Here is a 60,851-nt window from a genome sequence, read left to right on the forward strand (position 1 = left end):
CTCCTTCCTCAACTCCCCAAAGTTTCAAAGATTTATAAATACTTTCGGGCATAAGGCAAAATTCATACATAATATCACAAGTAGGCATGGAGGGTTCGATCACCGATAACAATTTTAACAGACGGGATCCCACAATGAGAGTTTAGAGTTCACTAAGACTTGTTCAAGACGATTACGAACGTGGCAATAGTTATCATTCAAGCGAGATGTACTTATCTCCGCAGTATTTAATCTACTATATATGCTAGCGAGGACTGAATCAAAGTTATTAGCTGAATCATATGATGCAACTAACTTCTTTATGGCATTAAAAGCTTGATCCCCATTGCAATGAAGGAAATCTCCTCCCACTAAAGTATCCAAAGCATATCTATAGCGAACCATAAGACCAAAATAAAAATTGCTAAGGAGCAAACTTAGAGTCATTTGAGGTTCGGTTTTACGATAAGAAGTAAAAATTCTAGACCAGGCATCCTTAAAACTCTCCTCATCCCCTTGTTTAAAAGTGAAGACTAATTCTTCAGGCGAAGAAGTAACAGGTTCAGAGCTAGACATGGTAACAAAAGTAACTAAATTTTTTTGTATTTTTAATATAGAGTGCAAGACAATAAAGTAAACTAGATAAAGTAAATGCAAGTAAACTAAATTTTTTTTGTGTTTTTGATATAGCAAACAAGATAGCAAATAAAGTAAAACTAGCAACTAATTTTTTTGTGTTTTGATATAAGTGCAGCAAACAAAGTAGTAAATAAAATAAAGCAAGACAAAAACAAAGTAAAGAGATTGAGAAGTGGAGACTCCCCTTGCGGCGTGTCTTGATCTCCCCGCAACGAGCGCCGTGAAAATATGCTTGATGGCGTGTATTTCACACGTTCGTTGGGCAACCCCAAGAGGAAGGTATGATGAGCACAGCAGCAAGTTTTCCCTCGGAAAGAAACCAAGGTTTATCGAACCAGGAGGAGCCAAGAAGCACGTTGAAGGTTGATGGCGGCGGGATGTAGTGCGGCGCAACACCGGAGATTCCGGCGCCAACGTGGAACTCGCACAACACAACCAAAGTACTTTGCCCCAACGAAACGGTGAGGTTGTCAATCTCACCGGCTTGCTATAACAAAGGATTAACCGTATTGTGTGGAAGATGATTGTTTGCAGAGAAAACGAGTAAAAACAAGTATTGCAGTAGATTGTATTTCAAGTAAAGAGAATTGGACCGGGGTCCACAGTTCACTAGAGGTGTCTCTCCCATAAGACGAACAGCATGTTGGGTGAACAAATTACGGTTGGGCAATTGACAAATAAAGAGAGCATGACAATGCACATACATATCATGATGAGTATAGTGAGATTTAATTGGGCATTACGACAAAGTACATAGACCGCCATCCAAGCTGCATCTATGCCTAAAAAGTCCACCTTCAGAGTTATCATCCGAACCCCTCCGAGTATTAAGTTGCAAGCAACGAGACAATTGCATTAAGTATGGTGCGTAATGTAATCAACAACTACATCCTTAGACATAGCATCAATGTTTTATCCCTAGTGGCAACAAGCACAACACAACCTTAGAACTTTCTCGTCACTCGTCCCGGTGTCAATGCAGGCATGAACCCACTATCGAGCATAAGTACTCCCTCTTGGAGTTAAAAGCATCTACTTGGCCAGAGCATCTACTAGTAACGGAGAGCATGCAAGATCATAAACAACACATAAGCATAACTTTGATAATCAACATAACAAGTATTCTCTATTCATCGGATCCCAACAAACGCAACATATAGAATTACATATAGATGATCTTGATCATGATAGGCAGCTCACAAGATCCGACAATGATAGCACAATGGGGAGAAGACAACCATCTAGCTACTGCTATGGACCCATAGTCCAGGGGTAGACTACTCACTCATCACTCCGGAGGCGACCATGGCGGTGTAGAGTCCTCCGGGAGATGATTCCCCTCTCCGGCGGGGTGCCGGAGGCGATCTCCGGGATCCCCGAGATGGGATCGGCGGCGACGGCGTCTCAGTAAGGTTTTCCGTATCGTGGCTCTCGGTGCTGGAAGTTTCGTCACGGAGGCTTTAAGTAGGCGGAAGGGCAAGTCGAGAGGGGGCACAGGGGCCCCAGATGACGAGGCGGCGCGGCCAAGGGGGCCGCGCCGCCCTAGGGTTTGGCTCCCCGTGGCCCCACTTCGTTTCGTCTTCGGACTTCGGAAGCTTCGTGAGAAAATAGGCCCCTGGGCTTTTATTTCGTCCAATTCCGAGAATATTTCTTTACTAGGATTTCTGAAACCAAAAACAGCAGAAAACAGCAACTGGCACTTCGGCATCTTGTTAATAGGTTAGTTCCCGAAAATGCACGAATATGACATAAAGTGTGCATAAAACATGTAGATAACATCAATAATGTGGCATGGAACACAAGAAATTATCGATACGTTGGAGACGTATCAGGAACACCAACTCGAAACTGACAAGACATTGGATCACATCGTTCTGTAACCGTGGTAGAACTTCTGGATTGATTACCTTCTGAGAGATTGCATTGAGGAATGCACATAGCTTCACAATGGCTACTCGAACATTTTCCCAGCGAGAGCCCCTCAAAGCAATCGGAAGCAATTGCGTCATAATCACGTGCGGTCGTGAGACTTCAGGTTTTGGAACTTTTTCTCCGCCATGTTGATTATTCCCTTTATATTGGACGAGAATCCCGACGGGACCTTCATACCGCTCGGGCATTCAAAAAAGATGACCTTCTCTTCTTTGGTCGGAGCGTAGCCGGCACGACCTTGAAACCGTTCCGGATGCCGGTCATCAGGGTCTTTCAAACTTTGCCGGTCCTGCCGTGCTTCCTTTGTATCATTTGACTTCCCATACACGCCCAAGAAGCTTAGGATGTTCACGCAAATATTCTTCGTAACGTGCATCACGTCGATTGCGGAGCGGACTTCTAGGACTTTCCAATATTCTAGCTCCCGGAATATAGATTTCTTCTTCCACATGGCTACGTGCCCGTCGGCTCCCTTCGGAACCGATTGTCCGCCAGGACCCTTTCCAAAGATGACTTTCAAATCCTTGACCATATCAAATACCTCGAGCACCGGTGTGTTCCGCGAGCTTCGGCCGGTGATCCGCCTTGCCGTTGTAATGCTTGCCTTTCTTTCTTCTTGGATGACCTTTCGGAAGAAATCGACGATGCCCAAGGTACACGTTCTTCTTACAATTTGGCAAATGTACACTTTCGAGTCTCATGTAGCAGTGCGTGCATGCATTGTATCCCTTATTTGACGAGTCCCGAAAGGTTACTAAGAGCAGGCCAATCGTTGATGGTTACGAAAAGCAACGCTCGTAGGTCAAATTCCTCTTCTTTGTGCTCATCCCACACACGGACACCGGGTCTGCCCCACGAGCTGTAAAAGTTCATCAACTAATGGCCTTAGGTACACATCGATGTCGTTGCCGGGTTGCTTCGGACCTTGGATGAGCACTCGGCATCATAATGAACTTCCGCTTCATGCACAACCAAGGAGGAAGGTTGTAGATGCATAGAGTCACGGGCCGTGTACTATGGCTGGAGCTCTGCTCGCCAAAAGGATTCATGCCATCCGTACTTAGACCAAATCTCATGTTCCTTGCGTCAGCTGCAAAATCTTTGAACTCTCTGTCGATCTTTCTCCATTGCGTTCCATCTGCGGGGTGTCTCAACTCCCCGTCCGACTTACGGTCCTCTTTGTGCCATCGCAACAACTTGGCATGCTCTTTGTTCCTCGAACGGACGTTTCAACCGTGGTATTATAGGAGCATACCACATCACCTTGGCGGGAACCCTCTTCCCGGGTTTCCGGCCCTCAACATCGTCACCGGGGTCATCGCCTCCGATCTTATAACGCAATGCGGTGCATACCGGGCATTCATTCAAATTCTCGTATTCACCGCGGTAGAGGATGCGGTCGTTGATGCATGCATGTATCTTCGGAACCTCTAAACCTAGAGGGCGGACAACCTTCTTTGCTTCGTACGTAGTGGCGGGCAACTCGTTATTCTTTAGAAACATATTCTTCAACATTTTCAGCAAGTTTTCAAATGCCGAGTCAGCCTACACCTGCTCGTGCCTTCCATCTCGAGCAAATCCGGTGTGCAGCCCAGCTTTTTCGAACATCATCGCATCCGGGGTACAGGCGCCTTCCTGTGATCCTCTAACATGCGATCCAAATTCTCCCTCTCTTTTTCAGTTTCGCAGCGTCTCCGTGCATCGGCAATGGTCCGACCAAGATCATCAACGGGATCATCACGTGCCTCTTCTTCACCTTCCCCTTCACCTTCCCCTTCACCTTCAGACATCCTCCATGAAAGTATCACCGAAATGAGCAAGATAGCTTTCATCGATGAAATCATCCCCTTCTTCATCTTCTTCCATTATAACCCCTCTTTCTCCATGCTTGGTCCAACAATTATAGCTTGGCATGAAACCGTGCCGAAGCAGGTGCATGTGAACATCTCTTGAGGAAGAGTAACCATTCCGATTCTTACATTTAACACATGGACGAGATAACAAAAACCCCCGCTTGTTCGCATTAGCCACTACGAGGAAATCTTTCAAACCCGCACCGAACTCGCCGGAGAGTCGGTTACCGTACATCCATTGTCGATTCATCTGCATTATTATAATATAAAATATATAGTTAACCATCATGCATTTGTTAAACTAACTAGCTACAAACAATATAAATTAAACAATGAACTACACACACATGCACATTTTATCAACGACACATCAAAGGTTCAAGTTGCTAACCGCGATCGAGGAGGAAAAAATAAATGAGAAAGCTCAAGTGTGGCTCCAACACTTCATATCATGTTTGTTTCATGCTCTTGGGGCATTTCATCAAACACCTTATGTGCATAAGAGGAACCAAAAGCAAACCTAACACCCACTTGTGAAGCTTGTGAAGAGAATGGCACCAAATGGCTAAGTGTTGGCTGTCTGGATGGGTATATATAGGGGAGGGGCTTTAGTCGCGGTTGGCCTGGCCAACCGCGACTAAGGCCTTCGAGCACCTTTAGTCGCGGTTGGCCCGGCCAGCCGCGACTAAAGCCCCCACGTGCACCGGCTGGCCACCGAGCGCCACGGGCCCGGGCCTTTGGTCGCGGTTCGCCTCCCGAACCGCGACTAAAGGTACCATTAGTCGCGGTTCCTGCAGCATCGCGACTTATGGGGCTCACCCGAAGCCTGTTTTTCCACCAGTGTCATGAGTTTACTAGAGATCACCCAAATCTCATAGATTGCGACGTTTAACAATCAGACTCATATAGGTGTGTTATTTCAAGAATGCTCTGTAGGACAACATCTTTGCTAATATAGCCAACATAAACACATTAAGGCTTGTTGCCAACCTGCCTTACAGACAATTGAGAGTTGTGCATCTTCACATAGAGAGGGTTACATAATACTCTCCTCAATTAAACCACTAGTTTGTTCTTCCCGTGTCCTAATTCACGGGATCTCCGATCACAAAGGTTGGGTTACCACTATGGTGTAACATCAACGGGTCTCAAACCCATCTCCTCGATGCACTTTCTATCACATTACGTGATAGTCCCTTTGTAAAGGGATCCGCCGGGTTTTTGTCCGTTTGAATATATGTAACAGCTTATTACTCCGGAGTTTCGCAATTTCCTGACGGACTTCAAACGTCTCTTGACGTGTCTTGATGACTTCGCGTTATCCTTAGAATTGTTCACTTTGACAATTACAGTTTGATTGTCACAATTCAAAAGGATTGCCGGAACAGGTTTTTCAACCACGAGCAAGTCCATCAAGAGCTCTCGCAACCATTCCGATTCAACGATGGTTGTGTCTAAAGCGATAAGTTACGCCTCCATAGTTGACCTCGTCAATATGGTTTGCTTGCAAGATCTCCATGATACTGCGCCACCTCCAAAGGTAAATACATACCCACTTGTGGCGTACAGATCAGCCACATCTGAGATCCAATTCGAATCACTATATCCTTCAAGCACAGCTGGGTGCCCTCGAATAGTGAATCCCATAACTCATTGTACCACATAGGTAGCGCATGACCCTATCAAGTGCATGCCAATGATCGATACCCGGGTTTGACATGAACCTACTCAACTTGCTAACGAGCAAAAGAGATGTCGGGTCTAGTCGCGCTCTCTAAGTACATGAGTGAGCCAACGATCCGAGAATATCTCAATTGATCTATGGCAATCCTCCGGTTCTTGCGTAGTGTCACACTCGGGATCATAAGGTGTTGAAGAAGGCTTGCTATCAATATAGCCGAACCGGCTCAAGATCTTCTCAACATAATGGGATTGCGTTAGAGTAATCCCACTCTCGTTCTTAATCAGCTTGATGTTCGTAATCACATCGCCTTCTCCCAGCATCTTTCATATCAAAGCTCTTTGACAAGAAAGACTTGACCTCGTGTATTACTTTCATGTTTGTACCAAAGATCAGAATATCATCCACATACAAACATAGTATAACACCTTCGCCCCCACCATGGCGATAGTAAACGCACTTGTCGGCCTCATTGACAACAAAGCCTACGGAAGTCAAAGTTCCGTCAAACTTCTCATGCCATTGCTTAGGTGCTTGTTTCGGGCCATATAAAGATTTCAGCAACTTGCACACCTTTCTCTCTCGCACCTTTTACTACAAACCCATCAGGCTGATCCATATAGATTTCCTCTTCCAACTCTCCATTAAGGAAAGTCTGTCTTTACGTCCATTTGATGAACGATAAGACCATAGGAGGCAGCCATGGATAGTAGTACTCGAATGGTGGTAAGTCTAGCGACAGTGTGAATAGGTGTCGAAGTAATCTTCGCCTTCTCTCTGTGTGTAGCCTTTCGCTACAAGCCGCGCCTTGTACTTTTCAATAGTACCATCAGGTCTTAGCTTCTTCTTGAACACCCATTTGCAGCCTACGAGGCTTGCATCCGTGGGGTCGTTCCGACAACTCCCAAGTTCCATTAGAAAGAATCGAGTCCATCTCATTATGGACAGCTTCTTTCCGATCATCTCGCATCCGGAGATGCATATGCCTCTCGCAATGGACGTGGGAGTATCATCCACAAGGTACACAATGAAATCATCACCAAAGGATTTTTCAATCCTCCGTCTCTTGCTCCGTTTAGGAGCTTCATTGTCATCCTTCTCAATAACAATCTCATGTGATTGTTCAAAATACTCATTAGATGTACTAGATTCAGGAACTATCTCAGTAGAAATTCTAGCAATGCTATGCATATCTTTCATAGGAAACATATTCTCAAAGAATGTTGCATCACGAGATTCCATAATAGTATCAACATGCATATCGGTACTTCGATTGAACTACTAAAAATCTATAGCCTACACTCCGCGGAGCATAACCTAGAAAGATACAATCCACTGTCTTTGGTCCGAGTTTGCGCTTCTTAGTGATTGGAATATTGACTTTCGCCAAACATCCCCATGTGCGCAAATACGAAAGTGATGGTTTTCTTCCAGACCACTCCTCGTAAGGGGTTTTATCTTTATTCTTGTTAGGAACTCTATTCAGGACATGACATGAAGTCAATAAAGCCTCCCCCACCATGCCTTTGATAAACCAGCAAGTGGCTAACATGGAATTCACCAAGTCAGTCAGCATGCGGTTCTTCCTCTCGGCAACCCCGTTTGATTGGGGCGAATAGGGAGGCGTCCTCTCATGAATAATGCCATGTTCCTCACATAATTCATCAAAGATTTTAGGAAAATATTCACCACCACGATCCGACCTAAGACGCTTGATCTTTCTCTCTAGTTGATTTTCAACTTCGGCCTTATAAATTTTAAAGTAGTCTAAAGCTTCATCTTTAGTTCGCAACAAATAAACATAGCAAAATCTAGTCGCATCATCAATCAATGTCATGAAATATCTCTTTCCACCTTTTGTCAACACACCATTCATCTCGCATAGATCGAATGTATGAGTTCTAGAGGTGCCAAGTTTCTCTCCTCGGCCGCCTTGTGAGGCTTCCGAGGTTGCTTTGATTGCACACAACTATGGCACTTAGAACCTTTGGCAATGGTGAAATTCGGAATTAAACTTAAACTGGATAGCCGAGACATTAAACCAAAATTAATGTGACATAAACGAGAATGCCAAACACCGGTATCATCACTAACATTGCCACAAATATGGTTCACGGACTTATTACCGAAATCGAAAGCGAAAAGCGGAACAAGCCTCCGCACTCATAGCCTTTACCAATAAATTGTCCAAACTTGGAAACAACTACTTTATTCGACTCTAAAACAACCTTAAACCCATCTCTCGCATAGAAGGGAGCCGCTAACGAGATTCTTGTTCATAGTAGGGACATGCCGCACGTTCCTCGACCGCACGATCTTCCCGAAGTGAACTTCGGATCTACCGTGCCAACACCACGAACGTAAGCATGTGACCCATTCCCCATCAAGACGGAAGAATCCCGGGCGACCTGGTAAGAAGTGAACATGGAGATGTCAGCACACACATGAACATTAGCACCTGTATCAATCCACCAACATGGAGATTGAAATACCGAAAGAACAGTAAAGAGATTACCGTACCCATCAGCATTGCTAGCGGTCACAGTGTTGACTTGCCTCGCCTTCTTCTTGCGATCTGCCCTCTCCGGACAGTCCTTAGAGAAGTGGCCGGTCTCTCCACACGTAAAGCAGCTCGGATCCGCTTTGTTTATCATCTTCTTCTTCTTGAAGGTTGTAGTCTTCATAGGCTTATTGAAGGAGGGCTTGTTATTCCCTTTGTTCTTGCTTCGTAGGGTTTCTTCCGCACCATATTGGCGCTAGACTCGACCCTCTCCTTTCTCAGTATTATCCTTAGCCCGAGCTTTCTCCTCAACATCAAGAGATGCTATCAGATTTTCAACCGATATCTCCCTGTCTCTTGTGTTTGAGAGTTGTGGCAAAGTTCCTCCATGAAGGGGGCAACTTAGCGATGATGCATCCAGCCACAAACTTGTCGGGTAAGGCACACTTAAGGAGTTCAAGCTCTTTCGCAATGCACTCGTATCTCATGAGCTTGTTCGACTACAGTAACGGTTGTTAACCATCCCGATGTCATGGAAGCTCTCCATGATGTACAGTTCATCGCTCGCATCGGTTGCACCGAACTTAGCATTCGGTGCATCCCGGAGCTCTTTACCATCCGTTAAGTGCATGTACACATCGCACGGACGATCGGCAAGAATACTTAGAACGCATCCGACGAAGAGAGTATTGTTTTCCTTGAACTTGTTCTGATCTTGGTCAGATATAGTTCCTTCGGGTAAACCATCGGTAACTTCGAACACTTTCGGATGAGTAAGCCGAGCATGGCCTTATACTGCCACCTCTTAAAGTGCACACCGGTAAACTTATCCGGCCTCGGTGCATCGGAAAAACCAGCCATTGTTAACTCAGAAATTGCCTACAATTAGGTTTTTGGATTGTTGGATAATTAGGCACAATTTCCATGATTAATTCCAGAATATAAAACATAACGACAGCGAGCTACTAACATGTGAAACTCGAACATACTAGATGCATTAATCAACATGAGTAGCAACGAGCGCAAACGGTAAAGCATCCACCGCTAAACGGATCGAGATATGTCGCACGTACCGATCCGGGTGGAGGTGGCGGTGGAGGTGTAGCGAGATGATGTCGCAGCAGTAACGTTGTTGATGACAACGTTGTTGACGACAGGGAAGACGGGTCGAAGTAGACGGCGTTGAAGACGACGGTAGGCAGCACCGCCCGACTTGGACGGAAGGCGACCCGTGATGAAGAGCTTGAGCAGTCGCGCATAGCGCTTCCCAAAAACCTAATTCGCCCTCTCCCGTACAGGATCGCAAGGACGAGCGGTTCCGGAGACCTGCTCTCCCGTTCGTCGATGCACGTCGGCGCGCGGGATGGAGTAGGCTACGATGGCGGCGCAAGCAGAGAGAGGTGGAAACCCTAACTCGTGTATTAGATGTATTTCTGCGGTAGCCGGGCAAGAGATTATATAGGCTCGGGAAACCCGAGGCAACGTGGGCCACGCCCACGTCGCACGAACGTTTCGAGTCGGTTACAGATAGCCCACGATCCGGGAGCGACCCGAACCGACTAACTGCGACGCGTCCGTCTAGGACTCTGTTCGTTTTCCTGAGCTGCAAAAAGTAAGGAAAGTCTCGGCTCGAGGCTCAATCCATTCACCACGAGCGCGTCGTGTCGTGTCGTGTCGTGTCGAGTCGAGACGAGCGAGCGAGGAGGAGGAGGAGCGCGCGCGTGTAGCACTCCTATTCTCACTCACTTACTAGTGGTGAAACAACCCACCTTATAAGGTGGTCTAACTTCCTCCCAACTTTCCATGTGGGACTAAACTTCCCACCTCTTGCCACTCCCTAGTGAGCTGCCACCAACTTGGGCTCAAACTCACAAGGCTGCCACTAAGTGGGCTTTGAGATTTATAGGAAAATCTGAAATCTAGTATGGGCCACTAAGTGTAGGCCCAATATTTCAACACATACCATGAAAATAAAGCACAACAAAATATCTCTAGCATTTGTCTAACAATATATAAGGAACATCAAGAGTAGATATTAATTAATAAAAATAATTAGTGAAGTGTTTATTTCATATTCAAGCAATATCAAATTATACTGGTTATTAAAATAAACTCCAAACGAGGTGGGATCATATGAGTTTTTAGAATATCTTTTGTGGCTTAATTGTACATACAAGCGTGCTTTTGTAATTATTATACTACCTCCATTTTAATGAATAAGCCTTATATTATTTCTGAAAAATCGAACTATGCAAACTTTTATCAAGATTTTACAAAATATAATTAGCATGTACAATACAAAATCAATGTTTCCCTCGTGGCGCGGCGGGGACGACGGCTGGGTGCTCCCCTCGAAACTGCGGCGGTAGACCTCCTGCCTCCCGTGTGATGGCGGGGCGGCGGCGGTTGGAGGAAAGGGCGACGGTGGCTAGAGCTGTGGCCTCCCTGCCTCCCGTCGGTGGCACACCGGTGGTGGCTGGTGGTGGGACGGATTGCGCCATCCCCTCCGCTTCTCGCCGGTGCGGGGTGGTGACCTTGGGATTCTCCCGCGGCACGAGGACGCCCGGGGCAGCAGCCTCGGGTTCGACGGTGGAGGCGGCCTTCTTCTTCGCCGGAGGAGGCCGACTGGTTGCTGATGAAGATCTAGTCGACGACGAGCTAGCGGCGAAGGGGCCACCGGTGAACACCGAGCCTTGACTTCGTTCTTGACGGATGATGGCGGCGGCTATTGGCGTCGTTCCCTTGTGAAGACATCATCTTTGCTGGCCTCTCCATTCGCTCTCGCCGAGTAGGGGACTTGGGGCTGTCGGTGAAAACCGTCCTAGAGCTTCTTCTCCGACTCGAAGGACTCGACGAGCGCTCGTTGCTGATCCTCCGCCTCGTCTGGGTGCGGCCCGTCGTCCTCGGACCACTCGAAGTCGTCGTCACCCTCCTCCTTCGCCTCGTCCTCGTCCTCCTCCATATGTGCCTCCATTTGCACCGTCAACGCATCCGCCCGCTCCCACCAGGTCGTCTCCGTTGCCGCCAGCGCCGACTCCCGCTGCTGACGCTCCTCCGCTGCCTGCCGCTGTTGACGCTCCACCGCCTCCCACCGCCGCTGCTCGATCGCCTCCCGTCGTTCATGGTACTGGCGATCCCGCTCCATGTGCAGGCGCTGCCGCTCTGCACGCCACCGCTCGGCCATCTCCTCCGTTCGGAGCCGCTGCGCCTCTTCCGCCGTGGCGGTGTCGAACCGCTATGGTGTCCGCCAGCGCCGCCTCCTCCCAAGCCTCGTTCTCCGCAGCTTCTGGGTCGATGTCGAACTGCGGTGCTTCAGGTGGTGGAGGTGGTGGTGGAGACGGGGGTGGAGGGAACTGGCCAATGCTGGGGCGGTTCATCATTGCGCAGTGGTGTGATACGTCTCCGACGTATCGATAATTTCTTATGTTCTATGCCATATTATTGATGATACCTACATGTTTTATGCACACTTTATGTCATATTCGTGCATTTTCTGGAACTAACCTATTAACAAGATGCCGAAGTGCCGGTTCTCGTTTTCGCTGTTTTTGGTTTCAGAAATCCTAGTAACAAAATATTCTCGGAATTGGACGAAACGAAGACCCGTGGGCCTATTTCGCCACGAACCTTCCGGAAGACCGAAGAGCATACGAAGTGGGGCCACGAGGTTGCCAAACCACATGGCGGCGCGGCCAAGGGGGCCCGCGCCGCCCTGTGGTGTGGGCCCCTCGTTAGCCCCCCGACTCTGCCCTTCCGCCTACTTAAAGCCTCCGTCGCGAAACCCCTGAGGCGAAAAACCACGATACGGAAAACCTTCCAGAGCTGCCGCCATCGCGAAGCCAAGATCTGGGGGACAGGAGTCTCTGTTCCGGCACCCTGCCGGAGCGGGGAAGTGCCCCCGGAAGGCTTCTCCATCGACACCGCTGCCATCTCCACCTCCATCTCCATCACCGCTGCTGCTCCCATGATGAGGGAGTAGTTCTCCATCGAGGCTCGGGGCTGTACCGGTAGCTATGTGGTTCATCTCTCTCCTATGTACTTCAATACAATAATCTCATGAGCTGCCTTACATGATTGAGATTCATATGATGATGCTTGTAATCTAGATGTCACTATGCTAGTCAAGTGAGTTTTACTTATGTGATCTCCGGAGACTCCTTGTCCCACGTGTGTAAAGGTGACAGTGTGTGCACCGTGTGGGTCTCTTAGGCTATATTTCACAGAATACTTACTCACCTGTTATGAATGGCGTAGTGAAGTGCTTATTTATATCCCTTTATGATTGCAATGTGTTTTGTATCACAATTTATCTATGTGCTACTCTAGTGATGTGTTATTAAAGTAGTTTTATTCCTCCTGCACGATGTAATGGTGACAGTGTGTGCATCCGTGTTAGTACTTGGCGTATGCTATGATTATGATCTCTTGTAGATTGTGAAGTTAACTATTGCTATGATAGTATTGATATGATCTATTCCTCCTACGTGGCGTTAAGGTGACAGTGTGCATGCTATGTTAGTACTTGGTTTAGTCGTGTCGATCTTTCTTGCACTCTAAGGTTATTTAAATATGAACATTGAATTGTGGAGCTTGTTAACTCCGGCATTGAGGGTTCGTGTAATCCTACGCAATGTGTTCATCATCCAACAAGAGTGTAGAGTATGCATTTATCTATTCTCGTTATGTGATCAATGTTGAGAGTGTCCACTAGTGAAAGTCTAATCCCTAGGCCTTGTTCCTAAATACTGCTATTGCTTGCTTGTTTACTTGTTTCTTGCGTTACTACTCGCTGCGTTACTATCGCTGCGTTACTACTGCTTGTTTACTTGTCCCGGGCAAAGCACTTTTCTCGGTGCCGTTGCTACTACTTATTCATACCACCTGTATTTCACTATCTCTTCGCCGAACTAGTGCACCTATTAGGTGTGTTGGGGACACAAGAGACTTCTTGCTTTGTGGTTGCGGGGTTGCATGAGAGGGATATCTTTGACCTCTTCCTCCTCGAGATCGATAAACCTTGGGTAATCCACTTAAGGGAAACTTGCTGCTGTTCTACAAACCTCTGCTCTTGGAGGCCCAACACTGTCTACAAGAATAGAAGCACCCGTAGACATCAAGCACTTTTACGGCGCCGTTGCCGGGGAGGAAAGGTAAAAAGGCACTCATACTCCGGTTCCGAGTAACAGTACTTTTACGGCACCATTGTGTTTGTGCTCGAAGCTATTTCCTTTAGATCCTGCAATTGCATCTTTTTGTTTCTTGTTTACACTAGTTGGGCATAATGGACAACAATGAGCTTCTTATTCTATTTCCTGATTTAAAACATGGATTGTTTGATGCGAAAATTAAAAAACCTATGGAATCTTATTTGCATGCTTGGTAGTAATATTAGTATGAACGCTTTGAACACCATTGTTGATAATGATATAGAAAGTTCTAAGCTTGGGGAAGCTGGTTTTCATGATCTTTTTAGTCCCCCAAGCATTGAGGAGAAAATTTTCTTTGATGATACTTTGCCTCCTATTTATGATGATTATAATAGTGGTCTCCTGGTACAACCTACTATAGAGAGTAAATTTTGTTGTGATTATACTATGCCTCCTACACTTGATGAGAATAATAATGATAGCTACTTTGTTGAATTTGCTCCCACTACAACTAATAAAATTGATTATGCTTATGTGGAGAGTAATAATTTTATGCATGAGACTCATGATAAGAATGCTTTATGTGATAGTTATATTGTTGAGTTTGCTCATGTTGCTACTGAAAGTTATTATGAGAGAGGAAAATATGGTTGTAGAAATTTTCATGTTACTAAAATGCCTCTCTATGTGCTGAAATTTTTGAAGCTACACTTGTTTTATCTTCCTATGCTTGTTACTTTGCTCTTCATGAACTTGTTTATTTACAAGATTCCTATGCATAGGAAGCATGTTAGACTTAAATGTGTTTCGAATTTGCCTCTTGATGCTCTCTTTTGCTTCCAATACTATTTCTTGCGAGTGCATCATTAAAACTGCTGAGCCCATCTTAATGGCTATAAAGAAAGAACTTCTTGGGAGATAACCCATGTGTTATTTTGCTACAGTATTTTTGTTTTATATTTGTGTCTTGGAAGTTGTTTACTACTATAGCAACCTCTCCTTATCTTAGTTTTGAGTTTTGTTGTGCCAAGTAAAGTCTTTGATAGTAAAGTAAGTACAAGATTTGGATTACTGCGCAGTTCCAGATTTCTTTGCTGTCACGAATCTGGGTCTACCTCCCTGTAGGTAGCTCAGAAAATTAAGCCAATTTACGTGCATGATCCTCAGATATGTACGCAACTTTCATTCAATTTGAGCATTTTCATTTGAGCAAATATGGTGCCCTAATAAAATCCATCTTTACGGACTGTTCTGTTTTGACAGATTCTGCCTTTTATTTAGCATTGCCTCTTTTGCTATGTTCGATGAATTTCTTTGATCCATTAATGTCCAGTAGCTTTATGCAATGTCCAGGAGTGTTAAAAATGATTGTGTCACCTCTGAACATGTTAATTTTTATTATGCACTAACCCTCTAATGAGTTGTTTCGAGTTTGGTGTGGAGGAAGTTTTCAAGGATCAAGAGAGGAGTATGATATACTATGATCAAGAAGAGTGAAAGCTCTAAGCTTGGGGATGCCCCGGTGGTTCACCCCTGCATATTCTAAGAATACTCAAGCGTCTAAGCTTGGGGATGCCCAAGGCATCCCCTTCTTCATCGACAACATTATCAGGTTCCTCCCCTGAAACTATATTTTTATTCCGTCACATCTTATGTACTTTGCTTGGAGCGTCGGTTTGTTTTTGTTTTTTGTTTTGTTTGAATAAAATGGATCCTAGCGTTCACTTTATGGGAGAGAGACACGCTCCGCTGTATCATATGGACAAATATGTCCTTAGGCTCTACTCATAGTATTCATGGCGAAGTTTCTTCTTCGTTAAATTGTTATATGGTTGGAATTGGAAAATACTACATGTAGTAATTCTAAAATGTCTTGGATAATTTGATACTTGGCAATTATTGTGCTCATGTTTAAGCTCTTGCATCATATAATTTGCATCCATTAATGAAGAAATACTTAGAGCTTGCTAATTTGGTTTGCATATTTGGTTTCTCTAGAGTCTAGATAACATCTAGTATTGAGTTTTGAACAACAAGGAAGACGGTATGGAGTCTTATAATGTTTACCATATGTCTTTTATGTGAGTTTTGCTGTACCGTTCATCCTTGTGTTTGTTTCAAATAACCTTGCTAGCCTAAACCTTGTATCGAGAGGGAATACTTCTCATGCATCCAAAATCCTTGAGCCAACCACTATGCTATTTGTGTCCACCATATCTACCTACTACATGGTATTTATCCGCCATTCCAAAGTAAATTGCTTGAGTGCTACCTTTAAAATTCCATCATTCACCTTTGCAATATATAGCTCATGGGACAAATAGCTTAAAAACTATTGTGGTATTGAATATGTACTTATGCACTTTATCTCTTATTAAGTTGCTTGTTGTGCGATAACCATGTTTACGGGGACGCCATCAACTATTCTTTGTTGGATATCATGTGAGTTGCTATGCATGTCCGTCTTGTACGAAGTAAGAGAGATCTACCACCTTAATGGTTGGAGCATGCATATTGTTAGAGAAGAACTTTAGGCCGCTAACTAAAGCCATGATTCATGGTGGAAGTTTCAGTTTTGGACACATATCCTCAATCTCATATGAGAATAATAATTGTTGCCACATGCTTATGCATTAAAGAGGAGTCCATTATCTCGTTGTCCATGTTGTCCCGGTATGGATGTCTAAGTTGAGAATAATCAAAAGCGAGAAATCCAAAATGCGAGCTTTCTCCTTAGACCTTTGTACGGGCGGCATGGAGGTACCCCATTGTGACACTTGGTTAAAACATGTGCATTGCAAAGATCCGGTAGTCCAAGCTAATTAGGACAAGGTGCGGGCACTATTAGTATACTATGCATGAGACTTGCAACTTGTAAGATATAATGTACATAACTCATATGCTTTATTACTACCGTTGACAAAATTGTTTCATGTTTTCAAAATAAAAGCTCTAGCACAGATATAGCAATCGATGCTTTCCTCTTTGAAGGACCATTCTTTTTACTTTTATGTTGAGTCAGTTCACCTATCTCTCTCCACCTCAAGAAGCAAACACTTGTGTGAACTGTGCATTGATTCCTACATACTTGCATATTGTACTTGTTATATTACTCTATGTTGACAATTATCCATGAGATATACATGTTACAAGTTGAAAGCAACCGCTGAAACTTAATCTTCCTTTGTGTTGCTTCAATACCTTTACTTTGATTTATTGCTTTATGAGTTAACTCTTATGCAAGACTTATTAATACTTGTCTTGAAGTACTATTCATGAAAAGTCTTTGCTTTATGATTCACTTGTTTACTCATGTCATTACCATTGTTTTGATCGCTGCATTCACTACATATGTTTACAAATAGTATGATCAAGGTTATGATGGCATATCACTTCAGAAATTATCTTTGTTATCGTTTTACCTCGCTCGGGACGAGCAGTAACTAAGCTTGGGGATGCTTGATACGTCTCCGACGTATCGATAATTTCTTATGTTCTATGCCATATTATTAATGATACCTACATGTTTTATGCACACTTTATGTCATATTCGTGCATTTTCTGGAACTAACCTATTAACAAGATGCCGAAGTGCCGGTTCCTGTTTTCTGCTGTTTTTGGTTTCAGAAATCCTAGTAACAAAATATTCTCGGAATTGGACGAAACGAAGACCCGGGGCCTATTTCGCCACGAACCTTCCGAAGACCGAAGAGCATACGAAGTGGGGCCACGAGGTGGCCAAACCACATGGCGGCGCGGCCAAGGGGGCCCGCGCCGCCCTGTGGTGTGGGCCCCTCGTTAGCCCCCGACTCTGCCCTTCCGCCTACTTAAAGCCTCCATCGCGAAACCCCCGAGGCGAAAAACCACGATACGGAAAACCTTACCGAGACGCCACCGCCGCCGATCCCATCTCGGGGGATTCCGGAGATCTCCTCCGGCACCCCGCCGGAGAGGGGATTCATCTCCCGGAGGACTCTACACCGCCATGGTCGCCTCCGGAGTGATGAGTGAGTAGTTCACCCCTGGACTATGGGTCCATAGCAGTAGCTAGATGGTTGTCTTCTCCTCATTGTGCTTCATTGTTGGATCTTGTGAGCTGCCTAACATGATCAAGATCATCTATCCGTAATACTCTATGTTGTGTTTGTCGGGATCCGATGGATAGAGAATACCATGTTATGTTAATTATCAAGTTATTACATATGTGTTGTTTATGATCTTGCATGCTCTCCGTTACTAGTAGAGGCTCTGGCCAAGTTTTTGCTTTTAACTCCAAGAGGGAGTATTTATGCTCGATAGTGGGTTCATGCTCGCATTGACACCGGGACGATGACGAGTAAAGTTCTAAGGTTGTGTTGTGCTGTTGCCACTAGGGATAAAACATTGGCGCTATGTCCGAGGATGTAGTTGTTGATTACATTACGCACCATACTTAATGCAATTGTCCGTTGCTTTGCAACTTAATACCGGAAGGGGTTCGGACGATAACCTGAAGGTGGACTTTTTAGGCATAGATGCGGTTGGATGGCGGTCTATGTACTTTGTCGTAATGCCCAATTAAATCTCACTATACTTATCATGCCATGTATGTGCATTGTTATGCCCTCTCTATTTGTCAATTGCCCGACTGTAATTTGTTCACCCAACATGCTTTTATCTTATGGGAGAGACACCTCTAGTGAACTGTGGACCCCGGTCCATTCTTTTAATACCGAAATACAAATCTGCTGCAATACTTGTTTTACTGTTTTCTCTGCAAACAATCATCTTCCACACAATTCGGTTAATCCTTTGTTACAGCAAGCCGGTGAGATTGACAACCTCACTGTTTCGTTGGGGCAAAGTACTTTGGTTGTGTTGTGCAGGTTCCACGTTGGTGCCGGAATCTCTGGTGTTGCGCCGCACTACATCCCGCCGCCATCAACCTTCAACGTGCTTCTTGACTCCTACTGGTTCGATTAAACCTTGGTTTCTTACTGAGGGAAACTTGCCGCTGTGCGCATCACACCTTCCTCTTGGGGTTCCCAACGGACGTGTCAATTACACGCATCATGGTGTTTATGCGACGAGGGATGTGCGGCGGAGAAAGTTGTGCCGGCTGCTGTGGTGACTGCCATTGAGCCGAGGGGGAGGGGGGCGTCGCCAGAAGAGGCGGGAAGAGGCCAGAAGCGGCGGGAAGAAAGTGTGGGAACGCGTGGTGGCGTGCGAACGCCGGCAACGCGTGGAGGCTACGCAGCACCGACGTGACATCTCGCCTGCCCCTCCGTCGCCATTAAGACAAAGCTGCGATGCTTCGTTCGTGTGTCACTGCGCGCCAATAACTTACGTCGGGAGGTAGGCGACGGTTAGGTTTAAACTTGAATGTGCCGCTGATGCGTCGAACCACACGTCTCGCTTTTCGTTGTGTCTGGCGTGTCCGGAGTGTCCCCTGTGTAGCGGGGATGGGCTTGTGGGCTCGGGGCGCCGGACACCATATTAGACCGCGCCGGACGGTAAGAACCTTCGGGGCGCGCGGCTGGGAACAATTTTTTGTCCGACGCACCTCAAATCTCTTTAAGGGCCGCGGTTGAAAATCTCTTACCTGCCCATAAAGCAAATGCGGCGACGGCGGGGGCGGCCGGAGGGGTAAGGTGGTGAGGAAGACAAGGAAATAGGGGATCGTCGAATAAGTGAGAGCAATTCCAATAGTGTAGCCAGCTGCTAGCTATAAGTCAAGTGCCATGTCATCTATAGCTAACTTAGAGCCAACATATACAATAGTGAGCTATAAAAGTGTAGTACTTTTACAATACATGGCCCACCTTTTAGTCTCACATAGTCTGTCTAGGAGCACGTCGTTGGAACTGACTACAAGATAAGAGCCCACTCCTCTTCTCTCTCCTAATCTCTCTCTTCCAACTAAGCAAATTTATAAAATTTTATCTCAGCCAGCTAACTGTATCTTATTGTACTTGCTCTGAGATAAAAAAGACAAAAGATTTTCTGCCTCCCCAAGTAGACGGTTTGTCAACGCTCATGGCACACGTGCCGGATACATGTTGTGCCGTGGTGCCCCGCTCTTCTTGTTCCTGTACCAGCGACCACCACTGTTCGTCTACCAACAACCCCAACTACATGCGTATCTTCCTGTTCACACGTAAACGGTCTTTCTCGTACGCTGTATTCCATTCCACATCAATTCCGGCCATGCATCATTAAATGTCGCTGTGGTGCCGCCTTGCTGCACAAATATAACCGAATCACCCAAGCCCGGGCGCCATTCGTCCTTCAAAGATGTGCTCGTTTGGCTGGAGACACATGGTATTGATTGTGAAAAATAATACTGCACCGATAGAACTAAGAGCATCTCCAGCCGCGTCTCCCAAAGCGTCCCCCAAAGGGATTTGGGGCGCGCCGGACAGAAAATGCGTTCCAGCCGCGTCCCCCCCCAAAGCCCTTTTTTGTCCGGCGCGACCAGATACGGTGTCCGGCGCCCCGAGCCCGTCCCCGTCCCACAGGGGACGCACCGGGGACGCCGGACACAACGAAAAGCGAGGCGAACCGACACGGGCCCGACCCGTCAGCGGCACAGGAAGGCTAAAACCCCGTCGCCTACCTTTGGTCAAGCGACGTTAATGGCGTCCCTGTTTTCCCGAGCGACGCGAGGACGCGTCTCGTCGTGCATGGCCGCGTGGCCGTCCGCGCCGGAGTTATTGTGTGCAACCACCCGCTGCCGCCGCTGTTTTAAGACGCCCTGCGGTTCTCGCCGCTCATAATCCTTCTCGTCGCCGCCGCCTCCCCCTCCCGGATCTTCTCCTCGCCGCTCAAAAAATGTCGAGCTCGTCCTCCCGCAAGATCGCCGCGGCGAACGGCTCGGCCGCGGCAGCCTCACCGTGGCGGAGGCGTGGGCGTTGTACCACGCCCGGTATCCGGTCCCGTCGGACATGCGGCGCGCAGCGGCGGCGGGCCGGAAGATGGCCGTGAACGGCATTGGCGTTCCGCCGCCGCCGAGCCGCGCACGGAGCAATGGTGGGACGCCGTCAAGGCCCGTCGGGCTCAACTCACCGCCCAGGAGCGGTTGGATCCGACGTGGGCGGTCGACAACAACGACGCTCGGTGGACGACGTACTTCAAGGCGAAGTACGACATCGAGATGCGCAGCACCGACAACCTCGTCGGCGGCCCCAATAGCTGGAACAAGGACGGCCGCGCCCTGTTCTGGGGCGTTCCGGGGCGCACCCTCGACAACGTCATCCGCGGCATCCGCAACGGCGCTCCAAGGCTGGAGATGCCGTCGTCGCCGCCGTCTCCTCAATGGCAGCCGAGGAGGACGATGTACTCGTCCTCCTCGCACTCTTCTTCCTCGGGACCGGCGCGATCGACGCCGTCCTCGTCTTACCGGTCGGCGCCGTACACCGTTCCCAAACGGGAGGTGAAGGAGGAGCCGGCGACGCCCGTCAACACGAGGCGTGGCGGCAGCGGCAGCCGGCGGCGGCAAGGGAGGCGCGGCGGCGCCCTCCTCATCCCGAAGCCGGAGGTGAAGGAGGAGCCGGAGGAAGCGTCGCAGGCGGCGCTGCTGGCGGAGTACGAGCGGCGGCAGCGGCTCATCGCCAGCAGCGACGACCCCGAGGACTGCCCGGGGCTGCGGGCGGCGTTCTTGGCGTCCATGGACGACAAGGACGCCTGGAGGGGCGACCTGGACGCGGCGATCGCCATGTCCATCCGCGACTCCGGCAAGCCGCTGGTGGACCTCACCGACGACGGCGAGGCAGGACCAAGCGGCTTGGTGAAGGACGAGCCCGTCGACGAGCCCGTCAACGAGCGCGTCAAGCAGGAGGTCGTCACCGACGACATGTACAACTTCCCGGCGGTACTACGACGCCTCCGGCCGCCGCAAGTGGTTCTAGATTAGGTTTAGTTTAAAGTTAGTCAAATTTCGTTCGAATCTATGTAAGTTTGGACGAATCTAATCGAATTTAGTTAAGTTTAAAATTTGCGAAATTTTGTTTGGGGGACGCGACTGGGGAGCGACGTCCCCCAAACGCGGCACGAACGAAACACGTCCCCCAAACGCTCAATCCGGCGCGGTTTGGGGGACGGTTTGGGGGACGCGGCTGGAGATGCTCTAAAGAGTGTCATTAAGTTGACGACCAGCGGCATAAATACCCAAAGCAAACCAAGATCCACAGATAAGAGTATGGAAAACAAAGGGCAGAACAGTCCTAACAAACACAGGATCCAGATGACCCAATAGCTCAATATTCAGAGGGCGCGACAAACACAAGCTCACAATTCAGAAGGCGCGACACATCCTCGACGCAGAAGTCCGGGACTAGAGCAGGTTCAGGCTGGCAGCGGCCACGGACAGCACGGATGCGGCGATCGTCAGGGCGAAGGAGCAACCGACAGTCGACGCCGCATTGCCGTGTGGCGATGGCGCTGCTGCGGCAGCTCGGCCAGCGGAGCCACCGCCAGCGGCGGACGGAGTGGGCGCCATGGAGGGTGCCGTGGAAGGGGCAGCAGAGGAGAGCACGGGGACGTCGACCTTCTGCCCGATGGCGCAGTGGCCCGGGAAGCCGCAGAGGAAGTAGTGGTGACCGGTGGTGTTGAGGACGACGGAGTCCTTGCCCGTGGACCAGGTGGCCGTCGGCTTCGTCACGTCGCAGTTCTTGTAGTCAGCCTTGCTCACAGCGATGACGTTGTGGAACTGCTTGTTGTACGTGAACACTGCGCCATTTTTCAGGAAAGTTAATCTGACATTGCTATCATGGAGGAAACAACAATTATTTGCACAACTTATTAAATTGAATAAAATCGACACGTTGTTAACTGTTCCAGGCCACCAGTCTGATAAAAAAAGGCCCTGGAGCGTCAGCATTCTCATGGTATAACTTTTTTTTTTGGCTGTTGTGGAACAGCATAAGCCATCAGGTGCATTTCATATCAGAAAGTATCCTACCGACCCACTCAACAACAGTCTACGTCTTCAGAAGTTGGCATTAAAAATCTCTCAATCGACTAATTGTCAAATGTGATTGACAATTTGTCTTAATTCTTCTCACCCAACGTGATGGAAATCATAATAGTCATTTTGGTTTAGCAAACACATGTTCAGGAGTTAACGCGCAGCTGTTCATAAATAATTTCAGTCCAACGCCACTTGTAAGTGTTGAGTGGTCACTACGATCCACAAATAGTGCTATGATCAGCATGCTACCATTGCAGCCAATGGGTATATCTCAACCTGGAATCCACCCACATCGCAGACAATATAGCGTGGAAACCTATCATGCAAATTGATAATCATGGATCTCCTCCGTGGACGGGCCACAGCCATATACACTAGATTAGGGGTGCGCCTTGGCGCACGATCCCGTTAAATTCATACAAATTTTAAAATTTGTATAACAACGATGAATAAATGTCCAACTATTGTAGGTTTTTAAAAATGAATATTATAGGCATCCGTATTTAATCAAACAAATCAATAAGACAACAAAATATTTATTTTCTGAAAATATCATTGTGAGGCCTTCCTTCTAAATCTTATGCACTAACATATTAGACAGTGGGAGTGATAACACATTGAGGAACAAATATACACAGTCAAAATTCAGTAGACCTTGATGTTTTTAGGGACAAATTCGATATTAAATATGTCAGTAACAAATTCGATGTCATGTGCGGAGCAGCAGATGGTACATAAGAGAAATGCAATACACACATGAATCAAAAATAGGAAAATATACTGAAAGATGTACTTATAGATGCTTCGGAGATAACAACAGCTATGTACCACCTCGAAAAAAACAATAGCTATGTATATAAAGAGGACCCATTCAGGTTCACAACAGGTAACTCCTGGAACAGGGTTCACTGCAGTCTGGACGGATGAATCCCTAACATTTTTGGCATCCTGTACAAAACCATGGAGCCATCATCTTTTCTTGTTCTCTTCACAGAAGCTTCACCTGGTTTTGACTCAACTCCCATCGTGGATTCAGAGGCACTAATTTCCAAAGAAGAGACATCAGCAAGCATATATAAAGAGGTAGGAAATTAAATAATACATAGTTCTTGGATCAGATTAGTTGCGTAAGAAAAAATCAACATGAGAAATATACAAAAGAGCAAACAGAGGAAACAACGGTATAAAACTATGGGAATGAAAGCAGTGAATTGATAATCACATATGAATGAAATTGCATTACGATGCAACATGCGGGAAAAAATCAAACGGTGGAAGTAAAATGCATTATCATGAAGTCACACCAATCAAAACAATGTGTTCCTACCACCTGGGACAGGGCAATATAGTACAAAGAACACAATGTGACATGCACAAGAAATACAACAAATTATTTGATTACCCAGGAAGATGCGAGGTCATTAGATTTCGGTAATTTTGCAAGCGCAAAGTCACCTCTATCAATAGATGTCGAAACACATCATTTAAAAGATTACAGAACAAATACATAGTATTGCACTTTTCCTGGATCTAAGCTACATAGTACATAACTACGTACTGAGTCTTATACTCCCTTCGATTGATATTAGTTGTCGCTCATTTAGATTTTTAGAATAAAGTTATACTAAATCACTGACAACTATGGATCAGAGTGAGTAGTTTGGTTTTGGGCAATAAAAATATCGGAGTACTGAAAAAACTGAGCAGCTTCAGTCTACATTATTACCAGACCATGGAAACACAACTACCATTGTTTATTTCAAATGAGTACTGACCATCACACATGTATTTGTTCATGATGTGCATGTAAGTAACCATAGGAGCTTCACAAACCACTTGAAAAGCTTCGGCAAAACAATATGTTCCTCAGCAGAGCAGGCTAAAGATGCCAAAGCAAAAGCAAAGTAAGAACTGCACGTGCGATGATAAATAGGTAACATTGGCCCTAAAACAGTATGTGTTTTCGCTACAGGGACTTTAGTTTTGAAAAAATGCCGAACGGACAGTCCATGGGCCTTCCAAAATTCCAACGGCTATTAGAGTACAACAGGAACCATCTGATCAAAACAGACACCAATATGCAAAGAAGAGTGAGGCTGCAAGATACTGGAAAAGGAACTAAGCACTCGCATCACGATCATTGCTTATGAAAGGAAAACTTGTGACAACAAATAATAGACGGACAAATACAGATTTATATTTAATCAACAGTGCAAATCTTAGGGCATTACCACACAACACAATAGTTTGCCTCTGGGCTGGTTCATTAGAAGCACCTAGACTACTGGAAGCAGCAGAAAGAGACACAGGACTAGTTGACCGAGTAAGCGAGACGACAAGAACAATGGCAGACCATGCCAGGGGAAAGTCTTAATAGAGACAAGGTGTGGAAATGCTTGAATGAAAAAACAACACATCAAAGAAAGGTAAATATGTGGTTGTATAAGCAAAGATAGAGAACTACCTGGCAGAGAAATAGGAGCAGCAATGACCCGCAACAGACAACCTGTAAAAAAGAGCATGAAGCATATTCTATATCCTAAAAACATCTAGAGCCATAGCAATAAAAAATCCATGAACAGAACAAATTAAACCATATCATAGAATAAGAGAAGAGAAATGGAAAACAATAGAGTAACAGCAAGGCATGCGGAAGAGCGAAGGGAAAGCAAACATTGAACAAAACCAATAAACAAAAATTCTCATACCTACCGAAAACAATTTGAACCTGGCAGGTTATGTGCCTACCCATAGAAAACTATTTTTTGTTCTAACAAGTTGTGTGCAACTAACAACACAAAAGCTTAGATACACTGGGTTAATAATGAGATGCTCGTAAGCATCAGCTAGCTCACGTGAACTTTGAACCGGAAAACGCCTAGCCATCTAACAATGTTGACATTGCTAATCAACTCTAACCTTTACAACGAGGAATAAAAGGGGATTCCCGGTACATATATAACATGTTATTAAGACAACCTATAAGAACATCGGGTCAAAGCATAAAAACATGCATACTAAATAAGCAAGATCTCACTTTTATTACACCTGAAAATATCAATGGCTGAAAACCTGAGTTGCGTCACTTGTTTTGAACCAGAAAAAGGCAAAGCATCTAATAACTTGACATTTTATAGCCAGCCTTTATAACAGAAGTAGAAGAGTCTTTTCCCTACCTCTATTACACAGCAAAAGATCAATGGCTTGCACCCTCATACTAATTACCAAGTAATATAATGACAGAAGAGTACATGTGTATGAGCATGTAAAATAACCTAGGCTTTTGTAGATCCGGAGGTTATACTTTGTGGGGCTTTTGTAGAGGTAGAACAAAATGACAGTGGCGCAATCACTACAAAGCCTACCAATTCTAAATGAAGTGTTTCAGAAAATCTTAATTATGCCTTGCCAATTTCTTTTTCATAGTCGATCCATTTTCTTCTCTAGCCAACCTAATATCTGAGCACCTAAAACTAAAGTTCTGCTGCTAGCAACTGTTGATGATAAATTTTAATGGATGTGGTTCCAATATTCAGTTAAATAATATTAACATCCGCATAATAGCTATGTTATGCACGATGGACCCAGGGAATGGAACCTATGCTGCATCAACATAGTCCGCTCCTTCCATAGGAAAAAATCTAGCAACATATATCCAAAAGAATAGTATTTCGGGATTTCTTTGTCAAATAGAAAAGGCAGCTCGGTACTGCTTACTTCATGAAACAACGAGGGAGACATGAAGATGATGTCATACCTAGAAACTGAACAGATCTCACCAAAAACACAGCCAGCAACCGGAGGCGGCAAGCTCCAACATGACGGTGACCTGCAAAGAACAAGAAGAAAAGCACGCAGGTGACTACATAAAGAAGAGACCGAAAATAAATCAGTGTAAAGTAAATGGAAACACAATATAAAGCAAGCAATAGAAGGAAAGATTGACCATTAAACAGGAAACAGGAAGAACCAAACCCAAAAAGGGGACAGTGGAGTCTGAGTGTCTGAGGAAAATCTCAAGATGAAAAAGATATGGAAACTTAGGATTTACTTTTCCTGATCTGAAATGTTCAAAATTTAGGAATTGTAAGTTAGAACCAGGTCACCGAAAGAGTTATAATAAATTTTTAGTATCTCAATTGTTAAATGGACCAGCCCTCTCGAGAAGTATATTGCATAACCCTGGTTATTCCCAATACACTTTATTTGATTTGTGTAAAATACATCTTTGGTTTCGTGTCATGGCAGTTTGTAACACGTCCAAAATGTAATTAATGACTTGTTGAGGCCACCAAGCAATCATGAAAAGATACCTCAATACAAAAGATAGAAGCCTTACCATCTTGCCATGATATGAATGCCATTATAACATCAGCTCCAAATCATCTACATCACTCACCAATTTTATGCATATGCCTAAAACAAAGAAATACATACGATGTTAGGAAGGCAGGGGAAGACAAGGCAATGAAAACAACCGCAGCCATGTTTACCATCGGTCCAGGCGTCACAAGGATCCGCGCATCGGGGCCGGCTCGACCTCGAGGATGAACGTGCCACCTTCTTCTCCCGTGCCTAGGAGTTGTATGAAAAAATGGGCATTGGTAAGATGAATAATGGGTATTGCAAAGAGCATGAAGAGAAGGTGATAAAATATTCAAAAAATATAGCAACAAAGCTTGCAGTAGTCAATTTGCAAATACAAGTGATGGAAAATTACACCTAACTGAATCTTCACAACAAGCAATTTTAAAACCGAGAAATCGGATACTATTACAACAGATCTGTACAATAGCCACAGAAAAATCATTAGATTTCTCATTGGATTTAAAGCATAGAACTATAAAAAAATTAAATTAGGGAGATAAAGAAAGAGGTGGTAGCATGTACACCTTGCCATGGACGCCTAGTCCTCAGGCTCCAAAGCGCCAACCTCTGCTGAGGCTTGCTGCTCCATAGAGAGAGAGAGAGAGAGAGAGAGAGAGAGAGAGAGAGAGAGAGAGAGAGAGAGATCACAGACTCACCAACAAAGTGGGCTTGGAGGTGGTGGAGCACGATAGTTTTGCTCCTCCCTGCCTTCTCTCGTGCGGTGCGGTTCTCGGCTGTCCATGATCATTATCCCACATAAATACATAGCTACATAGATACAAAATGTTTTTTAGAACGCGAAGAATATCGGACCAAAATCTCACAAAATAACTTTTTAGTTATCACCTTATCCAATAAGAGACGAAAAAATGGTTGTAACACACTTTCCCCCACAACAAGAAAATGACACCTCGGCGGCTAAATACTCGCTTTGTATAGTCAATAATCTTTTTATCATCTGCAAGAAGGGATGATTAGCAGGGATGATTTGCAACGGTAATAAGCTAGTTGAGCTATGTATTGTGAGAAGATATGTGAAATGCACTAAAGCAAGAGAGTACAGAAAAATGACCTTCATCGCCTAAACTTCATACAGTAGAAATCCCTTCAATATCACTATCCAGGAAGTTTGAGCCACTCAAATAATTGCAATAATCCAATTAACAGCATGGGACACGCATTTACATGATACCTGCAACAAATTTCAAAGAATAATGAAGCTTGCAAATATAAACGGAAAATTTACTTGGATCAAACAATTAAAAACTTCTCGATGGAACAATTACCAAGCACAAAAAACAGTCAAATAACCAATTCGGATTCCTGACATGTGAGAAAGAATGGAGAGTATGTAACCTGTAGATGCTACACTCCCGGGCTAACAGGCGGGGACATCAGCAACGGTGCCATGAACAGCTTGTTTCTCCAGTAAGCCCTCCACCAACCGTGTCATGAGGAAAGTGCACAAGAACGTCTAGTGGCAGGATCCTAATATAGACATAGTTATTTCAGTTCTTGTCCAATCCAAATAGGTGCATCGCACAAGCATGATCCATAATATTGACCTATTGCAAGGAGCTAGACCAACAACTCGAGTTACTATCGGTGATTGAGGATAAACTTCAGAAAAAAAGAACTTACTGAATAAACAATAATGCAAAGATAATACATAGATTAATCTCCCCCCTACAGGTTTTTTGTCAAAAACCTTGTCTGCAGAGATAAAAGAAAACCTACACAAACAAATATGAAATTTCACACATGCAAAAGCAATAATAACAATCCAAGCCAGTGACCTGACATGATGAAAATATGCTTGTACATCTCAGTATACCCTTATTGGCCAAACCCTTCCTCACATATGTCGCAGGTAATAGGCTTTTGTCATTATCTTATACGGCAGTACTACAAATTCATATTGGTACATTCCTGGCTCCATTCAAATAGAAGATGTGCAGGGGAAGAAATAAATCCATTAAGCTGCACCGGTAGTAGGAGATGATTCATGGCCTGAACAAGAAGAAAATTACCTAGGGCTTGGGGATTTTGTCACTAACGCCATGGAGCAGAGGGGATCCCGCGGACACCCCATCTCCCAACGACCTCCACCTTTTCCACCCCAAGAGCCGCGAGCGATGACCACTTGCTGCTGCTACCGGCGGCTGGGGACGATGTGAGGTTGCGGGGCGAGCGGCCTACTCTTCCTCTCCCCGTGATGGCGCGAGGGATGTTGCGAGTGGCGGCCTTGGCTTCCTCCGGCGGCGGCATGGGCTTCCTGCCGACGTGGACGCCGTGGCGCACGCCTGCCGGTGGGCGGTGGCAATATCATTTTAAAGACTCTCAAAAAATATATCATTTTAAAGAAGCTCCAATAAGAGTAAAATAACAAGTGAAATGACCTGCCAGTATTGCACAGGTGTACTATCATAATATAAAAGGGAGTTCGTGATGGTGGTGGCGCGGCAGTGGTATGGTGCTAACTTCGCTCTCTCACACAAAAGAAAATACACAGACTCGTGGACCTTCTTATCCCCTATTTTTCTTGTGGAGTTTGTTTCTTTTCTTTATTTTCTCACCAAACCAACAAAATAAGTAGTTAGTCATTCAACATGTAATATCACGTTGCTTTCATTCTTCAACAAGCCAAACAACCTCGTATGCAACTGTAAACAAACATTACCATCTTTAGAAAGCAAAAGCCAGAGTAAATTTGATATGCTTACAAAATATAAAGGCTGAAAGGGATAATCATTAATCTAAATAAATATTTTACTTGTTTTAAGCATGAATGTACTGGTGAAGTCCGTAGTAATGCAAGTGACACTAAGCCAGTAGTTACCGAAGACGAGAAGAACAATAGGAACCACTTGTACAAAAATTAGCATACCGATCCATCAGAAGTTGTGTAGTTTGGCACATCACCAGATTGGAACTCCATATCATCAGGAATCAGCTGCATACAAAAGCAGAAAACACACGCAGTGAGCCAGAATGTGAAAGGTAAACAAGAACTTGTAAGAGCTTGTACTGAATAATTGACCACATAGAGAATTCTGAAGTTTATCGATTTGCTCCACCAATTTGACAAAGCAGCTCCAATTAAAAGCACGAAGCCACTCACATGATTTGACACGAAGATCTGAACAGGCCCAGCTCTGCGAAGAACCCCATCCGCGAGAACCAAGCAATCGAAGTTCAGTAAACCGGGCACCGCAGAGCACATCACGCCTGCGGATAAGAAGGCCACAATACGGCGGTCGAGTAAAAGCCCACCTTGTTGACCATGGTGACGACAGCCTCGAGGATCTCGCCCTTGAAGGGCCGGAAGACGACGCACCGGTACTTGACGGGGAAGGTGACGAAGCCCGTGCCCTCCCGGGATGAGCCCCTTCCCGACCTCCTCCACCCCCGTGATCGCCACCACGAACCCGTGCCGCCCGCTGCAGGTACGGCCAACCGGATTCAGCGCCCCTGGCTCTAGGGCTCGGCGAGCTGGAGGAGGGGGCGGGCGGGCGGAGGAGGTGGTTGACGGAAACCCTACCTGTAGGTGCCCTCGACGTCCTTCATGAGCTTGGCGACCAGCTTGTCGCGGAGGTGCGGGCCGAAGTGGCGCGGGTGCAGCTGCATGTTCCGCTCCAGGACGATGTGGAAGAACATCCTGGCCTCTCCTCGTCGGCCGGCGGCGGCGGTTGGGAGCGGCGGTGGTGGCCGACTCGAGAATGGGCTACTGCCTAATCGATGTCTCGCACCGTGACCAGGAGAGACGCGCACGGAGAGCCGAACGGTGGTGGAGGAGGGTGGATGGCGGCGGAGCAGGGTGGGAGAGAGGAGAGAGAGACGAGGGGATTGGGGAGGACATCACGCGAGGGGATTGGAGGATGCGGAGCGAATGGGTAGGGTTTGGTTTGGGTCTCCAGTTTTGTCTCAGCACGCGAGAGGTCTGGCCGGGCGGGCTTTACACGACCCATAAAATGTGGGTTCGCGCGAGGGCCTCGCGCCCTGGACGGAACGGCCGGCCGAGATCGCGCCACGTCAGCTCGATCGGACGGCCGAAAATCCAAACGCCTGTGAGAGTTCCATGGGACAGCTAAGCTTGGGGATGTTGATAGCGCCAAATTTCGATGCATTTTCCTATGGATTTTCCAGCACCTATCTATTGGTTTCATTGGTTTTTCATTGAATTTTGTGTTTCAACTAACGATAATATCGCGATCCAAGCGAAACCTTATTTTCAACTATGCATTCTAGGAAACCATCATATCCGGAGGATCCAAGGACATTTATGGGCTAATTGCAAGGAAATAAAGACATTTCCTTTTGAATCCAAATAGATCTTGGTGACGTAGGGGCTTTAACGGGCATCAGTATGGGCGGGGCTTGCCCGTACCGTCCGCCCGTACGGACCGGCACCGCCTTCGCCTTATCAAACCGAACCTTTTCTGTGAAGGCAAGAGGAAGAGAAACGGAACACAGCAACCACCATTTGTACCAAAATAGAGGAGATCAGATCTGAAGAAGAAGAAGAAGAAGACCAACCTCGACTCCATCAACGATGAATCTCATCAAGATCATCACCCCATTCATTATGTCCCACTTGTACTCTGAGAGAGAGAGAGAGAGATTCATACTTGTAAGATTAGGGATTGAAACCTCTATTTAATACTGGTTTGTATTTGATTTGATCTTCAACTATTGTGGCTTGCTACGGTAATATCAAAATGAACTCCATTTACTTTGCTATGATGTTGTTATGTTATTCTCCTCTCATGTGTGAGTATATCCCATTGGCGTGGGAGATGTAGGGGATTGGTGAGATATGATGTGACAATTTTCTTTCGTCCATTTGTGAACTTATGTGTGAGATTATTTCATATATGAGTATGAATAATTATGTGCACCTAATGCTATTATTTAATTTAAAGGCCCAAATAGCATTATCTTAAGAACTCATAAACATGAACTTGTGTGCTAGTGAATCGTCGACCCCCGAGTGACACGACCGATATCAAAGAGGATCTAGCAATACTCGAGGAATCACGAGGAACCACCGAGTTTAAAGCTTTACCCGGTTTAACCACCTTAATAGATGCGCCGACCATGGCTTTGGTAACACGTAGAAGGATTATTGGAGGAAGATGAAATCTACCAAGAGACGTCTTTCTCTCTTACGGGTTGCTTGCCTTCTGTTGCGGTCAGAAACCCACCGGCGGGCAGCGACTGGCAACACCGTAGAGCCGGGAACAATTAGGGCTGCGGCTGGCCCCAGTCCCTCAGAGCGACGGCCCGCAAAGCCTTCTGGTCACACGTCCGATGCTGTCGCAAGGGCGTGCCACCCGACCTATACACTGGTCGGGAAGGTGTTGGATGATGCCTCGCTTAGTTTCCTCGCATGGCATACACGTAAACGTTAAATACGAGCCTCGATCGGCTCTCGAGGTTGTCCCGTGAATCGGCTCAAAGAGCCGATCCACCCATGATTCGTACGAGGTGCACGAATATATGGTGGTCCTGCTTGATCAAGATAAAGCTAATGCAATCTACGACGATTTAGGGTTTTCACCGCATAATCGGTTCATCCTACTCACGATTGGGCCTCGCGCTCGCGCACGGTGATCGTAAGCCGATCCTAGACAGGGCCTAAAAACCAACACGAGGTTGATCCCCGGAACATCCTGTCTAGGGCTAGCAAACTACACCCTACACGCCGCTGGATCCTCCAACCCTTTGTAAGGCCTAACTATTGCGGATGTTAAACTAATCCTTGAAGAACAAGGAGCAACCGTAACGGATCGGATCTACTAAACAATGATCAAGCGGGGTGCCGCCCCTACACCTAAGATAGGTGTAAGGGCGGCAAGATGTATAAGGGTTGCACTACGACAGCATATGATACGAAGAACAATGCTAACCCTAACACATCTAAGATAACTACGTTGCTCGCCATCAAAAAGGCTTCAGCACGAGCAACGCATGAACAACGTAGGTATGCTTGTGCTGCCTAGATCGCAAGATGCGATCTAGGCAGCATGGTGCTTACCGGAGAAACCCTCGAGACGAAGGAGTTGGCGATGCGCCGAGATTTGTTTGTGTTGAACGTTGGTTGTTGTTTATTTCATAAACCCTAGATACATATTTATAGTCCAGGGGACTTTCTAACTCAAGCGTGCACCTAACCGTGCACGGGTAAAACTCTAACTCCTAACCGACACGTATCCTACTATGGTACAGATACACGGGCAATTAGCCCAAACTTGGTACACAAGGCCGATTCACGTATTCCTTCTATACATATATTCTTCAAACCCATCTTGATCGCGGCCCACCTCTGACTCGGTCAAATTCTGGTGATAACACATGCCCCCTGGTTTTGGAAATGACATTTCCAAAATCATTACGCTTTTCTTTCGTCGGGTCATGTCGTGGCAGAGCAGAGCTGCCGCAGAATCTTCCATCATTTCGCCGCGCCTCCTTGGCTACTCTGCAAAATTTTGACAGCCTCAGCATCACTCCCTCGGAAACTGCAATAGCATTAAATTTCCACTAGGCTCCTCCTTTATTTAACCGTGCCGACTGATTAGCCCTCTTCATCCTCTTCCTCTGTTCTAGCTATCGGCACCAACAAACCCTCTTCCCTGTAGCAATGTCTTCCTCTTCCTCTTCCCCCTCAGGCCTCCCCCTCCAACCGTCGCCAAAGAACAAGAATGAGGACGACCTCCACTCCGGGGCGAACCCCATCTCCTCCGGTAAGGAGGAGAAAGAAGGAGAAGTAGAGAAGACCAAGGCCTCCCCCTCCACCAAGCTCCCTCCGAAGAAGCGCTCCCGCATGTGGGCGGACAGCGAGGACGAAGATGATGACGAAGAAGGAGAGGAGGAGGAGGAGGAAGATGATTCCTCCTCTTCCGCTGGGTACCCGCCGACGAAACGCTTCCGCTCTTGGGCGGACAGCGAGGATGATGATGATGACGAGGAAGACGAAGCTCCGACCAAAGGCTGGGGCAGCAGCCGACGAGGAGCTTCCCGGGAGCAGCGCCGACGACATCGACGACGGCGATGATGAGGACGATGACGACTAGTAGAGTAGGACTAGTAGTAGCAGTGCACTAGGCACCAGATCCCTCTTTTGAGAGCCATCGGCTCTTTCTTGTAAAGCTGCTCCTTTGAACTAATGAAAATTGTTCTCCCGATTTATCTTTCAATTAGTTCAATTTCAATCCTCCAGCTCGTCTCACCAAGGTCGATAGCAACGTATCAGACCCCTCCTCTTTTTAGACGCCCATGAAGCCGGGCTCAGATATCGATTAGACCGTCAGTCAAGCACTTCTCAAATTTAGACTGTGATTTGATACTCCGCAAATCTATAGCCGATGACTGTTCATCGGCCATTTTTGAGAATCCAGTCTTCCTCCCTTTCTTGTAGCAACAGGACGGTCCAAACCCTGTAAAAGACGACAGCCTCCCTTTCCAGCTCCCCTCCGTAGCCTCAGCAGTCTTCCTCTGCAAGAAGCTCAGCGTTTTCGGAGAAGGCCGCGATACAGGGTCAGCCGATGCAACTCCAATCGGCTCCCGAAAAATAGAGCATCCACCAAATTAGCTGCCCCCCGAGCCTTAATCAAGGCGAGAACATCAGCGAGGATGCACAGATCTAACAGGAAAGGCTTTGACTTCAGGTAATCTGGTAATCCGAGACAGCCACCAGGAAGAGCCAGCCAAACTTGCCCCATTGATCAGCTTTTTTCCGTTGAACGCCGGTGTCTTGCATGTCAAATTGATGTTACCGCTGAACTATCGCAAAGGGTTGTCGGCTTACTGCAACCGAGGCTGCTCTCATTGCACATTCCCTCCAAGGAAACAGAAACTCATGAAGCTAAACTGAAAACCATCTTTGGCGCAAATCTGAGCCTCGTGGGTTCGTGTAATTGTTCTAGAGTCGATGGCGGCGGCATCGGCTTTGTATCCTTAAGTCGACGTCTGCGCATCGGCTGTGCTAAATTTTTTTTGAATTTTTTACGGCCGATTTATGTATCGGCCCCCATACTTCAATACCATCATCAAAGGATATCTCAGGCTGCTGGGCATTTGTAAGATGCTTTCCTCGTGTTTTATCCACCTGGGTGCCCCCCGAGCCGATTCTTTCAAGGGATTTGATGGTATCGGCTCTGTTGGATCAAATGTTGAACCCGGGCGTAATGGATGGTGAGGATAATTTTGGCCGATTGCTGGAATCGGCCTCCACGTTGCTTGTTCGATGAAGGTTTTGTAATGTCCCTCCATAAATTTTTGGGGCCGATCACAAGGATCAGCCTCGCCACGTTTGCTCGTTGATTTGCTCCAGCTACACGGTTAGGCCGATGGATACGACCAGCCTAACTTCATCCTCTCGTCACACCGATGCGCTCGGCTGTCGTCCACCTTGAGTGCATCGTTTAATCCTCGAGCGATAAACTCCGTTGGGAGGATCAACACCATGTTTGTGCCAGCCGATGTTTCATCATCGGCTTTCTTTGTCTGGGGCGCCACTCTTTTCTTTGTGGCCGACCTTCTTCGTCCAGGGTTCGCTGAATCTTGGCGGCCAGATCAGGCCGTGCCTTCCTCAACGTGTGCAGGTATAATCTTTCAGCTTCTTCCAACCCACGTAGACGCTGCACCCTTCGTTTTTGGGAACGGCTGAGCCCATCAGGGCACCACCTTGGCCGATGATACTTGTCTTCTTCATCATCGTCCTCTAGTTCCTCGAGATCTTCCACCCGAGCGGACTCGGCATGCTTGTTCCGAGGCGGGAGAGGCCCTAGACGCTTGAACACGGACACGTTAGCTGTATCCTTCTTCTTCCGTTTGCATTACGGCGCTTGCCGATTGTTGGCAATCGGCTCATTCCTGAATCCCGGCGGCTGCTCGAAGAAGGGGCAGTCCCAGTGCCTATCCTCGTCGTCTTGCTCCCTCGACTTTTCCTTGGCGTGGCGCTCGTATCGCTCCTCGTCGTGATCATGCCGACGACGTCTCCTGTCGTTCCTAGCCAGACGATCTTTTTCATCATCGTCGTTGTATCGCCGGCGTTGGTCATACTGACTCACATACTTGTTGAGGAGGTGATCAGAGAGAGGTCGTTGATATCTTATGTTCTTCACTTCTCCCTCTGTGACGTAACGCTTGCCGTCTTGGCGGAGCCGATCGCGTGGAGCGGCTTCCTCCGTGTCTTTGCTATGAGAGCAGTCTGCCCTCATCTCCGTCCTTACCGCAGTGGTGCCCAAGCCCTACCATGTTGATATTGCACGAGAGATCTTGCTGGCACCCTCCATGGTAAGTATACTCCACCATGTTAACGGCGGGGAAGGGGTGTGTGTCGACCTTCATGGCGTACTGGTTGAAAATTAGCCGTCCATTTTCTATCGCCATTTGGATCTGCCGACGCCACACCCTGCAGGTCGTTAGTGGTGTGGGTGAACGTGTTATGCCACTTGCGGTATGGCTTTCCGTTCAGCTCCTGCACCGTAGGAATCTTGTGGCCTTCGGGTACCTTTATATGCTTCTCCGTGAGTAAGAGATCGAAAATCTGCTCGGTTTTGGTCACGTCGAAGTCGAACCCTTTTGGAGGGCCTTGTGGCTTCACCCATTTGCAGGACACGGGGCCTCGCCGCTCGAGTCCATTCAGCCACCGCTACCTCTCGATCTCCCGCAGCACCTTCATCCTCGTCCGCGTCAACCAGGACCACCGCACGCTTGAATTTGTCCCGGTAAACATCCGGGTGGCGCCTGTTCATATGCCGACGGCTTCGCACCATGTGCGCCAATGAAGGGTAGTCTCGCTTGGGAGGCCACGTCCTTGATCGATGATGAGAGACCCACCACCGCCAACTCGACCGCTTCTTTTCACTTACGTGAACCGAATAGCATCGGTTCCTCACGGTCTCGAAGCGCCGGATGTATTCCGACACTCGTTTCCCCGCGCTCGTCGTACTTGTGCTAGATCGGCAATGCCGGTCTCGGAAGCCTCCGAGTGATACTGCTCATGGAACTGCTCTTCCAACTCGCTTCCAAGTCCGGATTGAGTTCGGTGGCAGCGATGTGTACCACCCGAAAGCCGATCCCGTGAGGGACCGTGCGAAGAACCTCACACGCAGCTCGTCCGACGCCGAGATCGTGCCCGACTGTGCCAAATATCGGCTCACATGCTCGATGTAGCTGGAACCATCTCGATCCACTAAACTTTGTGAAGTCCGGGAGCCGATATTTGGGTGGTAGCGGGATCAATTCGTACTCGTTAGGGTACGGCTTGGTATAGCCGAACGTCTTCCTTTTCGGCATCATGCCGAACCGATCTTTCGGAATCGTACAAATCTGATCCGCGGTGATGGCTGAAGGTGTCGAACCCCGAAGATTCGCCGGGGTGGCATACTTAACCAGCCATGCTTGCTTTTCCAGTTCCGAGCCAACTGCAGGAGCTGGGCTCTGGAGGTTTGTCGGAGTGGCGTACTTAGCTAGCCACGTTTGCTTCTCAAGATCTGCTCCCGACGTCCCTCCTGCTGTTCCAGAGGCCCCTGATGTCGCAGCCTGGTTCGAGAGTGCCCAGGTGCTGCCGTCTGGTACGTATGCGCACGCGTATCCGTGCGGGATCTCCTTGGGCGCCTCAGGTAGGAATTGGTAGTCACTAGAATCACCACCAACCTTGTAGACGACGTATGCCGATGAGTTCGGCACTTCCGGTGCCGCCCATGCGAACGGCAGCGGTGGATGGGACTGGAGTGGCATCTCTCCTTTGTACGTCCCCAGAGCTGGTCCCGACGGAGAATACCGATGGCTCATGATTTCTCGGATCACGCGCAGAGCGACACGCTCCAAAGTGTTCACCAGTGCTCTCGCAGTGGCGGTGCAGCGAATGAGCCACCATGTAGTTGATCTCCCGACGCAACGACCCGGTGCGTTCTTCGACGGGGCGGACAGGTCCACTCCATCGAGTGCGCCTTCGGTGAGAACCCCTTCCACCCGACGCCATGGGAGCGGGTTCCGTGGAAAGAGCCGATGAGTTCGGCTTCGAGGACCGCCTTGATCTCGTCATGCTTCTTCTTGAGCTCGTCGAGCGGATCCTCGTACTTGACCGGAGTGCTTTCCGCCATCTCGGATGTAGACGGCGATGCGGTGGATGTCGAAGATTGTCCCACCGGGCGTGCCGTAATGTGTTGCGGTCGAAACCCACCGGCGGGCAGCGACCGGCAACACCGTAGAGCCGGGAACAACTAGGGCTGCGGCTGACCCGGTCCCTCGGAGCGACGGCCCGCAAAGCCTTCCGGTCACACGTCCGATGCCGTCGCAAGGGCGTGCCACCCGACCTATACCTGGTCGGGAAGGTGTTGGATGATGCCTCGCTTAGTTTCCCGCATGGCATACACGTAAACGTTAAATACGAGCCTCGATCGGCTCTCGGGTTGTCCTGTGAATCGGCTCAAAGAGCCGATCCACCCATGATTCGTACGAGGTGCACGAATATATGGTGGTCCTGCTTGATCAAGATAAAGCTAATGCAATCTACGACGATTTAGGGTTTTCACCGCATAATCGGATCATCCTACTCACGATTGGGCCTCGTGCTCGCGCACGGTGATCGTAAGCCGATCCTAGACAGGGCCTAAAAACCAACACGAGGTTGATCCCGGAACATCCCGTCTAGGGCTAGCAAACTACACCCTACACGCCGCTGGATCCTCCAACCCTTTGTAAGGCCTAACTATTGCGGATGTTAAACTAATCCTTGAAGAACAAGGAGCAACCGTAACGGATCGGATCTACTAAACAATGATCAAGCGGGTGTCGCCCCTACACCTAAGATAGGTGTAAGGGCGGCAAGATGTATAAGGGTTGCACTACGACGAGCATATGATACGAAGAACAATGCTAACCCTAACACATCTAAGATAACTACGTTGCTCGCAATCAAAAAGGCTTCGAGCACGAGCAACGCATGAACAACGTAGGTAGGCTTGTGCCGCCTAGATCGCAAGATGCGATCTAGGCAGCATGGTGCTTACCGGAGAAACCCTCGAGACGAAGGAGTTGGCGATGCGCCGAGATTTGTTTGTGTTGAACGTTGGTTGTTGTTTATTTCATAAACCCTAGATACATATTTATAGTCCGGGGGACTTTCTAACTCAAGCGTGCACCTAACCGTGCACGGGTAAAACTCTAACTCCTAACCGACACGTATCCTACTATGGTACAGATACACGGGCAATTAGCCCAAACTTGGTACACAAGGCCGATTCACGTATTCCTTCTATACATATATTCTTCAAACCCATCTTGATCGCGGCCCACCTCTGACTCGGTCAAATTCTGGTGATAACACCTTCTCAGATACAAATATGAAGAATTATATTCACTTATCACATTTATTCCACCTGGCACATTCACTATCACCATGAACCAAGTCACCCCGCGCCTACTTTTCCATCTGCAGAAACTCGTTTATTTCTTATTAGTTGTTTACTTATATGCACTTTACTTTATTGCATTATCAATACTCCAAACTCTTAATATTCACACTCACAACTTTCCATTTTAATTCTTGCAGTCAATTCACCTAAGACTTGTGACACTTTGGGTGCGACAGAAATATCTATGATGAACATCCTCCTATGCTTCTTGTTGGGATACGATATAAAATCCGAAAATAACACTTCCACGAAAATATGCACGAATGACCTTGTTGTTCTTTCATGCCATCAGTGAATGCATGTGCTATGTTCGTCATGTGACAGTAGTGATGATCTTGTTTGTTCAAGGTAGTGTATTTAATATTCAAACATCGTGTCAAAGTACTTATGACTAAGCTCTGTTAATCCTTAATACAAGATTGCATGGAGTTTTTCCTTTCTTGTGGAGTATAAGAGATATGTGTTGCATCATCTATATGTTAGGACGTGATGCACATATGAATGCGTATCTTACACATGTTATTATTTTGCATCCTCATATCTCATTGATGAATTACTATTTATCCACTACAACTTAAAAGAGAGAATAGTCAAGTGAACCCATGAACCCCGGTCCACTTTTTATCATAAGAAACACCTTTATATTTTGCTTTTACCTTATTTTCTATTTGCTGCACTATTTTAATCCAAAAATCCAAAAATATTTACTTTTCTTATTTGCATCCAAAACACCAAAAACAATCAACCTTTACAGTTTTTATTTAGTTACTAAATTTTATCTTGTTTTACTCGCTTTATTTTTACTTGTGTTTTATTTACTTACACGAAACCTTGTGCTTGACAACCACACGATGGTGTTGGCGACACAAGGCTTTTATTTTACTTTGAAGGATTGCTAGAAGAAGAAGAGAGAAGGGAATACTCTTTGCTCAGTTCCCCGAGAGTTCGATATAAACCCTCGAGTCATTCTTGTGGGGAAAATACTTTGCTGACACAACACTCTGCACTTGGAGTCCCAACACCATCAGTATATCGTGTGAAGGTAGGTGGTCTCTCTCATTCGCAAGTACTCGTCAAGGAGATCAACAACAACTCCATTTACAAGCATACGAATAGTTGCAGAACACTTCTGATAAGAGGTGAATCCTAGCTTACTAGTGGCATCGGTCCTGCATCCGAAGTAAGGGATGTAGTCTCTCACGCCTCGTAGAATAGTCAAGAACTTGTCTCTTGACACCTGATAGGGCCACCGGAATAGGGCCTCTGTGAAGAGCGGCTTGGTAGGGTGGAAGTAGTCCTGATACTGTCGGTAGTGGCAACCCTCTCGATCCTGCTTCAGGTTGCCCCTGCGAGGACTTGTCGAGCCTTTGTGCATCGGCCTCTGAATCTTAGTGTGCTCGCTGATGAGGGAGGCCGCGGCAACCATGAGCCCCGAAGAGGCGTATGCGTCATCTTTCGATAACCTATCAAGGACGTCCTTGACAAAGAATTCGATCGACTGCTTGAGTCCATCTGCAGGACAACAATTATGGGTCAATGGCATGCCTTGTTCAAGCAAACATGCAAAAATGGTCCAGGATTTCGTACCAAGCAATTGGCCAAACTGGTCGTGAGCGGTGAGGTCGGCGGGCAATTCCGAGCGAAATAGCGGTGCCAGGGGATGTTGGCGATGCTACGAGGGACATCTGTCGATGCTATTGGCTGCATACGATGTTGCTACAAGTGGTGGGGTGGTGTTTTTACAAGCAGTGGGCGGCATTGATGCCGGCGGTGGGCGGTGATTCTGCCGATGGCATCCGATGTTGGTACTAGCGGTTGTGTGGTGTTGCTATCGGCGGTGGGCGGCGACGGTGCCGACTCCATTCGGTGTTGCTGCAAGTGGCGGGTGGTGTTGATACCGGCGGCGGGCGGCGATGTTGTGGGTGGCGTACGCTGTGGTGTTGTCTTCATACGGTGAGGGGGGGGGGTCGTATTGATGTGCTGCTGTTGGAAGAAATACATAGAAGGAAGAGTCGGTCTCATCCATGTTTATCACAACTATTGATTAAATAAAGTATATTGTACCGGTATGGTCGCATGGTGGTGTGGGAATTTTGGATTTTTTTCTCATGGTTATAGCGAGGAGGATTGCTCTTGCAATATTTTTCTCGGCTGCTTCATCTTACACATTGATGTTCGTTGGCTCCCAGCGATGTCGACTAGGCTATTTAAATATTTTTTATGTCAACTAGGCTATTTAAATGTTTTTTTCCTGAAATACAAATATTGATACTCTTTTGGATGTGGATTTATTATTTTAATGTTATGTGTATACATGCAACCTTGGTATTACGATGGCTCAAATTAAAATTGTAGAAGAACCCTCGTTGATACCGTTTCTTTATTTTGTTATCGCTGGAGACACGTGGTATTGATTGTGAAAAATAATACTGCACCGGTAGAACTAAAGAGTGTCATTAAGTCGACGACCAGCGGCATAAATACCCAAAGCAAACCAAGATCCACAGATAAGAGTATGGAAAACAAAGGGCAGAACAGTCCTAACAAACACAGGATCCAGATGACCCAATAGCTCAATATTCAGAGGGCGCGACAAACACAAGCTCACAATTCAGAAAGCGCGACACATCCTCGACGCAGAAGTCCGGGACTAGAGCAGGTTCAGGCTGGCAGCGGCCACGGACAGCACGGATGCGGCGATCGTCAGGGCGAAGGAGCAACCGACAGTCGACGCCGCATTGCCGTGCGGCGACGGCGCTGCGGCGGCGGCTCGGCCGGCGGAGCCACCGCCAGCGGCAGACGGGGTGGGCGCCATGGAGGGTGCCGTGGAAGGGGCAGCAGAGGAGAGCACGGGGACGTCGACCTTCTGCCCAATGGCGCAGTGGCCCGGGAAGCCGCAGAGGAAGTAGTGGTGACCGGTGGTGTTGAGGACGACGGAGTCCTTGCCCGTGGACCAGGTGGCCGTCGGCTTCGTCACGTCGCAGTTCTTGTAGTCCGCCTTGCTCACAGCGATGACGTTGTGGAACTGCTTGTTGTACGTGAACACTGCGCCATTTTTCAGGAAAGTTAATCTAACATCGCTATCATGGAGGAAACAACAATTATTTGCACAACTTATTAAATTGAATTAAATCGACACGTTGTTAACTGTTCCAGGCCATCAGTCTGATAAAAAAAGGGGCCCTGGAGCGTCAGCATTCTCATGGAATAACTTTTTTTTGGGCTGTTGGGGAACAGCATAAGCCATCAGGTGCATTTCATATCAGAAAGTGTCCTACCGACCCACTCAACAACAGTCTACGTCTTCAGAAGTTGGCATTAAAAATCTCTCAATCGACTAATTGTCAAATGTGACTGACAATTTGTCTTCATTCTTCTCACCCAACGTGATGGTAATCATAATAGTCATTTTGGTTTAGCAAACACATGTTCAGGAATTAACGCGCAGCTGTTCATAAATAATTTCAATCCAAGGCCACTTGTAAGTGTTGAGTGGTCACTACGATCCACAAATAGTGCTATGATCCGCATGCTACCATTACAGCCAATGGGTATATCTCAACCTGGAATCGACCCACATCGCAGACAATATAGCGTGGCAACCTATCATGCAAATTGATAATCATGGATCTCCTCCGTGGACGGCCCACAGCCATATACATACATTTGTGGTTCTCCGATTACTTTCTAAAGTCTGTCAAAAAAAATTACTTCCTAAAGACAGCATATGTGCCGTCTGTGTGTCTCATCAAGGCGGAATATTCTTTCAGTGGGAGGCGACGTTCCCGTCGACAGCGAGGCGCCTGTGGTGACTTCGTCAATTTCAAGATCCAATCCGCCGGCTCGGTCTTCCGGAGATGCTCATAGGGGTAGGGTATACGTGTGTGCGTTCATAGGGATGAGTGTTTGCGCGTGTATGTGAGCGCTTGCGTTTGTACTGTGTTTCTCAAAAAAAAAAAAAAAAAAAAAATATGCCGTCTTCTTTTCGGCCCACCTAGCGCTACCAACCAACCAACAATGAGAGCGCATCCATAAGTGAGTTGGCAACATGTTCCCAACATAATTTGGTATGTTGCAAAAGGGGCCTTTCAGGCAGATGGGGAGAGGAACAGCATGGTCCCTAGCTAGCTAGGACTCGAGGAAGGAGATGTTGGTCCACCGAGGAAGCTCCCAATTGGTGAATGGGTGATAGAGAGTGGAGCAAGGAACAATCAAAGCATCATATATATTGATGTGAACAATCTTTGGATCTGTGTAAATACTTTTCCTAGTGGATACAATATTATAGACTAGAACAAATTTTCCCCAAACATGATAATCATAAGAAGAAACGCAATACTATGAGACTTTTCAGAATCTTACTCAGTATTGTCCATAGTCAAGCATATCTAAGTTTCACCCGGTTTATAGAGAAATATGTTGCTCGTTTTCTTTCCATGGTACTAGCAGAGAAGGTCATCAAGCCAATATCGATGGAATAACTATGATGGTCGGATCTTCGTGCTGAGGTGAAATTGGCTTGGCGATTCGTGGTTTGTAACAACGACTAGTATGTGATGGTGACTGCATAGGAGAAGTTCAGAGTCTTATCTTTCAGGGTGAAAATTTAAGGTCTGGCTTTAATTGGTTGTATCTGATAATGTTCTTCTTGAAGGCATTGTTTTAAGAGAGATGACTTTTTTCAGGGTGAAAACCTAAGATCTATGATCGGGCGACGACAACGTTTTTGTACTATTTTCTTCTTGGATGCGTCGCTCATGAAGAAGCTGAGCTTCTGGTGTTGTCTTGATGGTGTTAGGGTTGCTACTTCAAGTTACGGACTGACTGAGATCCGGTGCCTTGCTTGAGACAAGGCACGGATGAACAGTACCGTGCCTTGCTATTCTGGACGTTAGATCGAAAATGGACGAACAAGATCTTAACCCTGCAGGAACGTACTGTAGCGCATGCACTGCAGACAATACTGTAGCAGGTGTCCTGTATCACGCACACTGTAGATGGTACTGTAGCGAATGCACTGGCTATACTCATCCAGCCATTGATTTTCGATCCAGCGGCAAGAAACGAAGGTCAAGGCATGCTACTGTTGATCTGTGCCTTGTCTTAAGCAAGGCACCGGATCTCAATCCCTCACGGATTCTAGTTTGTTTCACTAAACAGGTGGCCGCCAACAAAGCGTGAAGACAGAAGCACACGCCGAAGTGCCGAACAGAGCGGAACAAGGCGGAGAACGGGGCGTCCGACAAGGCACAGGAAAGCTGGCGGAGCCTCCGGTCCGGGCGTACGACGGCCGGCGGCCGGGGCAGACGGAAAAGCCGCCGCGATGACGACCCCACACACCTTGCAGGGTCAGTCAGGTTGGGCCGAAAGGCAGGCTCGGTCAGGCTGTGCGGTGGGTGGGTGGTTGGGGTCTCTCCTCCAACGCCCTCGGCGTGTGCGCGGATGCGGTTGCGCACTGGACCGCGACGTACCGGCAGTCCGGCGCCGGTCACGTTTCGGATACGGCCAGGGCCAGCCAAGTCCCAGCGAGGCCAGGGACCCTGCGGCCTGACACGTACGTACATGATGCGGACCACTGCCGGCTGCCGTCACATCGTCCTAGCGGATGATATCTCAGTCTTTGCACAAACTGGGTACTTCCTACCTAGCTCTGCTGAACTGCACTACAGTTATGAACTGTGCACCACTGCCGCCCGCTAGATCTCCTTGCTAGCAATACCATGTGTGGAGTTTTGCTACTACCATCAACTCATGTTTTTTTTCCCTCATGTTAACGTCTTTCCCCCATGTTACCAAAGTTTTCAGGCTCATCAAGACGACGTTTAACTAGTATACCTAGACTATATAAGCTACAATGTCATCTAATTAAGCCATCATCTATATACTCCTAGCTTGGCAGCCAAAATGGTGCTCCCTCCGTCCATAGCATGTTTTAGATTTATCTAAATATGCTAAATTTAGATAAATTTAAGCCATGTATTTATGAACAGAGTTAGTACTACTACTATTTTTTCACGGTACATTGATGGTGAACACGATGCAACCGGACAAAACCTTCAACAAATGTGGCAAATTTGAACTCTTCACCAAATGAGTACTTCCACTCCCTCTGTTCCATAATATTTATACCAAATTCAAATGTAGTTATTCATAAGATATCTAAACATGTCTAAATTTACGACAACAATTTATAAAATATTTTGTTGTTTATTAGCTTGTTGCGGAGAAAACACCGCGACAAGCCACCAAACAACACGCTACGGGTCTTGCTAGAACTCAATAATGTCGGCCTCCAAACACGACACGACTTTGCAGTGTGTGCGGTGTAGCACCACCGAGCAGCGAGAGCCAGTTAATGAGGCTTCGACTGGAGTCACGCACGTCGCGGCGCGGGCGGTGGTCGCGCCGCACCGAATCACAGCAAGGATCACGCCGCGCTGGATAAGCACCGCCGGCCGACGGCCGTGAAGCCAGCTGCATGCTAGCACGGCGGTGGGTTGGGTGCTCTGCTCTTGCGTGGCAAAAGGTTACAGCAAAAGCCAAGCAAGCAAATGGTTATTATTCAGGGATGGATAACGACGTCGCGCGTCCAGAGCCTTCTATTCTATGCCGCACAATCATCCAGCCCGTAGTCCAGCGGCTGCCGAATCGTCTGCCGATCGATCGCTACTTCTGAGGCGAGTGGCCGAGTGTCGTCCTGCCAGTGATTTCTGTTAAAGTAAGCTCGGAAGTCGGAAGTGGGAGCTCGGGCCCGCCTCTTCCTTACTCGACTAGTGGTGCTGCCATGGAACTGGTGGTAGGATTTATCTACTACTCCAAATTGGCAAGCTAGCAAAAAATACGGCTAAATTTGCATCAAAAAATATACTCATATCTGGTTTCCTTCAAAATACTTCGTGATATTTTTGATTTTATGTGTAGCCAAATATGCAGCGTATTATTATTTGGCAAAACTCTGCAGACATGTATACAGCACAGGATCTGCATGTATCCACGCTTCTTTTGAAACATTAAAAATATCATGCTTCACATTTTAAATACTGATTTTCCTTAAGTTCGGGAGCACAAACTCTGCGCTCCAAGCTGTAGCTCTTGCTCGATCGGGAGCCACAGAGTACAGGGAGAAATGCTCCGGTTCTTGCTCGCGCGAATCTCTGCAAGATCACACCGGGACGCACATACATACTAGCATCCCGACTCCCCCGTAGGCGAAAAGATAACTTTAAGCTTAAGCGCAGGTACTGAAATTGAGCAACATACAGCCAAGTCGTGTACGTGCATACAGAGCTTCAGACTCGGGAATCACCTCAGGTTTCGCCGACAAAAGCATGGTTAATTAGTTTACGACGGGGACTCTTGTTCTTCACCCATGCCCGGCCGGAAATTGGAAGGAAAAAAATCGCAGCAAGAGCAACATAGTGCGAGAGTGTTGTGTGCGTGTGAGAGGTAGTAGGAGTAGGCGGGAGACTGGAGGCGTACCAATGGTGTCGCCGACGCTGAACTTCTTGGACTTGGCCCAGCTGGCGTAGTCGGGGTTGTTCATGATGGTCCACCCGAGCTTGTCGCCCACCTCGTACACGGCCGCTGCCGCCGTCCCCGCCCACATCACCACCGCCACCGCCGCTGCAACGGCCAAGGCCGAACCACTCCTCGCCCCACCCATGTAGATCGGGAAGACTAGACACAGAAATGGAAGGTGGAGACTGGAGAGGCTCCGGCTACTTCCGAGCTCTGTTTCTACTAGCTCGCTAGAGTGTGAGTGGAGTGTAGACGGAGCGTGGCAAAGTAGTAGTGCTGCCGGTTAAATAAAGCTCCACACAGGCCCACGGACAGCCTCCCGAAACTCCGAAACTGCCCTTGCGGCGAGCGTTTGGTGAAGACTGACTGGTGAGGGTTTTCACCAAGGTTTAACATAGCTAAAATAATAGCACGTTATAGTATATCTAGAGGGTACACGTTAAATTTTAGTAATTTTACTCGATGTGGTGCTATTTACGAAATAGCATGCTATATCGCGTTAAAACTTCATAGCGTAAGCGCACTATTTTTTTCAAGCAAGTTGCTTTCATTTTTTCGTGGTGATGAACTGGAATCTGGTGGTTCCACTTCTAAATCAGAAGATAATATCGATAATGCTAATAATTTTTAATAAATAATTTATACTATGTTGTTGTCATGTGAAATGCTGATATTAGCCTTCTAAAATATTTGAGATCTATTTTTATATATGGTTATGTATGTATGATTCAGTCACTTTAGACTATATATCCATTCGTTCTAGTCAAACTATTTATTTTTTCGCTATATTTAGTATTATTTTGAAAACGCTATTTGAAATACCACGCTATTAGCATGATGTACCGTACATAGCGTTTGAAGGAGGCTGCCGCTATCTCACTTAGCACGCTACTTTAAACCATGGTTTTCACGATTCAGAATGGTAGGAGCATCTCCATACGGCCCGCATAGCCCCCCAAAGGACAATAAGGGTGAAGGCGGAGAAAACGATCCAGCCGGTTTCAAAAGTTTGTTTTGGGCTGGCAAACACATTTTCTTCCGCCGGCATCCCCAGGCGGAACCCAACCCACCAGGGGCTAGTGGGGGCGCCGGCGAAAGCTGAAAATGACGTGGGCCAACGGTATCAGCGAGAGAGGAAAAAATCCCCCAGTTTGCCCCTTTCCTGCCCACCCGGATCGACTGCCGCTGTCACCACCCCTCTCGTTGCCTCCACCATTTCCACCGTGCAAAAGGCCAGACAACCCACGGAAACCTCTCCCCAGCCGTGTCCAAGCTCGCCGGGCATAAATCCGACGCCCAAAGTCGTACTTTAACTCTTCCGGGCCACCTCGCGGCGTTTCTGCTCGCGATGTGCTCGACGATTTGCCTGTGATGGATTTAGACGACGAGGAGATGGCCACCATTCTGTGTGACGAACAAGCCGAGGTTGCTGCCGCTGCGGACGTCGACAACGAGCATATGGAAATCATAGCTTTTCTTCTTGTCATGTACGCCTAGGATGCCAAGCCACCACGTGGTGGTTCAAAGATGGGGCGGTGTGTGGTGACTGATGACGCATGAAGCACACGTCCGTTGGGAACCCCAAGAGGAAGGTGTGATGCGTACAGAGACGAAATTTCCTCGCAAGAAACCAAGGTTATCGAACCAGTAGGAGATGAAGGCCACGTGAAGTTTGTTGGTGAATGAGTGTAGTGCGGCGCAACACCAGGGATTCCGGTACCAACGTGGAACCTGCACAACACAATCAAAGTACTTTGCGCCAACTTAACAGTGAGGTTGTCAATCTCACCGGCTTGCTATAAACAAAGGATTAAACGTATGGCGTGGAGAATGATGTTTGTTTGCGAAGAACAGCAGAGAACAGAGTTTGCAGTAGATTGTATTTCAGATGTAAAAGAATGGACCGGGGTCCACAGTTCACTAGTGGTGTATCTCCAATAAGAAATATCATGTTGGGTGAACAAATTACAGTTGGACAATTGACAAATAGAGAGGGCATAACAATGCACATACATATCATGATGACTACTATGATTTTTACTTAGGGCATTACGACAAAGTACATAGACCGCTATCCAGCATGCATCTATGCCTAAAAAGTCCACCTTCGGGTTAGCATCCGCACCCCTCCAAGCATTAAGTTGCAAACAACATGACAATTGCATTAAGTATGGTGCGTAATGTAATCAACACAAATATCCCTAGACAAAGCATTGATGTTTTATCCCTAGTGGCAACAAGACATCCATAACCTTAGAACTTTCTCATCACTCGTCCTGCATTCAATGGAGGCATGAACCCACTATCGAGCATAAATACTCCCTCTTGGAGTCACAAGTATCAACTTGGCCGCAGCCTCTACTGGCAACGGAGAGCATGCAAGATCATAAACAACACATATATGATAGATCAATTAATCAACTTGACATAGTATTCCATATTCATCGGATCCCAACAAACACAACATGTAGCATTACAAATAGACGATCTTGATCATGATAGGTAGCTCACAAGATCTAAACATGATAGCACAAGAGGAGAAGACAACCATCTAGCTACTGCTATGGACCCATAATCCAAGGATGAACTACTCACGCATCAATCCGGAGGCGGGCATGATGATGTAGAGCCCTCCGGTGATGATCCCCCTCTCCGACAGGGTGCCGGAGGGGATCTCCCGAATCCCCCGAGATGGGATTGGCGGCGGCGGCGTCTCTGCAATTTTTCTCGTATCGTGGCTCTCGGTAATAGGGTTTTCGCGATGGAGAGAATAAATAGGCGAAGGGGCAGAGTCGGAGGGCGCCCGAGGGGCCCACCCCACAGGCCGGCGCGCCCCCCTCCTGGCCGCGCCGCCCTAGGGTGTGGGGCCACCTTGGCCCCTCTCCGTCTCTCCTTCGGTGTTCTGGAAGGCTCCGTGCAAAATAAGACCGTGGGCTTTTGTTTTGTCCAATTCCGAGAATATTTCTTGTGTAGGATTTCCGAAACCAAAACAGCAGTAAAACGAGAACCGGCGCTTCGGCATCTTGTTAATAGGTTAGTGCCGGAAAATGATCAAAATGATGTAAAGTGTATATAAAACATGTGAGTATTGTCATATAACTAGCATGGAACATAAGAAATTATAGATACGTTTGAGACGTATCAGTGACCCAGCATACCACTGCATGGTGTAGTATGCAAGTCATTGATATATATACTATACTAAACCTTAACAGCTTCCTTTTTTTCTCAGATTTTTGGATTGATTTTGTGCCTTTGTCATTGGCTGACACGTGTACTTCCTTGCATCCATCTGGTTTCGTGTGTACTTATGGGGACGTTTTGCAGTTGCTATCTTAACTGCGCGTGGTTATTCTTTGGTGTTTGCTTCTGAGTGGGCGTAGCTATTTTCCGACTATTGGATTTGGTCCGGACGGACCACTTTGATTAATTTTTTACGTGTTTAGGCGATGCGGTCAGGGGTTGTCTCGAGTCATGTGCGGCCGTATGGTCAAAGCGGTGCCATGGCATGTCAGCCGATCAAAGCCACCGCTTCAGAAATCACAATACAGAGTAAAGACGAACTAACCAACTTTCACCATCTCTCTCATGTGTCGTTTAGCCCGTTGCTGGAGAGTTTGAGGTGGGCGAGGAGGCGGAGCTGGGAGAGAGACGGTGGGATAGGCTCTAAGATTTGCCTGTCAGCCATGAATTCCACGCTATGCTTGGTTCGTGGTCGCTGGAAGACGAGGCCGCCGCCGTGGAGGAGGGGCTGGGACGACCTCAGGCGTTACACAGAGCCCGCAGCCACGGCGTCGCGCTAGGATCGTGCTCGCTGGAAGACGTCGCCGCCGTTGATGAGGATGCGGAGCCAGCAACCACGAGGGCCTGAGGAGCCGCGCCGGTCATTCTCCGGTGGCGGTGCCGCATGGATCAGCGCCACACTCCTGGGGGCCGTCGAGGCGACCGCCGATGCACCGCACGGTCGCGGATGGCGGCGCGAACGAGCTGGACGGCGTCCTCTGTTTGCCCCGCGGCCGATGCGGCGGGTCGCTGCCTAGCGGGCGACGGAGCCATTCCAGGGAAGGCGAATCGCCGAGGTTTTCCTGCGCTGCTCTCTCTCTGCCGGCGTGCTAGTCCACGCGATGGCCGTGATGTGCGAACCTTTCTTTGCCGTTTCGTCCAAGGTGCCTCATACTCTCTCCAATCTGCTGTGTCTAGCAACCGCATCAGTTTTCCTCTCAGCCACAATCATTGCGTGTAATGTCCCAGGTTTAGAGACGATCAAGGGGTAGATTTTAGAAAGGGATGTGCATTGCATTGTAATTTACGGGGAAATTTCGCGCTTTTAAACAAAAACTGCATCGAAGGGGGACAAGTTTCTCTCTCGACACCTTACGGGGTTAGGGTTTCGAGAGTGCGACAAACTTGCTCCTACCTAACTAAACTAGGGTTTTGAGAAGAGAGGGGAGAGTTTGCATCATAACTTAAGTTGCATGATTGAATTCAAACTTAAGTTGAATTTGAATTTCAAATTCAAACATCAAATGAATATCTCATAAATTCAATTGTGAGGAAATTCATCAAGTAAATTATAAATAATAAACTATATGAACAATTAAACTAAAGTAAAGCTCATTAGAGAAAACTTTGAGCTTTATTGATTAACACACATTATACATTGTCTTTACATTATTCATAATGGAAATAAATGAAATATTACAACACATTACAAGAATTGGAGAAATTGAAGAATAAAAGAAAATAAAAAGAAAAGTACAAGGATGAATCCTATCCTAAATACTATAAGATCATCTTCACTTGATCTTGAATTTGATGATCTCCAGATCCATTTTGATCAATTGTTGATTCCCCGCACAAAACAAAGCAAGACAAGAATTAAGCCAAGTGGCAAAGCCACTTGGCAGGTTAGCAAATAAAGGAAATGAAGGGGATATGATCAAGCTGCCGAGCTGATCCTCTCCAAGCCAAGTGCAAAGTATCAGGAACACACACACACACACACACAGGCAGCTCACACTGCATGTGTGCATGCTCACCAGCACACTCACACAGGGAGAGTCACCAACACTTGCCAGGCAGTGCTGTCGACCAGAGAAGCAAGGGCTAGGCATATAAAGACTTTTCGGAGCCAAACCCTAGCTCATTCATCGACAAAGCATCGGGGTAAGTCACCGGATAACAAGAACAGACTCAAGAACACCAAGAACAAGTGAACAGCCAGAGTTGTCTCACTTATTTACCCAAATACAGAAATTAACCAAGCATCACCAGCAAGCCAGGAGGAGCAGGGCAAGCTCATAAATCCAACCAGAAGAAAACCTCTACACCAACAACCTTTCTAGGAGCTGGAGTGAGGTATACACAAAGCATCATGAGCAAGCATCTGTCTTGCTCATAAATAAGCATGTGCATCAATCACACACAAGCAAAAGGGTGTGGGTACCCTATTGTATCATCATTTGGCTATCAGTCATATGATGCAAGCAAAATAAGGGTACAACCATTAGGAATGAATCCAAGGGAACACTGTTCAAGCCAAAAGAATTAAAAGTGACTTAACCAGGGAAATCCAGCAAGGAACTAATCCCTATCAAGCTACCCAGATTCACATAGCAACACACAACTAGCTAAGCCATCAGATCACTGGACAACTATCTGTCCAGTATGATTTCAACATCAAATAACCTAGCAGCCTATGAAAGACTACCAGGATTAGTGCACAGAAGCATCTAACAGGGGTAGGAGCAACCATTACTAGCGGACACGACCTGCTAGGGTCACAACAGACTACCTAGCCACACAGGAAAGTCACCAAAGCGAGTTTATCATTACCCGTAAGGGTTCAAATGGAGCTAGGGCTCCCAACGGATGTTGGCATCCCTCTAGCTCAATCAAATTAACTGTAAGATGATCATAACTGCAAGCAGTTCACATCATTTATCCATCTAGTAAAGCAAGGAATTACAGATAAATGAAACAGTTAAGTAACTAAAGCACCAACATCTTGCCAGTGAACCAATGGCTCACTGCAAGCATCAGATGATGCAAGCATTAACACACACCAGCACAAGTACAAGTGTCACACAGACATTAGGAGAAGCACCAGTAAGGCACGAGCAACAAGCCGGTAATAATCATTTGATCACCGGAGCTCGCTAGAGCATGCCAGGGCATGCTAGAATCAATCACCGAGTATCACACATGAATTCTATGAATTAAACGACCACGAGATAAGCATCAATTAGATCACGAACTAGCACATAAACCATTTTTATGATCGTATCCAGAAGCATATCATCAAGGAATTGATGTATATGGACAACAATTAAGCAAAGCCAAACCCACTATGAGCCAGAACTCAATAATCATCACACAAATAACACTGTCTTTTGCTAAACAGCAAGAATCAACCACAGTAATGAACCAGAGGAGCTAGAGCTTATTACAGCACAAGTAAGCAAGCAATAACGATGGTCGGTGATGCTCGGATGAGCATCTAGCCGGATGATAGCATGTATAACCTCAAGGGTGAGCAGGGACAAGAATCAAAGGAAGCACACATCACGAGCAGGATTTGCACAAGCACATAGACTAGAGCAAGCATGGCAATAGCAACACAGCAAGCGAGCATACGTAGCGGCGAGCGAGCCAAGCGTAGCAGAGCAGCAGCAACAGCGTGGCAGACCTCCACAAGGAGGAAAGCCATGGCCAGAGCACATAGAAGAGAAGGAAGAACAAGCACAGAGGGTAAGAGAGAGGCGGCGCATGTACCTGGAGCGAGCAGACGGCAGGCGTGGCCGTGGCGGCCACGGCGGCGCGCGCCGAAGGCACGGCGGCACCTGGCCAGGCCATGCCAGGCCCGACTGGCGCCGCAGCACTCCACACCACGGTGGGAAGGCCCGACGGCACCATCACGCCTGAGGTGCCGGTGAGCACCGCACCACCGTGCGGACAAACGAGAGGGGGATCGGCGAAGGGGGCGGCTAGAACCAGATCGATGCCGTGGATCTGGTGCGCCGTCGCGTGGCGGTGCAGATGCGCCCCATGGCGAGGGCCATGGCGGCTGGGAATCGCCGGAATCGGCCGGCGGACGGTGAGGGCGACGCAGATCGCCGAGAGAGAGAGGGGATTAGGGTTAGGTCGAGCGGTGCGAGGAGGTGGGCAAGTGAGCGACCGCTCGGGTCGGTTGGACCCGAGCTGGTTTAGCCCAACCCACCGGGCTCCACCGACGGTGGGCCCAGGGGCAATATAGACATTTCACAATTCCATTTAAAACAAGAAACTTTGGAACTAAAAAGAAAATTGATAAGAGCTCTAAAAAAATAATTAAAAATATGAAAATCAATCGAGCATAAAATTCTCTATCCAAATAAAATATCAAAGAGAATTTTTAAAGACAATTATGAATAAGTCTTAATTTGATGATTTAAATAATGATTTAAATCACACATATTATTTTCAATAATGAAAATAAATCCATTAATGCATTTGGACTTTAAAAACACCTTGACAACATTTCAAGGTTGTATTTTACTTTAAATCAAGTATTCCCAAATTATTCTTAGTATTAACCTCTTACATGAAATAATAACGACATCGGAAGGGGGAACAAACCCTAAAAATGGAATCATGCATAATTGCCTCTTTAACCATTGCCCTTATCGGACAATGATGCTATTTTTCAGAAACAGAGGACAAGGGTCAGTCCACACCTTCCAACCGCAAAACTTTGCGGTGTTCGAGCAAGTTCATCACTTGCTCATGTCATTTGAGTATTTCTATCAAATTACTTGCAAAGTATTATGGTTATCACTATTGCATAAAAACCAAAACCACTACTTTCATAACTATGAATATGACTATGTGGTGGGCAATGGAACCATGGATTGTGTTGATATGGTGGAGGTTCCATTGCACGGGTTTATATCCATCTAGGATTAAACAACAAATGTCGCCAGTGATTCTTGTGCCGTAATACCCATGTTAACCATAAGATCCGGAGTGGGACGGAGTAGTCAAAAGTGTTTCCACCTCTCGTTCATCAACGTATGCGCTTTACCGTAGACACTTGTATCTGTCAGGGCAAGCGGTTGGTCGGGGAAGCCTTAAGTCCCCACGGCATAGTCCGTAGACACTTGTCGCTCGAAGTGCAAGCGGTTGGTCGGGGAGGCCTTAAGTCCCCACGGTATTGCGGTCTATGATGGGTTGCGGCTACCGGCGAAGGAGTTTGGTTAACGAGTCCCAAACCGTTGTCGTGGTCGGGGTCCACCCGTGAGTGGGAATAATGGGACCGGCGAGGACCCAGGGTCGGGGCATGCAACAAAGGGTGGGTGTTCGAGGTAGCGGAGGAACATGATTGGCTAGACCTTATACCGGGCCTCACACCAAAGGAAGTGTGGACGGGAAAGCTGCTCGGTTGGCACCAAGGTTAAGATCTCTTATGGGTAAAGCAACACACCTCTGCGAGTGTAAAGAACCGTGACTCGTCACTCCCTCGTTCCGGGATAAGGAACTGCGAACGCGGCCGGAAAGGAGCTCCATGAAGTTCTAGTAAACCGGTGAAGGTCGACGGACATAGCTCTTTGAAATAAAAGCAATCTCTTGAAGAAATGTTTACCAAAACCTGCATTGGTATTAGACTTTCCGGTCTAATATCGTAGCTAGTGCATGAAACACCTCTTATCTATAATGAACTTGTTGAGTACGCTCGTACTCATACCACTCTTAAATCCCATGCTTAGATTGTCTGAATCGTCTGGAGGAGGACTACGACAGCAATGAAGGAGCCGAGATCATCGGCTACGATGAACCAGACCTCTCAGGAGGTGTTGAAGGCGTAGACTATCTCATAGTCTACGGATCCGGGGAGGCTTCCGGAGGAGATCAAGCCTAGAGACATCTAGTAACAGTAGTAACCGAGCAGCCCGAACTCTTAGTATTTAGCTGCTCGAGTCAATAAGTGTATAGTTTAATGAGACTCTTCTGTTGTAAGCTAAGTTGGGTTCACCTCGAACCCATGAGTATTCCTCTCGAGGACCCAAGAGGAGCTCCAAGACAATATATGTTTAATGCTTGTAATAATAAGTGAATGAGTTATGGACCCTGCTATGTTCTGTTGTACTACTCTGAGGGATGTAATATTTGCGGAATGGTACTTCGTGAATGTTATATCAACGACTGGCATACTACAACATGCAGTGGTATGCAGGGTCACCACATTGCGTCTGCTAGATGCTGCAAAATATTGTTAGCAAATAGGCTGGATACGACCATAGATTTTTTATACTGTTGATGTTGTTTCTCAGGTTGGCGATGGCTGATTGGTTATTTGGGTTGGTTGGAGAGGAAGATCAGGCTGCCGCCGAGGGGCCGGGTCGACCTCAGGCGCGACACAGAGCCGGCAGACACGGCGCCGATGCTAGGATCATGCTCGCTGGAAGACGCTGCCGCCGCCATGGAGGAGGACGCGGAGCCGGGAGCCACGGGTACCTGAGGATCCGCGCCGGCCATCCTCCTCCACAGCGGCCATCCTCCTCATATTGGGAGCTGGTACATTAACTAAAGAGTTTCTAAAAATGACAAATCAAAGTGAACACCCAAAAGGTTTCAAGTTACCTCTCCCAAATTGTTTAGCCAGGGTGTGGCTAAAGATTCTTGGGTTTACATCTGGATTCGTCACCTATAAGTAGGAAGGGCGCATTTTTGCCTGCATGCTCTAAGTTTTATAATTACTCTTAGGTAACATATTTCATATATACATGGCCGATTTTTTTTGGCAAAATATTGTGTGTTCTTTTTTGTAGGAAAAACAATTAATCCATGTCTGCACCTCAATGGTTAGCAAACAAAGTTGAAATGAAGTTTACTCGATCTTTATTGAAAATAGTTTTGCTTATCTGATTCCCTGCATAATTTCAATAGGTTGGTTCAATGGTTTTGACATAATGGAGTTGTCTGGCATAGCATTACTTTTTTATTGGGTGCTCACTGATTCGAGGAAGTGTAGTTTGTTCCACAATATTATCCCTTTTATGTCCTACATGTTTTTCCAACATGAGTGAATGTACAAGGATGTCGCCTAGAGGGGGGGGGGGTGAATAGGCAGGTTATAAAAACTTCTACGTGAGTGCTAAATAAGGCGGAATAAAACTACTCAAGGTTGACTTGTTTAGCACAAAGCCTATCAACTAGGGGTTTGCCTATGTGCACCAACAACCTATGGTAAGCATGATGAGCAACAAGGTGATAACAAACTAGATATAGAACATCAAGCATGACAAATATTACAATGTAAAGCGCATATGTAAAGGAGCTCGGGTTGAGAAGTAACCGGTGCACGAGGAGATGACGATGTATCCCGAAGTTCACACCCCAAGGGTGCTACGTCTCCGTTGGAGCGGTGTGGAGGCACGAGGCACTCCAATGAGCCACTAGGGCCACCGTATTCTCCTCGAGCCTTTCCACCAAAGGGGAAATCCTCGATCCACTAAGGGACCCTTGAGGGTGGTCACCGAACCCGTACAAGCTTGGGGCAAACCCAAGTATCAAGCTTGAGGCAACTCCACAACACGGAGGCTCTCAAGTACAAGGCCGCAAGGGCTACAACACGCCACACCGGCAACAAGACCACAAAGACTCCAACGCGCCACAACCGGCTCCAAAACCACAAAGGCCACCACACTCCACAAAGGCAACAACGCCACAAAGGCTACCACGCCACAAAGACGACAAGGCCACAAAGGCTACAAGGCCACAAAGGTTACAGCACCACAAAGGCAACAAGGCCACGAAGGCAGCAACACCACTAAGGTCAACAAGCCCTCTAGGGTTCCAAGAAACCCTAGAGGGAACTCACACGAACTCACACGAGACCGAAACCCCGGAGAGAACCCAAACCGATGCACCTAATGCAATTTCTAAGAACACCACTAAGATGCCCAAGTTCTTCTCTCCCAAATTCCAACAAAGCTACAAAAGATATTGGGGGGAATAAGGGAGGAAGAACAAATATGAGGAGGAACACCAAATTACTCCAAGATCTAGATCTAGCAAGATCCCCTCACTTGGAGAGGGATTCAATTGGTGAAGCACTAGATCTAGATCTCCTCTCTCATTTCCCCCAAAAAGATGCAAGAAATAGTGGGGGGGGTCAAGAGGAGGATCAAGCTCTTCAAGGTCAACAATGGAGGAGAGACAATGGGTGGGAAGAACTACCTTGGACGGAGGTGGGAGAGAGGTATAAATAGGGCCCCAGAAATATGACTGTTGGGGCTGGAAAACGGTCAGATTCGCGATCCAAACCGGTACTACCGCCTGTCGAAGCGGTACTACCGCTTGCGTCAAAACTGTGCAGAAAATAGGCAGAAAACGACCCAAAGCGGTACTACCTCTTGTGAAAGCGGTACTACCTCTCGAGCGGTACTACCGGGTAGGTACCGGCCCAATACCGGACTGGATCCAGGGTCTCACAGAGACCAAACCGGTACCTGACCGGTACTACCGCCCTTCTTCTTTTTCCCTCTAAACTGCGATACGGAAACGACAATAACTCGAGTTAGGAAACTCCGATTGAGGTGAAACTAATTTTGCCGGAAAGAGGACGACAAGAGCTACCTTCACACATGGTGAAAACATGGAAACAAGTGGATGATGATTTTCTTATGGTCATAGAGGTGTAACCTCTCAATATGGTACATCGGGAAAATCATCACCCGCGAACATGCAACATGCGATGCATCCGGAATCCGTTTCCGATGAGATAGAGCGTGTCATGAGAATGAACATAAGCTCTAAAACATCTCATGGATAAGAACCAAGAACAACCAAGAAACACGATGCAATGCATGCAAGGTTTGAGCTCTCTCCGATGATGCGACCAACTATCCTACCGAGCACAAACCTTGACCTTGCACGTTCCAATCGAGCCGGCAAGCTCCGTCTTCATCTCTCTTCAACCTTGTACATGCCACCATCTTCTTCCAACATACACTCCACCGTCTTCATCCATCTTCTATGCCGTCACGGTCTCCATCCATATTCTACGCCGTCTTCATCCCTCTTCATCTTCTACACCGTCTTCATCCGTCCTCTACATCGAACTCGATCTTCTTCATTGCAACCTTGAGACCAACATATGGCTATGGACACGACCTAAGATAGATTCTCAATACAACCGTTAGTCCATAGGGATTGTCATCAAATACCAAAACCACACATGGGGGCTACATGTCCTTTCAATGAGGTTGTATAATCTAGCTATATTTCTTCCTACAACTCCTGAAATACAACCATTTTTCTCCAGAACCATCCTGCAGCTAAGAAGCACTAATGGATGGGATACCAGGGAACATCGGCACTACAAGTCTTACCATCCTACTTTGCTACTTCATCCAAGCTTTGGTAACTAAGAATATGCCTTACCTCTGTTCAAGTAGAAACTCCTATCTCTTTCATGTATCCTATATGTAAAATTATCCCACAAACTATGTTGTCAGACATAATCCCTTCAAAAAAGTGTTGTTATATCTTATTATATATTAGTGTACTTACTACTTATGCAAAGCAATGATATGAGCTCCGTAACCAAGTCTAATTGTATATTAGTGCTACTACATCTCCATTGGTTAATAGCACCAACAAAAAACCTTTACTATCATCCACGGGTGACATCTTTTTGTGTGCCTTCCCGCAATCAGTGTATTCCGTGTCCAAGTTAATTACCAGTTATTTTTATTCCCTCCTTCTTAGTGTGGGTAGAATTCTATAAATGCCACTTATTTACTTGATCTTAAGGAGTAAATGTTCATGCACCTAATCTTAGTGTATAACATATTCAGATTCATTGCCAACCATTGTGAAACCTACTCCTTAAACAAGAAAATATTAGTTACTTTCATCAATTCAAACATGGTCTTAAAGATATTACAACAATCGCATTATTGCAATCGGCGCGGCGTGCCACCGCGCCCATCCATTGCTAGGAACACCAATGAAACATCGTTCCACTAGTATTACATCCCTCGGAGTGGTGCACCAGAAACATATGCGCGTCCAAGGCATGTCTATAGAGTTACACACAGACTCTTTACAGAAGATCAGCACAGCCTCCTACTTTACAATGAGGTAAAACTGCAACTCTAGAACGACTTGTAGTCTAATCTTATCACGAACTCTATCTATAGAGAATTGGACTAGCTATAGAGGCTATGACCGGATTCTAGCTAAAAATGAGCTAGGTTTAGGGAGCTAGTTTCCTTTTACTCCTAATCTAGGTTTTCTCCATGGTGGATGTAGTGTTCGACTAGTCTGGCAGAATCCTGTCTCTTGAAGTAGTTGTTGACTCCTCAGCCTTCGAGTTACACTGTAGATCCTCCTTCAATGCCTCCATATCTAAGCAGGGGATTTAAAGAGGGATGAGTACGAGCATAATCAAAAAGTTCATTATAGGAAAGAGGTGTTTAATGTGTAGGATAATGTTGCATAGAAAACAAAAATTTTCCTATCGCGAACATGCAATCCAAGCCAAGATGCAATCTAGAAGACGGTAGCAACGAGGGGATGATCAAGACTAACCCTTGAAGAGATTCCAAAGCCTATAAGAGTAGGCTCTTATTGCTGCGGTAGACGATCACTTGCCGCTTGCAAAAGCGCGTAGAAGATCTTGATCACGATCGCTTCCGGCGCCACGAACGGGCAGCACCTCCGTACTCGGTCACACGTTCGGTTGTTGATGAAGACGACGTCCACCTCCCCGTTCCAGCGGGCAGCGGAAGTAGTAGCTCCTCTTGAATCCGACAGCACGATGGCGTGGTGTCGGTGATGGTGGAGAAGTCCGGCGGAGCTTCGCTAAGCGTGCGGGA

General features: G+C 47.0%; 2 protein-coding genes and 1 pseudogene across 2 annotated transcripts; all 3 read right to left on the reverse strand.

Moving 5' to 3' along the window:
- Positions 1-21,862: 21,862 nt before the first annotated feature.
- LOC124672531 (uclacyanin 1-like) lies at positions 21,863-23,703 on the reverse strand. Its single transcript, XM_047208748.1, has 2 exons — positions 23,682-23,703; positions 21,863-22,437 (listed from the first exon to the last, which is right to left on the reverse strand). The coding sequence occupies exons 1-2, from the start codon at positions 23,701-23,703 to the stop codon at positions 22,043-22,045; spliced, it is 417 nt and encodes a 138-aa protein (XP_047064704.1). The 3' UTR covers positions 21,863-22,042.
- A 732-nt stretch (positions 23,704-24,435) lies between these two features.
- On the reverse strand, positions 24,436-30,751 carry LOC124677382 (annotated as a pseudogene).
- Positions 30,752-41,927: 11,176 nt separating this feature from the next.
- Positions 41,928-47,134, reverse strand: LOC124679024 (mavicyanin-like). The gene is made up of 2 exons (XM_047214856.1): positions 46,951-47,134; positions 41,928-42,516 (listed from the first exon to the last, which is right to left on the reverse strand). The coding sequence occupies exons 1-2, from the start codon at positions 47,132-47,134 to the stop codon at positions 42,122-42,124; spliced, it is 579 nt and encodes a 192-aa protein (XP_047070812.1). The 3' UTR covers positions 41,928-42,121.
- Positions 47,135-60,851: the final 13,717 nt, after the last annotated feature.

This window comes from Lolium rigidum, chromosome 7 (genome assembly GCF_022539505.1).
Source record: "Lolium rigidum isolate FL_2022 chromosome 7, APGP_CSIRO_Lrig_0.1, whole genome shotgun sequence".
In the NCBI taxonomy this organism is placed as follows: domain Eukaryota; kingdom Viridiplantae; phylum Streptophyta; class Magnoliopsida; order Poales; family Poaceae; genus Lolium; species Lolium rigidum.

What these genes read in the sequence shown, in the direction of transcription:
- LOC124679024 (XM_047214856.1), bottom strand. Translation starts at nt 47,134, where the DNA reads ATGGGTGGGGCGAGGAGTGGTTCGGCCTTGGCCGTTGCAGCGGCGGTG. An exon ending in CAGCGTCGGCGACACCATTG is followed by an intron (nt 42,517 to 46,950) that starts GTACGCCTCCAG and finishes AAAATGGCGCAG; the next exon opens with TGTTCACGTACAACAAGCAG.
- LOC124672531 (XM_047208748.1), bottom strand. Translation starts at nt 23,703, where the DNA reads ATGGGAGTTGAGTCAAAACCAG. An exon ending in GGGAGTTGAGTCAAAACCAG is followed by an intron (nt 22,438 to 23,681) that starts GTGAAGCTTCTG and finishes AAAATGGCGCAG; the next exon opens with TGTTCACGTACAACAAGCAG.